General features: G+C 29.6%; 1 protein-coding gene across 1 annotated transcript; it reads left to right on the top strand.

The window, feature by feature from the left end:
• The first annotated feature begins 51,823 nt into the window (after nucleotides 1-51,823).
• LOC121118363 (hexosaminidase D) lies at nucleotides 51,824-55,259 on the top strand. The gene is made up of 4 exons (XM_040712935.2): nucleotides 51,824-52,544; nucleotides 52,766-53,139; nucleotides 53,203-53,764; nucleotides 54,115-55,259. The coding sequence occupies exons 1-4, from the start codon at nucleotides 52,011-52,013 to the stop codon at nucleotides 54,229-54,231; spliced, it is 1,587 nt and encodes a 528-aa protein (XP_040568869.1). The 5' UTR covers nucleotides 51,824-52,010; the 3' UTR covers nucleotides 54,232-55,259.
• The last annotated feature ends 16,830 nt before the right edge of the window (nucleotides 55,260-72,089 follow it).

Here is a 72,089-nt window from a genome sequence, read left to right as displayed (position 1 = left end):
TTTAATTTTGGAAAAAAAAAAATTAAATTTTTGGTGAATAGCCAATAAACTTTTAATTTTTTTTCTGAAAATTTATATTTTTTATGGATTGCTATAGATTTTTCAATTTTGAATGTTTAAAAATTTTTTTGGAATAATTTTAGATTTTTGAATTTTTCTTTCAAAAAATTTATATTTTAGGATTTTTTTGATAAAAATTCCAACTCCTCCCTCCTAAAAAAACAAAACATAGATATATAATCTTGGGGAATCCTATGGATGAATTCTAGATATTGTCAGGTTTGTTTTCAAAATTTTGATCATTCAAACTACAATAACGTCATATCAATTAATATGTGTGCATAAATTATAATTTTAAAACTAATAAATTAGTATAAGGGAGAAAATGGGTCTACAGATTGATACTAAAAAAATAGATCTATATATTGAAACCAAAAAATCCGCCCTCGATTTGAAAACGATCAAATTTAGGTCTGCAATCTGAGATCGGTGTCCTGACTGAAATATTGGTCTAGAAAAAATTGCGATAAAAAATTAGTATTGGACTGAGTTTCAACACTACTACCTATGTTGTATCATCATAAAAGGTCACACTCTTGACATTATTATAGGTTCATTGAAATTATAAACTACATATGTATACAATTGATCATATCAACAACAACAAATAAAAAGTATGTTTTGTCTCTGATGGTTCTTTTGATGGTAAATACATAATATTTATTGACGTAATAGTTGGACATCCATCTTTAAAAATGATTGTTTTATCAACAAGGACAAAAAAAGTAGTTGACTTTGAAAGAGTCATTATACTTTGATACATTGAGAAACGAAGAATGTTCACCTTATTTATTATATATTTTTACACTTTTGGACAGGTACGTAAATGGGATGTTAATCTGTAAAAATATCAAGTATCATATTATACTGGATTTATTTGTACGAAAATATAAACTAAAACATACCTACAAATACATTTTCATTATTTACAATAATGAACGAAATCCCAAGTCATGAAATGACGTCATATATTTTTAACCAATGAGAAAAGTCTCCTTTCATTCGAAGTAAAATATTGTATATATTTGATAATATTCCTTAAAATTTAATTTATACTACTAAACAATACCGATTTAGTATTTCCCCGTACACAGTAGACTGGTCCAATTTGCACTTTTTTTTTGAAATGTTGAGACTTCATAGGTTTAAAATATGCATTTTGGTAAAAATAGATGAATGAAAAATTTTAAACAATATAAAAAAGTTTCAGAGGTCGCGCAAGGAACTTAAAGTTTTGAAAATTGACTTTTTTTCGAAAATTTTGTCTTCTTCTTTTATTATCTTTCAACCATTAGCAGATATGATTAAATCTTTTTTATAATTTGTTTTACATAATGAAATAACCTTTATAAAATATTAATACTATTTTGTTCTTAAATTAGTTTTTTTTGGATTTTAAACGGAATAGAATGAAGAACTTTTTTTAACCTATTACTCACAGCGCCCATTAATTAATTATACGGCAATACTGTTGAATCTTTACTGTTAAAAACGAACAATATTATCAGAGGGACTTTGAATCCTTATTAAAATTTGTATAGGATGGTTAATAAATAACTATGTCATTGGCTGTAAGAGTACTTTTACATATTATCCTGTTAATCACAGAACTATTTCATTTTTTATGTGTCGTATTACGACTTAAAATATTAATGGCAGTTCAATTTAAACAAAGAATACTAAAGTAATGGGAGAATTGACAAAAAAGTCAAACCAAAGATTTCTGGTTACTTGGACACGAAAGAGGCCCAAATAAATGGTGCAAAGTTACCTTCAAGAAGGCAGGTTTTGCTTGTTTTTTTGTATCACCATATAACATTGAAAAAAATCATTCATTATAGTGCTTCAAAAGTGATATTGGATGTTATATTTTCTTTTGAGAAAAAGCTGGAATTCCTGTTCGTCATAAACCTTATCCTATTATACAACTCAAAAAGCTTCATTGTGGGTGGCAGAAGCTTAAAAAGGATAAAAATCGTACATCTAAACTCATCAATCGTATATAATTACCTTTGAGAGTAAACTAGAGGATTTGTTTGACTTGCACATAAAAATACACTCATTCTAATCAAGAATCCACAAGATAAATAATTTCTTTTGGCGCAGAGAAAAGAAGGACGTCGCGGATATATAGGCGCAGAAGATAAAGCCCATTCTAAAAAAGTAGTGAAAACAGAAAAGAGGCGAGAAATAGAATCCAAAAGGCTAAAAAAAACGAAAATTATCCACTCAAAAAAAATGTATTGCTTACCATGGTATTGACGAAGAATGTACATTGGTAGATAGTGATAAGGATTATGAAGTCCATCACAGATCAAATAAAAAAGTAAAAAAAATTGTAAGTCCTGAATTGACTGGATTAATAGACAGAGCAAAGCTATCTGATCCTTTTTTACTTGCATCCCCAGTTAAAAGTATTGACAAAAGTATTCAGGAATTCAAAATCAGCAGGTCATCGATACGGAGGGCAAGGATACATGAGAGAGATAAAATATACAGTAACTTGAAAGACAATTTTTGTCCTAAATCTCCTCTAACTTTGCATTGAGATATTGAAGGACCTAACAAAGAGAAAAATGGTCGATCGTGTACCTGTAATTTTATCTGGATTCGGTACTAGTCAACTTCTGGGTGTTCCTAAGTTGGCCTCTGGAACTGGGGAGGCCCAGGCAAAAGCTATTTATCAGTTGCTAGAGGATTGGAATGTCAAACATTTGGTGAGAGCTCTATGTTTTGATACAACAGCAAGCAACACTGGGAAAATCAATGGTGTATGTGCATTACTTGAATCAAAATTGAAAAGAAATCTTATATACTTACCCTGTCGACATTATGTATTGGAATTGGTTTTAGCAAGTGTTTTCTTCATCTGGGTCTGATATTCAAGTTTTTAAAATGTTTCAGAAAGAGTGGGAAAAAATCGACAAACCAGACTTTAAGACGGTCATGACTAATGATTTGAAAGTCATTTCAGATATTAATAATAGTATAATTGACTTTGCTAAGAGACAACTCCATAGTTTTATAGTTTTCAAATAAGAAATGACTATAAAGAGTTGTTAGAACTTGCTATCATTTTTCTTGGAGGTATTCCTCCTCGAGGTATACACTTTATTGCACCAGGAACTATGCATCATGCTTGTTGGAGGAGCAAGGCATTGTACGCTCTCAAGATTTATTTGTTTCGAGATCAATTCAAGATCACTCTAAGAAAATTAGAGGGATTCGCAATATTTCTATTTTTATCGTGAAAATATATATCAGAGCTTGGTTCACAGCTCCTGATGTTATATCTGCTCTACGGCATGATTTTGAATTTCTTTTCAGCTTGAAATTTTTTGAAAATACAAATCCAGAAAGTTCAGATGCTGCAAAAAAAAAAAAAAAATTTTCGAGGCATCTGTGGTATTTAAACGATCATAATATAGCCTTTGCATTTTTTAACCCAAAAGTGGCATATCAAGAAAAAATAAATATGGCCAAAGCAATTAACAATTCGGAAAGGCCCATTAACCCATCAAATATACCAAAGCGAGCAATAATAAACATGAAAAATATTTCAAAAAACACCATAAACTTTTTTACATGTTTGGATATAACAAATAATTTCCTTCAAACTGACCCTGAAACTTGGAATTCAAGAGAAGATTATAAGGCTGCGTGTTAAATCATTAACAACTTAATAGGTGTTAATGATTTGGCTGAAAGAGGAGTTGCTCTCATAAAAGAATTCAACTCTTTAATAAATACTGATTAAGAGCAGAAACAATATTTATTATAAGTTGTCCAAGACCATCGAAAGATATTATAAAGAGAATTAAGTACATTAATTAGGAAAGATTATTAATTTTTCCTATATCAACTACCCTCATTGTATGCACATAATATTTAGATTTGTCAATTTTTTATCTAGATTGTTCACGAAAAAAATAGGAGATTATTTAAGAAAGTACATTTTTGTATATTTTAAACGAATTCGATGACTTTCTGTAACAAAAAAGCTTATTGCACAAACCTTTAATGAAGGTTCAAAAAAAGAAGATCGATAATGTGCGCTGTGAGTAATAGGTTAAAAAAAGTTATTCACTACTATTCCGTTTCAAATCCAAAAAAACTAATTTAAAAACAAAATAGTATTAATATTTCATAAAGGTTATTTCATTATGTAAAACAAATTATAAAAAGGTTTAATCATATCTGCTAATGGTTGAAAGATAATAAAAGAAGAAAACAAAATTTTCGAAGAAAACGTCAATTTTCAAAACTTTAAGTTCGTTGCACGACCTCTAAAACTTTTTTTAAATTGTTCAAAATTTTTCATTCATCTATTTTTACCCAAATGCATATTTTAAGAGTATGACGTCTCAATATTTCCAAAATAAATACAAATTGGACCAGTCTGATATACAGTGAGTATTTTAATATGGGCATTTACTCTTAGGCCCCGGTCTTTAATACAAGAAATCTACATATTCCAAATTAAATATTATATGTCCACATTATGCAGAAATTTATGTCAAAAGAGTCAAATTTTGTAGTAGGGGTCGGGTACAAAAGTTGTATCCTTTCTTTTGAGCAACGTTAATTTCAGGAAGTGTCACTTTAGCAACGTTCATTTATTTGTATGATCTTTTTTTCAGCGTCATTCATTTCAGCAATATTTTCAGAAAGTAAAAAAAAATAAAAATTAATGAATTCATAATGGTACGTTATTACTCAACAGAGACGTATAAAAAAAAATCTAATAGGACCAACTGAGGCTGCTATTGGATTTCGTCTTAACAGCGCAAGCATAATTTCACAAAACTTATTGAGTGGGATGGCATTCAAACACTTCTATATATATGTACGTGGGAGTAGAATCTTTAAGATCAGATGTGAAATATCCGATATATATCGTTGTGATATTAAACCTTTGATTCATGAGCCATTTTTGACTTTGCTCAAAACTATATGTATTTTGTTCTTTTTAGGAAAGGCTTCAAGAGAGTTAGGACAGATCTCTTTGACTCTTACTTTATCACTCTGTTAGCCTCATTGAGTGAAGATATAATCAACATTCTTAAAGGACAAAAAAACCAAACACTTATAGATTGTATTTATGTTCTATTGCTACTCGTGGAAAATGAAAATGTCACTGAAATGGACGACGCTGAAAATAAGCTCGCAAGAAGAAACATTTGTTTAAACAAATATTGCTTAGATGATACTCGCTGAAATTAATGTTGCTCGAATGAATGGACGACGTACAAAGTATGTAAGTATACTTGTTTGAATTTTGTAGACATTTCTTGAGCCACTTCTACTTGTGAAGTATGTAAATTATAGGTTTTTGTTCGTAATTTCAAAACCCCTTCCTGCGTAATTACTTAGTAAATAGGTACTTTAAGGCAAACAAAAAGTCATTAAAACATTTTTTTGAAGAAAATACTGAGCATATCGACATCCCTTCTCCTCCCAAAGAACAATTATAGTGATGGCTCTGGAGAGACCCCATATTTTGTCTTTTTCTCCAGGGGCGTTCCAAGATGGGGGAAAGATCCCACATGGAGTTTTTAGTCAGAAAAAAATCATAATTTCCTGAAAATAATATCATTTGAACCAATTTATTTGTCAAAAGGGCCCTTTATTTTTAGAAAAAAGTGAAGACGCCTGATTTTACTTTTTTTAAAGTCGCCTTATATCACAGTCGGAAAAATAGAAAAAATGGAACGACGTAGTTCAATGGGCAACGCATTGGGGATAAAATATTCTCGTGGTCTCAATGTGTATAGGTTCGATACTCAGTCGCTCATAGATGAGAAAATAATCATCTATGGATGGAAGTATCGGGGCACCATTCTTATGTAAGTTTAAATAATAGTACATAGCATTTTACCTATTAAATTTAAATTGATCAATTAGTTGATGCATCATTCAATATGATCGAGCTAGGGATTGATCACCAACTGTAAACTGGATATAAAGTCTGAGCAGGCCTTTATTACATATTTATTGTTGAAACAGGACATGCTCCTTTTTATAGAGAGCTTAAGGGATCTCAAAGATCTATGGGAATGTTTGTTTACCTTCCTTCTCAGCTCTTACCACATTTAGAAAACACACGGTCTAAGCTCAGGGCTGTTAGCTGGCCACTTATCAGCTTTGATAACAACGTTGAACTGGCTGTCGAGGTAAGTCACAGTTGACAGTTTTGGAAACATGACACTACTGGGTGTCCTTAAAGTCTTGACCGGTACCTTCGATGGCTTTTTTCGAGGTTTCAGAGACTTTTTACGTAAATGTTGCGTAAATAAAAATTAAAGACCGTTTTCAGATTAACAAATTTTGTTTCAATAACATTTCGAAATTTATAATTGTTTTTGACATGGAGGCTAAAAGACATGAAGTAGCTACTCTGCTTCGTGCAGGAATCCGCCACATGGAGATCTCTGAGGGCACCAGCATGTCTGCCAGCACCATTGGTAGGATCAAGAGGAGATTGGACAAGGGGGAAGGCCTTGAAGGCAAGCCTCGAAGTAGGAGACCTGTCTTAAAGGCCACTAAGAAGAAGATCAGGGCCCAGATCAAGGTAAACCCTCTTCTGAGCATCAGAACAATTGCCAAGAAGAACAACATGGGTAAGACTACTGCTGCCAACATTGTCAAGGACATTGGGGACAAGTCCTTGGTCCGCACCACCCGTCCCATGTTGTCCATGGCCAATATGGAGGCCAGATACATCCGATGCAAGAAGATTTTGAACAACATGAAAAGCAATGGGAAATAATTTTCATTTTTTCCGATGAGAAAACTTTTACAGTGGATCCAGTCTTCAACTGCAAAAATGATCGCTACATTAGCCTTAATGGTTACGTGGGATCTAAGAAATATGTGTCCGTGACCAAGCACCCAGCCAGTATCATGATGCTTGGAGTTGTTGGCTCAGATGGTAAAACCATGCCTCCAGTCTTCTTCCGAGAGGGCTACAGGCTCACCTCGGAGGACTACATCAAGGTCCTCAAGACCAAGGTGGTCCCATGGATCAGGAAGGAGTATCCTGGCAAGAGGGTGTGTTTCCAGCAGGATGGGGCACCCTCACACACAACCAAGAACGCCCAGAAGTGGTTGAAGGAGAATGTGGAATTCTGGCGTAAGAACTTCTGGCCCCCCTCACTCCCCCGACCTGAACCCCTTGGATTTCAGCATCTGGGCGCACATTGAGAGGCAGGCTTGAAAAAAACGCCACAGCAGTACCATAGCTCTCAAGGCCAGTATAACCAAGGCCTGGGCCAAGATGGACCCCGCCCACATCAAGAACACCTGCTCCTCCTTCCGTCCCCGTGTTGTGGCTGTTATGGAAACTAAAGGCCAAATTGTTAAAAACATATCATAGATTATAACCAAGCGAAGTTTTTTAGTAAAAAGATTTTTCTGTATCTCTACTTTTAGTCCTTGTAGATCTTAATGAAGTTGGAAGTTAGAAATCAGTCAGTACTTTCCGGACACCCGGTATTATAGTTTGAATCCACACAAATCTTGTATCTAGAGTGTACATGACTTCTATCCATGGTATCACAACGATCCAAGTTCACTGAAGAGGTCAACTTGAGACCGTTGTCTAAAATATGAGCTGGCAAGACATTCCCGTCACTGGTGATCAAGCCAAACATCATTATCTTGACGGAAACTTGGTCCTCATCACAGGAGGAATATTACCTCTGTACTCGGCCTACCAGAGGTCTTTTTTTTTTGGTTTAGTCAGTATCTAAAGTAAAGTTTGACACATCACTGAATAGCTTTATGATGCTTGGATTTGATTTAAAAATTTGCTTGAGTTTCTTGATTCTTTATTAAAGAATGATATTCTTCATCTTCGTGGAAAGAAGGTGACACTTTCCCTTAACGTAAGAATTCAAGATAAGGTCGTCCATTGATGGCTCTTGTCACCGTCCTCCTACTTACAGACCTCCTCCGGGCATTAGCAGCCTTTGAAATACCAGGATTTGCTTTGATAGGCCTCGTAAGCCAAGCCAAAAAGTGGGCAGCCCACTTTTTGGCTTTTTATAAACCATATGAGGAATGGGGAAGCCCCTTACCCGCCTTCAGTCGCTTGCAGACGCCATTGAAGGTGCTAATGACATATTTTGTTACTTTTATGATGGCCTTGCCATCATTGCCGGCCTCTAGCAATTCTGCTATGACTTTACGTGCGTCCTCTTGCTGCTTCTTGGTGAAACTGAAAAGATTATGTATAAGAATAAAAGTTGTTGTATATGGGCAGTACTTTCAGGTAAAGTTAGAGCTTAGCAAGATAAACACACTATATTAAAGAAAAACAAATTATAAATATGTCCAGATACTTCTGCCCACCCCTGTAATTGGACTTCAAAGACAACTCGGAGATCAAATAGGGTAATTGTTTATTTACTTTTACTTAATCAGTGCAACTCTATCTGACCGATTAAAGGAACATTAAAAATTAAAAATTAAATCCACTCCTAAGATAAATCCTAATACCGAACCTGTTTGCTGTAATCCAAAAACGGAGTTTGGTGGGGTGTGTTGGTATCTTCAAGATTTAATATATTAATTCAAACATCATGTGTATATTACACCTTATTATATAAATAATTCGGTCCCTTAGTATACATTTCAAACTCATCCTAAGCCTCAAGCTTTGACCACAGTAAAAGGGGCCATGTCTGTACATATATATGTTATATACATTTACACATATTTTAATCAAAAAAAAGTATTTTGAGCACGTGTCTTTGAACAAATAATCCGACAAAGAGAAAAACATGATATCAAATATCGTTACTAAAAATCAGCCATGTAAGAAAAAGTTGTCAAATAAATAATGTATTTTCGCACAATCATCGAATAGGTATAATTATGCTGATGCATACATATAATTAAATAATCTGTAATCACCTGAATCCTTGTTCAAAGTACAGTATAATTATAGTTTATTATACTCAAATAATCATTTAAAAATCCACTAAAGAATCCTTTGATATACTTTTAATATAAAATAAGGAGTAGGTTTCAAAATCATCTCCAAAAATAAAACAAGTTTTTCCTTTCTTTCAAACTAATTGTCCTTCTAGCACTCAAAGTCTTGTTCTCGTATTTCATGATGATTTATAGTTATATAAGAAGGATTGATATATAATTTAGAAACCTTAGGTATACCTGTGACATTCACCTTCAACAATTAAAGAAACACTCAAATTAGTTACTTACAAACATTACCTTAGACTCTATAATAATAGAATTATCGTATGTCAAAATCCATCATTGAAACAGGATAATATATATGTAGGTCTACAATTTGAGCACAGGCGTGTCGTTCTGGTTGTGTAAGTAGGCCACAAGATTTTTAAGAGGTTCAACTCCAATTACTAGGGTACGATGCTCGTTTGAAAAGTCAGTGCATAAATAAACTTTTTTGACTTTAAGAGAGAGATACATTTTAAATGGAAAAATAACGGTAACATTTTTATAGGACTTCAGGCCTGAGGCAATGGAAAAATCCAGCCCTTCCTTAAAAAAATATACAAACAGCCTAGTTGGAGAGCCAAAGTATATATAATGTTGACTTCAAAAGTCGTAGGTTTTTTTTAAGATAGAGGTAAATGGAATAGCTGACTGACTTTTTTGACAATTTTGACAGAATCTTAAAATATCTTTTTAGACGAGACAAAAAATTTTAGACTTCTAATTTTGTGGAAGGGATGAAATTTAAACGATTGACTTTTTTAGAAATTTATTAAAAGTTTTAGGTGTTTATTGAAATCGTTTGTGATTTTTTTTCTCTTTCAATAATATATGTTTCAAAGGAATACAAATAGGATACTGGGCTATAATTACGAGGATAATTCATTTTAAGCTAAAATGTTTATCCATGAGACTATTTTGTGAATTTCCTATTATTTTTTTTTATTATTTCATGATTGGTACATATTTTTTGTGAATATATAAATCCAAATAAAAAAAAAAACTACCTTATTTAAAAAAAGAAGAGAAATCCACAAATTTTGACTTAAAAATCAGAAAAAAGTGGAACGGGCAATAGTAAAGTTCGATCCTTTACTTTTTGCAGTAAAATATTTAAGAGGCAAATATGTATACGGCATAATTATCAGCAGCAAAAAATTTGTGTAGCCTGTGAGAAAGGGAGTGTAAAATTTGAATAGCCTTAGTGAAAAATACATAGTCAGGGACATGGGGTTAGTGATTTTGGTGAGCCCTGCATTAAATAACAATAAAATACCAGGGTTTATCATATATGGATGATTAATTAAATAATGATTATTATAATATATAACAAATATGCCTTTAAGATCTTAAAGTGCTAATATGAAACATTTCAAGTTTGATATAAAAAAATAATAATCCTTGAAAAAACAAAATCATATATATAAATCTATAGGGACAATAATGATTAAGTCAGATTGGATATAAATACCTGAAGGTCATATTTTATGCTTGCTCTAAAATGGGGGCGTGTTAAAATAAAATAGTTTTTTAAGACATAAAGTAATAAACTGAAATAGCCTTGAGACCTTTTTGTAGTAGTATAAACCTACATATGTAAATTTAGGTATATCCATGGAATTGCAAATTATGATACTACGGATATAGACAACTCCTCACGCGTCAGTCGTCACAATTAAGCATTTTTTGTATTAAATACTCAATGGATACTAGGGTAGGGTAAGGCAGATGCCTAAACATATTCTAAACAAGCTTTATCATATTTAGCTTGTTGTATTATATATGAACGTAATGAACAAATCTGTGGAATTTAGTTGAGTACAAAGCTGATACAATTTTGGAAAAGTGACAAAAACGACAAAAATCAACTTTTGAATGTTAAATAAAAGAAGCCGAAAATCTTCACGTTGTAATCTTGACAATTTATTTAGGTATATCCATGGAATTGCAAATTATAATACTAAGGATATAGACAACTCCTCACGCGTCAGTCGTCACAATTAAGTATTTTTTGTATACTAGGGTAGGGTAAGGCAGATCCCTAAACATATTCTAAACAAGCTTTATCATATTTAGCTTGTTGTATTATTTATGAACGTAATGAAATTTCATTGAGTACAAAGCTGATACAATTTTGGAAAAGTGATAAACACGACAAAAATCAACTTTTGAATGTTAAATAAAAAGCCCGAAAATCTTCACGTTGTAATCTTGACAATTTGAAGAATGATTTAGGAAAAGAGCAGCTAAGCCATAATAATGTTGGATTGATCTGCAAGATAATGTGAGAGGAACAAAATATACGCAGATTCCACCCCGTCTTTTAACAAGGGGATAGAAAGGATTTACTATTATGGATTTCTCAATTCTTTGAGGCCCACGTGGACTTATAACTAGGGATTTCTCAATTTTTTTGAGGTCCACGTGGACTTATAACTATAACACCTGAGCAAAACCTCATTGTTACTCTTCCTCATTCATGAGCACATGTACGAATGATACATTTACAATTAGATCGTAGATGTTCTCTCTCTAAAAAAACAAAAACATTGTTCAGATGGACAAATAGAAAAAATCTCACGCACATTTAAACCGATGTAAGGATTTCTCAAATTTTCAGACTGACATTTCATTTTGTCCGACTCTTTCTTTAAAAAAAAAAAGGATATATGGGACATTACTTTTTAATAAAGGCCCTTTAATTTTTATTAATAATTTGGTTCATTTTTAATATATTGACTCTTTTTAGAAAAATAATTTTTGAAAAATGTCACTAGGTTTTTTGGCTCTTTTTTCCCAAACTATGTCATATTTAGTTTAAATTACTTTTATTTAGAGCTTATCAATTTTATTTTTTTCTCAAAATATCTTATAGTAGAAGAAGGTCGATTTCATTTTTTCAAAATAACTTCATTTCTATTTTTAGGTCCAAAATCTCATCCTGGCATCCCATTTATTTAATTCTAAAATACTTCATGAGGAAGTGTACCACACTCCCGGGACATTGCCCCCCCTCCGCAACTACTGTGTCCCAAACCCCCGGGACATTGCCCCCTCTGCAGCTACTGTAATAACACTGATGAGGTAATACGATTTATTGAGTATTTCATTCAAATAATTTGCACCTATTTATGAATTAGTATGAGTATTTATTTATTATGTACTACTACTCATTTTTGGGTTTTTTATTCCTTGATAAATGCATTTAAATCATTGTTGTAGTTGTGGTATAATAAAAATGAAAAAATTCAATTGCCTATTGAAAGTATTTCAGAGTTTTTTTTTGTTTTTTTTGTTTGTGTGTACAAAGTAAGAACAATGGAAGGATAAAACAATACAGCCTTTTTTTCGGAATTGCAACGAATAAATTAGTTTATTGCATATACTTTTTATCACATTGCAAATAATATGTACAATGTACATACATTCCATAGTTTGTCAATAACTTTTGCATGATTATTGATTGTTATATACATCAATAGGTATTTTAATAGGTACTTATACAAAGTAAATATATTAATATGTATACAGGGTGGAACAACTATTGACCCCCAATTTTCAGGAGCCGCATCTACTTAAACTCACTCAGGGCTTTAGACCCCACGCCCCCAAAAGAAGAAAGAAAATAGAGGATTTTTTTCTTTGTACAATTATTGATTTTTTTTTCCAATTTAATTAATATTTGAAATTTTTTTCCAAAAATTTAATATTTAAATTTCTTTTCCAAAACATTTTATGTATGAAACTTTAAAAAAACAAAACAATTAATATTATGTGAACAACCATGGATTTGTTAACTTTTTTTCCAAAAAAAATTTAACAAATGTACTTTTTTTTTCGAATAGATATAAAAATTTGGAAATTATTTTCGAAAAAATATAATTTCAAATTTTGTTGCCAAATAGCTTTGGATTTTATAAAAAAATTCCAGTAAATTTAATTTTGTAAATTTGTTTCGTCATTGCGGATTTTTGAAAAAAAAAAAAAAAAAAAAAGCCTCTCCCCTCCCAAAAAAATAAAATAATAATAATAATCCTGTGTACCCCCATGCAAATCAAATCATCAAAACCCAATCCCGTTCATATTAAAGATCATTGCAAATGATTTGCGATCCATCATTCATAAACTGCAACCCTTTATTAAAAAAATACATGTATTATAATTGTATTTAGAGAGGAATCTCTTTGTTCCTGATATTTCCTTGCATCTAGATTCTAGGTACATGCTATGCACTAATACTTAAAGTAATAAATATTACCACAACGTGTATAACTTGAAATAATAAGTAGCTATAATTAAACCATCTTTACCTACAAACAAGTGACACTTTTGTCTTTCATTTGTTCATATTTTTGACAATCGTGAACAGTCCTTTGCATTATATTTCATATAGATATATATGTTATATATATTGTAGAATGCAGAGTTAAGTGTTAATTTTGTACACAATCAGCATAAGTAATTGTATAGTAATACTATAATGTCGTGATAAATAAAAAAAAGAGACGACTGTTGTATTATTTATATACATTTAAAGTATAAACATAGTTATTGAAATGCCATGCATTTTGTATCTCTAAAACTTTTAATTAACTAATCCTTATTTTATTTTTCAACACGTTTTCGGGACAATTTCCTTATTTTATGTAGATTTTTTTTTTCAAGGTTAAAAGTGAAGTATGTATATAGTAGTGATGTCACGGATCAAAGGTACGAACCGGTTTATGAACCACTTAACGATAGCTTTGACAACTAAAGAATGATTGAGTACGCTGTTGTAGTGTATATATGGACAAGCAGCTGTTGGAATAATATGTGTAATAAATTCAACCGCTTTATGGTTTTCTCATTATTTTTTATAAAATTTTAATGCGTTTTTAAATAAAAAATAATATACCTATGACGTCCTATCTGCAACAGCTGACTGAAAAATACGTTCAGTCGCTCTAATAACGAGAAAAGTGAGTCACTCATAAAAATATGTCTGTAGGGGTGGTTGGAGAGGTTTAAATTCCCCCCCCCCCTCAAAAAAAAAATTATTGAATCTTTGTGGAAAAATTTAAATGGGAAAAGGACAAAAAAATTTTTTTTGTTTTCCTTTCTTAAAAAAGTTAAAATTGCAGCTCGTATCAAAACTTTTACGGCAAACTACAAAAAGTATATATCTTATATAAAAAGTGAAGCTCCCCAATTCCCAAATAACCTCTTGCGGAAACCCTTTGGAAACGAACTTCTTCTAGCAAAATTAACCGATCCGTGAACCATGAATTTTGAATTTGTACCAACCAACCAACCAAAACGAATGCAGCGTCATCATTCATCTAGCGTGTACTCCTCTTCCTTTAGATTTATAGGATAACAAGCATTTAAGGTTGATATTCATTATATTATAATACACGAATTTTATATTCATATAATTTTTTTTAAATGACGCCTAAAAAAATTACTCTACACTTAAACCTTTGAGCGCCAAAGGGGGGGGGGGTCTCCCAAAAATATATATATATCTACATTCATTTCTATTGTCAAGACGCGCCTTTCGCCATGGTTAAATCCTTTTTATTTCAATTTTGGTTTTTGGCGATACCCTCGAATGTACAAATCGTCAACACAAAAACAAGATAAAATAGCTTTTCTCAAAATTGAGTGTTGATTAAATTTGTATTATTCAATGAATTGTTGTCAACTAATCAGAGTGTTACCTCACAACATGGATTGGTTGGATATATATTTTAACTCTTGTCAAGGTATTAATAATTCTACATAATGATTGAATAATTTGTTTATGGATTTTTTTTTTTTTTTTTGAAATTTCAAAAATTCTTAGCTATGGACGAAAAAGGGAATTCTTTTTTAAAATTTAAACAAGCCACAGGTGTTAACAGAAAATTAAATTTTTGGGAAAATACGTAATTAATGAAAAATCAAAGTTTATATTTTCGGGAAATTTAAAAAAGAAATCTACAATCTCAAAAAATTAATTTTTTTCGACAAAAATTTCAAATATCTACAGTTGTCAAAAAATCTAAGTTCCAAGTATAGTGGTGGCCCTTTTTTGCCTATCGCGTCGGAGTACCAATTCTTGATTATATTCACTATATTGGGAATATGCAAAATTTTATTCCTAATATTTTCTTCACAAAATTTATAAAATTCCGTAGGAGTTAAAACTGGTTACGATTTTTTTCATTCTGAACAACGCTGTGGACTTGCTTTACTCACTTACTCTTTAAATGTACCTCTTAAACCATCATATGGTCCTTTTCCAAGACTTATTGCAAAAAAATTCTATTCTGCGGAGATCCCAAAATCTTCTTTGTGGTACCAAAGGTTTAGGAAGTTCTTACAATTCTTATATTGTCCTGTATATCTGTCCGAAAAGTAATTTATATAATTAATGTATGGTATAGTTTATTTAACAAATTTGATACATTTTTTGATATATAAATGGACGCTCACAGTATCGTGAATGTTATACTCAGATATCCCTTCAAAGTTAAGATGTTTGAAGCTGGTGTTTTGCTTGAAATATTTAGCGGAAGGGTGAAGTGTTACCATAGAATTGATCCAATGAAAACTGTGCACCTCGTCCTGAACAATGAAAGAAAAATTCTCAGAAAAGTTACAAACCACTACCATTTCTCCATCTTCTAACTCTTTCTTCGCTCTTTTAAAGATGGAGGATTTGCTTATAAAAGCATAGGGTTGATATTTTTGAAGAAATGGTATATGATGAAAAATATTTTGTACGTTTCACCTTTTGTGATTTTTGTTGAATATTGTCTTTGGTTTAAGTGACTTTACTAATTGGTCATTTTGTATCTGGATGGTACTTTCAATATTGTATATCACTTTGATTGCCATTTGAAAGATGTAACACTCTGATGAAATCATTCTATAAGATGCAACTTTTAAATATCAAACAACTATTTGTTACTTAAATAACAATCCTGTAAAATAAATATTTACAGGAAGAATATTTCCGACATATTTCAAATTTTTGTCCGTAGAATAAACTTGGATATTAGGAAATAAACATGTATTGGGAATTTAGGATGTACAATTATTCATTCCATCTCATAAAAGACAAATATTATTGTACGACTTTAATATGGGATTATAGTACTTGTTAGAATTTATTTTTGTCCTTGTTTTCTTATTTATAATTAATATGCTAATCAGTTAAACATTTATCTATAACTTCGTATACAGTTATCAATGTTATTTTAATGAACAATATTTATCAGAAATTAATACTAATAAAATAGTTTTTAGTTTAAATGTCGGAAAAATATATTTCTGATAAGTCACAGAACCTCTATTTATTTTCTTTATGGATTTTTTAAAATAAATTATCATTTAAATATGTGGCCTGCAACAGAAAAGTAAACTTAAATGATTTTCTCAAAGTTAAGTCTGACTTATATTTTGATTGAACATTACTTTGTGAAAAGCAAAACACCTCAAGTGACTAAAAAAACTTAATGAACATTATGGGGACTCTACACCTTCGATTAGAACAGTTTATTAGTGGTTTCAATTTTTTTTTTGGAATGCACAAATGGGCACAAGTAACGCTGAACGTTCTCAACGGGCTGTTGAGGCTACTATTTCATAAATCATTGATAAAATTCATGATAGGATGATGGATGAAAGAACAGTAATTGCTTGCGCTGTAGTCATCTCGAGTTGGAACTCTATTTCTATTAATTTTTTGACCACAACTACTGAGGTGTTAGCTAGTGCATAAATGTGATAGAAAATGACTTTTGTGTGGGTCAATCTGCTTTTTCTTGCAGCTCAGTTTTCAAACGGTCCAATTACGATGAATAATATGCACATGTAATAGTTTTACCTTTTCCAGATAGACAATGTGGATTATTCCTTGTGAATTCAAAAGACAATCGCCATAATCTTTCCGGCCTATGCTTCAATTCTTACAAATGTCAAACAGAAAGAAGTATACCGAGCTGGCTTGAACTGCTAGTCCCAAGTCAAGTTAAATTTAATATGAACGAAAAGTATGATATTTCTCAAATAATGATTAAATTTGGTATTTTTTTATTCCGTAAATTATCTTATAAAATGATGGAAAAACCAAAAATAAATTTTGGATTGATTTTAAAGGGTGAAAGATAATCCATCTCCTTGACATCGTTTAGGAAGAGTACATAGTGGATCAGATCATTGATAGGAGAATAAGGAATGTCAAGATAGAGTATTACTTGACTTGGAAGGTTATGACTCAGAAGACAACACTTGTTGTGATTCAATTCTACGAGAAACGACTCTCTTCGCATTCATCGAGTCAGGATAAGGATGAATGAAGTCACACACCTTGATATTTCTCTCTTTCTTGACCCTTTAACATTTTTTTTAGAATAGAGCCTTAGTTCACTCTGAATCTTCCATCTCTAGGTCCTGTTCCAGCTTTTAATCCTTTTATTTTATTTGGATATTTTTCCTTGTATGTAATAATCTTTTTCTGCCTTTCTTAGATTTTGTTTGAACTATGATTACTCTATGATGGATTGGAAAACCCGACATATTTATATTAAAATAAAGGAAATGTGACAATACTAGTCGACAAAACACTGTCATGAAGACCACCCTACTCCAAAAAATACCATTATATAAATAAATATAATAATTAGTATGTATAGTATGTATTAAAATATATAATTTAGACATGACTACATTAAGTTAATATAAAATTTATATGTTTCCCTAGGGCCAAATAATTGTATTTTAGGATTGTATACGTTTGATATGCTTGCAATTTCATATTTTCTTAAAGTTTATCGGAACTTAAATTAATACTCACACAACCTTTATTGTATGTTTTTTTTTTAATCCAATTGTAACTCCGAATGAGTAAAAATAGTGTTAGATCAGTCTTAGGACTGATCGCCTTATCAGTCTTTTTTTTTTAAACAGTACGATCTTTATTACCATCCAACGGCCCTTAGGACAGATATATCGTTCTTTCAGTTCTACTGTTCTAGCTAACTTTTTATTTTCTTCACTCATAGCTAGGATTGTAGAATATAAGAACTAAGAAAGTATTGAATGATAGCTAGAACGTATGATAATACATTGTATTCACACATCTCTTGAAGGTATACGGTCTCTTTGAAAGAGGTTATGAATTACTATGTAACTTTAGCGACTCAAATGACGTAGTTTGTAGTAACTACGTAATTTCAGCTGTTGTAGTTTCAAAAGAAGACCGATAAGGACCAGTCCTACGACTGTCAAATTTTATTGGAACCGGTCTCGTAAAACTGCATTCTTTTCAGCTTTTTTTAGACCCATCCAACAATACTAAGGAAATTTTTTCAAAAAAATATCAAAGCTAACCTTAACTATTTTTCTGATTGCCCAATATTAATTATAATGAGGGGACTTATTATTTAAATATGAGCATAGATAAATAAATATTTATTTCTGATATAATATAAAAATTAATTAATGTCCTTAATTTGTTAAAATTAAAGTTCTATATGATACTTCTTTAGAGTTCATTCTGCATTGTTAATGTCGAACATTTTTGTGACCTAAACTACTTTTTTTAATGAAATTAGTGAACTATAGGATGTTAAAATAGGAACACCAGATAAAAGGACTTAAACCTAACTGTCCATCAAAAATGTGTTACTAAATTACCAAGATTTAGTATTTATCTTATCCCAAAATGTATTAAAAATATGTTATTACATCGCTATATAATCATATTTCTATAATGTAGATATTAATTAATTATTACAATGGAATGATTGATTAAGATATTTTTCACTAATTATTCTATTTTTTTATATCTAATCAATTTATGTAACTGTACAAATTTAGACATTTATTTATCTGTTCCAAGAGTATATTAAAGATATGTTATTACATCGTTATAAAGTCGTTATAAACTACAGATTCATAAGAAACCCTTAACTATTCGAAACTCAAATACAACTGTATCACCCTGGTGACGTAGAAAATCATATGAAAACTCTCCAATGGCACAAAAAAAAATCAGAAAATGGACTTATTGATTTAAGCTAATTTATTTTTTATAATATATATTGTATTTTCTTTCTATATTCTATATAGGAACAAAAACACAAGAACCGAAACCTATACGCAATATATTGCGTTCTCGGTTCGACTTTGTCAGTTTCAAAACTAGTGGTTTAGGAAGCAAAACTACTTGAACCGCTAGAACGATAAAGACATAACCTTGACTATACGGGTTGTATTTCAATTTTTCCGAATGCTTAAGATATATAGGACTTTTTGATATACCAGACTGACCGTTATTATTTACTAATCTCTATTAAGCAAATTTTGAGAGGTTAAGAGATAATTACAAAAAACTTTTTTGCACTAATTTTGGAAAAAAGTAGTTAATAGCATTTATTGGCATTGTAAAAGAAAAACAAAACCTACCAATATTTTTTTCGTATTTGAAAATACAAAAAAGTTATAAAGAATAATTTTTCTCAAAAAATAATACTCAATAACTGGTTTATTTTTGCAAATATCGTAGAAATTATTTAATGACATGTTCTGGAAATTGGAAATACTTCAGTTTACATGTTGTTTCAGTATTTTTTTTGCACTAAAAGAATCTTCTTGTAGTATTTTTTCTTAAAAAAACTGAAAATGGACGTTTATTGCAAAAGTGGAAAAAAGAGAAAAAATTGAAAAATTATTCAGAAAATAACAGATATTTCAGTTAAACATCAGTTTTTATTTGACAAGTTTATATGCAAACGAATCTCCAGACAAATTTCTATAAGCTTTATTTAATTTACTAATGCTATATTCTATTGTAAGTGAATTTTTTTCCACTTGAAATAAACGAAATTGCAACTTTCACTGATATCTTTTTTAACCCATAACTTTATTGATTTTGAATAAATTTAGAAAACGTAGTTATTCGTATGTTTGTTTTCGAAACGCCAATCACTTATTGATAAATAAATCAACTCCCTATCTACTCTCCTTGAGATGCAAAAAAAGGGTTTTTGGGTTTTAGGTAGGGCATAAGCCCCCCTTATATGACCTCCCAAAAATTTACACCCCCGTCTTATCAAATCAAGGAATGTTTTCAATCAAATTATGGATATTCGATCAAATTATGCTCTGGAGTAAACATTTAAATTTTTGAAATTAAAAAAAAAAAAAAATATAACCCTGTAAATAACCCTTTAAATAAGGACTCACACAGCACTAATTACCTTTAGGTTTTCTATATATAGAAGAAATATCCTTTGTTTTTAACTATGCCATTGCACTTAAGCGCACTTTTATCTATCAAACCATTGGCGGTAGAATGAATGGAATGGAATCAATGAAGGCTTAAGAATCATTGAAGAATAGACCATTATCCCTGTACTTGCCTCTTTGTATATGTACGGCATTATCATTTATTTTGTCTATTTACAATAAACTCAGCATCAAATAACCATTCCTTTCTCATTTTTAATCCATTTATCAAACAAAAAGTTTTTTTCAATTACCACATCATCATTAAAATTGTAAATGAAACTTTTATTTATTCTTTCTCTCATTCACACAATACGTGAAGTAGATATTTATTTATATATACATAATATGATCATTCTCTTTTAATGATTTATTCTTATAGTATCTTGAGTAATATTGTGTTTGAGTGAGACTATGTAAAAGTACTTAAATATAAATGGGTTTTAAATTGAATAAAAAACTTATTCAAGGATTATTCTTAGACACATAGAAATCCCTTCATTTATGTATGTGTTGTATATATTGTAGAATAGCACGCTTTTTTTTTCTTGGATGTCGGCATCTTTAGATCCCACATCTCGATCAAAGTAAGAACAAAGGCAAAAATACTTTATTAAGTCAATAATTATTATAATACATGTAGCATTATTTTATCAATTTGATTAACATTTTTCTAACAAATAAAAAGTATTTATGAAGATTATTTTCTAGAGTTCTTTGGTGAAGAAGAAATAGATAGTCTTGTAAGAAAATTTTGAAAATATATTTTGATATTTCCTTTCTAAAAATGTGAATAAAAATGGTGCTATACGCGGATCATCAAGATTTCCTTAAGCTATTTTATCTTATTTTGCTACATATAGTTTCTATAAAGAGTGGGGGAAAATAAAATAAAAAATAAAATTCAAAATCCATAACTATTCACAAAAAAAAAATATTAAATTTCAATTTTTTGCAAAAAATTTCAAAAATCGATAGCTTTTCCAAAATAAATTGATTTATTTTGAAAAAAGTTCAAAAATCAACAATTTTTCTCATAAAATTAAATTTTTTGAAAAAAATTTCAAAAATTCACAGTTGTTACAAATAACTAGATTAAAAAGAAAAAAATTGTTCCCAAAAATATTGAATTTTTGAAACAAATTTCCAAAATTTAATTTCTTATATACAATTTTTAGAAAAAAAAGTATACATTATATTTTTAGGAGATAAATTGCAAAAAAAAAATTAAATTTTTTGAATTTCTTTTTCAAAAATACATAGTTTTTCTAAAAAATTTCAAAAGCTACTATTGTTTACAAAAAATTAACCTTTTAATAAAAAATTGAACATTTAATTAAATTTTAAAAATATAACTTTCTAGTAAAAAGCAAAAATTCCTAATTTTTTTTTTTTTTTTTTTAGGGGCTACAGCCTCTCCAGTCCACCTCCTGTGGACAACCCTGGTAAGGCACAGGAGGTCCCATCCATGAAGGAAGTTGCCTCAGCTTGTTTTTAATTTAGGCAAAATGTAGAAGCTGTTATTGTTGGGAGGAAAAATAATTTAAATGCCTCAAATAATAGTAATTGAACTCTGCATTTACCAATTCAAAATTCTAAGAAATAATCAAATCATAGCTGTGAAATCATTCTTAGAATATTTTTAAGTTGATTTATGGCCAACCTGTCGAAAATAGCTATAAAATAAGAAATTATTCATAATTTTCTATAAAATTATTTGTTGGAAGCTTTTTTCCAACATATTAATAATTTTTTCCGTCTTTCTTAATAAATAAATAATATTTACCTCTTTTAAACTTTGATCGAGAACACTAGACCCAAAGTGGTTAAGGGGACATTGACCCCCAATTTGCTGAACTTTAAACTTCTCCCAATAAATAAATCCTTCTTGTCAAAAAAAAAAAAAAATATATATCAGAACTTTAAAGAAAAAAAAAAAATTTTTCCTTTTTATTAAATAATTGTTATAAGTTCAAATTTTATTCGCTTCTGGAAAAATTTACTCCAAATTTTGAATGTCATAAAAAAAAAATTATTGGTCAAATTTGGTATTGATAAAATAACAAAAACATTTTAGTCAAAATTGTTAAAAAATACAATTCCTTTTTCCCAAAAAATCTGCATTTTATAATTTGCCCCTGCTGCATTTGAAGGTATATTTTTGCATCAGTGAATCGATATATTTTGACGTCATAGAGTATATTAACAACGGTATGTTAACAAAATATGTAACTAGAAATTAATTGTAATAATATATTCTCTTTGACGTCACTATAAAAAACATTATAGAACAATACCCTTTTGCATGGATTATTTTCTAACCAGAAACCGCTCACAAAATTTGATAAAAGTTGAGAAACAAACTGCCTTATTAGGCTACATTGACTGCATAAATATTAAAACCAATATTCAAAATAATGATATTTGATTTGTACATATTTATTCAATTACTTATTTTTATTTCAATATTAAAGAATATAATCATTTTCCAGGAAATGAATATTTGATATTGACAAAATTTGCAATGTGTTTAATAACATTGCATTTTGCAGATAATGAATAACAATTTTTGAAAATATTGATTCATTTTTTTCATTTAACATAACAAATTCTAAGAATGAGTAAAGCTGATGAATAAAGTCCTAGACTTTTTTATGAGCAGAATGAACATATACTTGTTCAATGGGGTACGTGACATTTTAGGGAAAATATTTTTTTTTTGTATTATCTTTAAGGGAAAAATTAATTGAAGTTGATACAATATACGAGAAGTGACATCACTTCTTTCAAAAATGAATAAAATATTTTGTAAAAAAAAATCAAATATTAAATTTTAGTAAAAAGTTTCAATTATTAATTTTTTTTTTAAAAATTATAAAAATTTAATTATATTTTTAGTGAAAAAATTTCAAATATAAGATTTTTTGTATTTTAAATTTCAAATATTTAATTTTTTGAAAGAAAACTTAAAAAAAAAAAATTCAAATATTTAATTTTTTGGAATTGTTTTTTAAAATATTAAATTATTTTGAAAAAAGTTCAGAAATTTTCAAAAAATTTATTTAGAAATATTACATTTTCGGAAAAAAATTTCAAAAATCCATAGCAATTCACAAAAAGTTAATTTTTTACTACTAATTTTACGTAAATTGTTTTCATTTTGACCAAAAAAATTGTAGTAAGAAGTGAAAACATACAGACCTTCCAGCCCGCCCCTGCAGTAGCATGTTAATTTCATTTAACACTAGGAAGTAGGAGTCCCATTACTTCCAAAATTTTATAAATTACCCCATTTGGAGAAATTTACCTCTGATCCCCCACCACTCTTTTAGAGAAATAGTTATTTTATATAAAGTTATTTGATGCAAAAGTCATTTAATTAAAAATAGATCAACTTTTATATTACTTTATAACAAAATCTGTATAATTTTAGCTTTCTAAATATTAAAACTAAAAATTAAACATTTTAAAAAAATGGTTTTGTTTATTAAAAATTGAATATTTTTGATTTTCACTCCCATTAGGCATTTTCAATAATTTATTAGAATATTCAGATCATAATTTATCCTATTTCTTCTAAAATTTACACGATTTAGAGAGTTGTAAACGAAAATTAAATTTTGCATTTTCAAAAATCTTTGAATCTTCAAATTTTCAGCTTTAAAAAAAACATAACCCAAGCTCTAAATATTAAAACTACATTTTAAAAATGGTTTTGGAATATTTTAACATTAGGCATTTCAAATATTCTTTTATAGCCGGTTAAAAATCTTTGAATCTTCAAAATAGCAAGTAAATCCAAATCTTTATAGCCGGTTTCTGAAAGCTCCGAGTCTAATAGAGATCATCTAAGGCCAAATTGGAAATTAGGAGATCAAAATCTACTAAAATAAGTATATATTGTTCTTGTGCAACAAAAGTTGTATAATTTTGTGTAGTCAACTAACATAATTATCAAATAGTCAGTGTTGAATAAAATTATTTACTAAATGAGAAATAAACGATCGAACAAATTATATATAGAGTAAAAAAGCAAGTTTATGCTCAATTCAATGGATTTAGTTAAGCATTGCAAAGTCGATTCATTCTTCAATATGTGTCTCAGGAGTCCTTTGTAGTTGTAAAGTGGTTTGTTGGGTTTTATCAGACAAAAGGAACAGACAGTGGTACTCTTGTTTCTATGATAAATAATACTCTAACATACTATGGCTTAGAAATAAAAGGATTCAAAAGCTAATTGCATGATGAATCAGCTCTTTATTTTTAATAACAATCCCTTCGGTTTTTTAGGTTCTACCATACTCATATATTAAATTTATACAATATTCATTCGGGATGCTATTTTATAAACAAGGTTCTGATAACTTCATAAAGCTTACTATAAAAGCGTCATGCAATGTCTGTGCAATTAAAAGATCAGAAAAAATTTACTGGTGGGGCTAAAAATATCCAGCTAGTAATTGAAACAGGATTGAATTGCTGCATGTAAGCTTTCGGGATTTATTAGGTAACTTAGACGATATTTCTGAAACTATGCTCTGTTAGGTAGGGTTGGGTCAAATGGTTGAATTATATTATTCGGTTCATAACTATTCAGTTTCAAAAATTATGGAATTTTTCTTTAAATACTTAATTTTTGCCCATACTTTGTAGTGTTAACTCTTTACGCCCTGAATTATATATTAAATGGAATTTAAAAAAAAAATATTTAATCATGAATATTAGGGTGCGGATAATTAATATTTGTATGGAAAAAATGAAATTGAATTTTTTCCCCAAAAACTTTATTTTTTGTGAATAGTTATGGATTTTTGAACTTTTTTTCAAAAAGTTTAACATTTGAAATTTTGAAACTTTTTTTCCCAAAAAAAATTAATTTTCTGTGAATACGTATTGATTTTTAACTTTTTTTTTCAAATAACTATGATATGATGAATTAATCATATACCGGCGTAAAGGGTTTAAATGTTTCATTTGAGTATAAATAAGGTGGTGATTAGGATTTTTTTAAGGGGAGAGGGGGGGGGGATGGACTTTTGGACAAATCTTTAAATATTTTGGCATAATGTTTTGATTTTTTATAAATGCCAATTTTGACCAATAAAATCTTAGAATGTTGACGAAAGTCTACATTTGAAAAATAACTTTAGAAAATACTTATTTGAAAAAGTAGTTTATTCAATATTTTTTATAAGAAACAAAAATTGCCTGGTTCGTAATTTCCGTTCGTTCTTCTAAAACTTAATTTATTATGTACATATTTTCACTCCCACAAACAAGACTTTTAATCTACCAAACCTCTTAATTTTGATAGGTGATTTGTAGAGAATTGAAGATTATAATGTGTAGATTTAAAAAAAAATTGACAAAGGTCTTAAATATGAAGGTTGATACATAATATATCAGATCACTATTCCCTAATTTCCAAAAATCGCACTAATTTAGTGTTTTCGCATAATATCGGAGCTAATAGTATTAATTTAAGGGCTCTAGCATCAATATCTCTATAGTTGTTTTATTTCTAGGAATTTTGCAAATTTTTAAATTATGAAAATGAATTTGAAGAAATTTTTTTTTTCATTAGATATTGGTGCAATTAACTGATTTGATTAAATTGCACAAATAAAAACTGTGACCCTAAATTTCAATTAGTTTAATTCGTTAAATATTAGTTTACTTCTGTTTTGGTAATAATTATTTTCGACGACAAACGCACGTTCCTCAATACTCCAACGTATGATAAGATAACTTTAGAATTTTTGCAACTCAATGCTTTCAACTTTATTTGAACCATTTCACAGTGTTGTTATCACTTCTGATGGACCCTTCACGAGCTCGCTTTTGCTCTTCCATCAAGGTTATCATCATCATTCTCATCATAGGATAATTTTTGTTTTTTTCATCGACCGATGTTAGATTTGCTCCTAACTTTTTGACCTTCTCTATCAAACCTCGATGTTCTTCTTCTACTTCAACCTTCGTAGGGATTCTTGAATCTTTCCAATAACGTGATCTTCAATACTAACCCGACTGCGCCATATTATGTTTTGAATGGTACAATGATGATAACGATTGATTATTTACAAAACTATATATTATATTACATCATTAACTAATGTTCAATACATTAAAAATACAATGTCATGGTAAATCCTACATTAATAATGATTCTCTTGTCCAGTGTTAGAGAACGTGACGTTCTAACCTGTTTGTAAACTAAAAAGCCCCAGCAGCTTCTGTAATGAAACTACGCATATCTGCTATTACTTCTACATCCGGTAAAAAATCCTACATCTTATAAAAAAATGTTATGTTAGTCGAACTCTGTATAAAAGGTGCATGATGTTAATAATAGTCTTAATTCTGAAATACCATAAGTCTCACTCCCACTCTTTACTAACACTCTTCAAAAATATCATCCCTAGTCATAATAGTGCTACTTGTTATTTTCTATGGTAGTTCTATCACTAAATAGTTATAAAATTACTGATATAAATAGTAAATTAGAAAAAATTGGAAGTTTTAATCAAGGATAGATTTTTAATGTGAAACAATTAAACTTATTGGATATAAATTCCTCAGAACACTGCGTTAATATATTTACATAATTTAATATACGTATAATTGCCTTGAGGAAGAATATATTATTTCTTCCCATCTTAGTTAATTAATAAGTCATAATGTAGACAGGATGATTTGTTTGCAATATCCATAAATATCTAATGAAAAAGTTGTAGTTTTTTTATATGTTACAATTAGAAAGAAAAGTATGACGTCAAACTGTAATAATATACAACGATGTATGACGTACTTCGAAGCTATGGAATACCTTTAAATATAAATAATCAATATGAACTTCAATTATGAATAGATTATACTTGTGCAATCACGTCCAAATCTGATTTTAGAAGCTCAGTAGACGTGATAGATAATTTTTGAATAAAAAAATAAAAAAATATATTCGTATTTTTCAATAAACAAGACTTGGAATAACGCGAGGGATTTACTGACAATTAAACTTTATTACTATTTTTTGTAGAAGTACAAATATAATTTGCCAAAATTCGGTATGTTCAATAACTGGGACACCATGCATTGAATAATTAACAATTCTATTTAATTGATAAAATAACAATAACTCAATTTAAGTCAAAGACTATACTTAATTAAAGGTTTTAGCTTTTAGATGTCTCATAATTTGAGAGTATTTTTAAAATTAATTTTATCAAGTATAAAAATGTTTTTAGGGGATATATGTAATGTTAGAAAAAATTATGAAGTAAAAAAAAAGAAATTTTACCTCAAAATGATTTTGTATACCACAATTGATACATAAGAAAAGTGGGCCATAAAATTTTCTAATTATAAAAAATAAATAATTTAAATGATTTGTCAACACAAAAACAGGCTTGAACAAACACAAAAACAAGCTTAAACAAACATACAAAAAAGGAGAAAATCCTAATTAATTTATTTACTTGATATATACATACATATCAATTTACAATTTTTTTTAATACTTTGTTTACAAATTAATATAAGCAATGATAAATGAATCCTATGTGATTATGCTGTTTGTTTTTTGTGTGTTCTTACAAGGTTATGACGTAACGTGTCTCATGTACATTACACAATGGCTCTGTAGTAGACTGCTTCACTATGAGACATTTAATGGAGAATATCATTTCTCTGTATTTGGGCATAGATTAAGTAATCCATAATTAGGGTGACTTTAAGGGAATATTGATAATTAGTTTGGTTTTTTTACATGTTTATATTGACAGAGTAAATTTCTACCAATAAAATAAAGCCAAGAATATAACTTATCTTTGAGTGCAAAATCCAAAAAATGATCTCATTTTTTACTTGGATTATCAGGTTTTAGAAAAAATTGAGGTTATAGTAACTTGGGACTATTCTCGTTCAGAATCATCTTTTATCATTAAGACGATTACTAAGTTGAATTATGATGAATAAAACTTATGTATGTAAAAGGCATTTTTATGATGAAAAAAAATATTTTTATTGATTCTGCATCTTGTTTTGAGCTCGGCATTTTTCAATTTTTAGGCTGAACATGATGAACATCTACATTCTTCTTAAGACCCTTATAACTTATTTATCATTCATATTGATAAGTAATATCATAAATTATTTTATAGAAAATATATTCCACATTTTATTTTAAAAAAGGCCCATTTAAAAATTATGCATTCGAAGGATGTTGGTTCGATTTTGTATATTGTGAGGGATCCTAATTTTATGGAGGAGTACTAGCACATATAGAGCAGTATCTTAATAATGTTTTCCATTTCAAAGGAACGATAATGACGTCATATCTCGTAATAAATAATAATAATTAATATCACAATATAATACGGTGATTCGTACAAATTCAAATAGAGTAATTAAGTTAATTATATTTGAAATCTTTCAATTCCCTGCTCATCTTGAATTGATCTCTTTATTGTCTCGATCCTCGAATCCCCTCCCAAATAAATTATCGACTCTGCTTTCGTATAAAACTTGGTAGTTTTCCTCGTATTATCAAAATTTATTTGGATTATAATTATTGATTGTTTCAATAACATCCACACTATTAATCTCTATTAATCAATTTATCAATCATATCATGTATTTATAACGTATAGTCTATGTAGAATAACCTACAGGGTGGGGATTTTAAATCTGGAAAATTTAAGGATTTAAGGGATCCATTGTGAAGTCAATCACTTAAACCAACCATCATCAGCTTGATCTTTAGCTTCCAACCTGGCCCTGAACCCAGGACAGGCCTTGATGAGGAACTCCTTGTCCATGATGGCTATTAGTTCGAGAATGGACGGCTGCAATGAGTCAACAGTGAACACTTATTGGATTCTCTCTCCTCCAAGACGCCCAACACATAGTAGTCAAGGGGTTCAGCTCCGGCGGCTAGGACGCCACATTTACTGTCATTCAGGGCCTTCAGGAAGTCGGGAGTATTTTTTGGTTTTTTTCTGCTCTCAGAACGATCATGAGTCTTCCTTGCAGGTGTTCTGGACCCATCAGACTCCTTAAAAGCCTTGGAAACTTCGTAAACAGTTAATTTGGACAGCTTCGTAAAATTAATTGTTTCTTTAGGCGTGTTCCCGGCACGGAGGCCAACCATAATGATAGCACGCTATTCGTATTCGGAGGATATCTATAAAATTTATATTTTAACTTATACAGTTTTGACAGCTGAATCTGATGAGCACACTTTTATAACCATAGATCCCGGGTTTACCGAAATATTGAGGTGCAAACTTGTAAAATATTTACCCTGTACATTCAAAAAATTTTATCCATCACTCAAATCTATCAAAATAACTAACTTTACTTTATGGCAAAAAAAAACAAGCAATATTGTATGAATAAACTCAATTTGAAGAACCTCAATTCTTTGAATAAATGTTATGACTTTGAAAAAATGCATTATTTAAACAATATTCAATATTGATACTCATCCATCAATTTTTGTCACATTAGGATAAAATATTGTGATTTAATAAACCATTCATATCAAGTCTTAACAATCATCATTTGTTACTATGCACCTGCAGTCCAAAAGTTTTGATGTCCTTCATTCTACACACATCAATAGTTAGGGTTGTAAATTTTAGGCATTTTTAATGTGCGAGTTTTATTCTAGTGTATAAAATTTATTCCTTCTAAAACTGTTATCATTATATTCTTTTATTCTTGAGGAGAGAAGGCCTAAGTATAAAGTGTAGCCACTAGTTTGTATGTCCATGAACGACGGAGAGTAACCCTGAGAAGCTATTGGGGAGTCATAATTGTAAGTCCCTGTTGGATATGGTAACCCTGAGGCTTTGAAGAATGTTGCAAGCAGTTGTGAGATGAAGGAAATAAAAAAAGTCCCATTCCGTATCAAGTAAAGACATAGGGAGGAATTACTCCGTTATCGATCCTCAATTCTACTCGGAGTCCAACAAGGACTTACATTTATGACCTCCCAAGAAACCCTCGGCGTTATTCTCCGTCATTTATGATCACACAAATTTCTGGGTACACTTCATACTTATGTGTTCTCACCTCAAGAATGGAAAAAAAAAAAAAGCTTAGAAAATAAAATAAAATACATTGCTCAGTTTGCCAACAACAAAAAAGTTTATTCGATAAAAAATGCGTAATGGGGTAATGTGCGTCCTTTTTTTTCTCAGAATATATTTGTGGATTAAACTCGGAGTAATTCCTACCAATGTAGATCCTTTATTTCATAGCTGATTGCAGGTAATCTAATAAAGGAAACGTTCTGGTAACTGAGCTACTCTCCTCCAAGCATTTTTCAAATTGTCAGGGTGGCCATGCTAGTTTTTTGTTCATATAGAAAATACTTACGATTTCTAACTCTATCAATGAGAAATAAAACTGTGAGCTTTACATACACAACATAAAATTGAAAATTCTTATCATTGAATCTCCATAAAAATCAAAACATCTTGCATCTTTAAATGCTTTCTTTCGCTCATCCAATGACTACTCTTTACCTCCATGCTTTTTTCTCTTTTTTTTTTAACAAAGGACAATTGTTTATGTTAAAATAATTATGAAATAGAACAAGGTATTTGACAATGAAAAATGTGTTATGAATTTCTGAAGGAATTAAAATATATTTTTGGTTATTTACTATTTATTAATATCATAAAAATAATATTTAATAAAAAATGTAATTTTTACTCTTAGACACATTCATTATACGATTGACTACCTTCTCCTTTTTGAAATTACTAATAGAAAAAATAGCCTATAGTTAGACAAAAGAAGAGAGATAAAAGAAAGTTCACGTTTCACGTAATATGTATTCTTTGGTTTATCTTACATGCCCTCTATTTGCATGTATTGAAATGAAAAATCTATTGAAATTATCACAGTATAACTAACCTTTGGTATTTGAGTGTTAAAATGTCCAAATAAAGTATTAACATATCTAAAAGTTTGTACATAATTTAAAATGAAACATTCATTTAGTCAATAAAACTTCCGCTATGAGCTTTTGGTTTCTTGACAATCTATAAAAGTTTATAAATAGTAGACACAAATTTCAAAATCATAATATTAATTTGCTTGTCAAGTCCAACAACTCTCATCTACAATTCCTAAAAATGGTCTAAGTCTAATTTTTTTGTGTTGACCAATTTTATCAATTTTTTTTTCATTTTCGAAAGTTTTTGTTGACATTTGTAATTAACGATGAATTTTTTCCCCCTTTCCTTTTTTTTCCTTTAAAAAAAAAAGGTTGAAAGTAATAATAGAGATCGCTAAATCTGAATAACTTAAAAATGTTGTATGTTAATGAGAGAAATAGAGAGAGAAAAATCATTTTGAGTTCCCAGGGGTAATTCCCCATGAAGATCCATTTTAGTTTAACATTGAATTTTTGCATAAATATCTCATAAATTAGGCTTAGTAAAGAATCCCCATAACAAACTGTTTCACTCTCGAAAAATATTTTAAGCAATATGGTTATTCTAGGGCTTCTCTCTCGACATCCCGGGATTTTCGGGGATTTTATACCAACAGAAAATTTCCGGAAAATCTTGCATTTAATTATTTTATAGTATAAGTTTCATTTGACAATATATAAGGTGCGACATCCACTAAGAAACCAAACTAATTTTTTTTCTCCTAAACCAATCATCAGATTTTCATACAAACCAATGCAAAATGAAAACTGAATAAATAAATATTATTCAACATATTTGCCTTTTGAACGGCCTCGACTCGACCTAGGAAACGGAAGCAAGTCTTTATGACTGTCTCCTTAGGCATTTTTCGGAATTACTCTTTGACCCTGAACATCTGCTCGTTTTTTTTTTTTTTTTTTTTTTTTTTTTGCAGCATGATCTGTTGGTGTTTTACTCAACTGCAATTTGTATAAATAGGTTAGTTCATGGGGTTAAGGTCCGTTGTGCTTGGAGACTAATCACTGAGTACGATAAAGTTTAAAAAAATTATCTGGCAGTCTGACCTCATCTTGTGATCAGAACGTTTTTCTCTTGATTCATAATCCTCTCCAGAGTCTTCAAGTTATTTTTTGACTCTCCCGTACAAGGACTTGTCCAGTTTAAGAAGTTTGCAAATCGCAACAATGACACTTTTCCTTTTCCACGATTGTGGAATTAATACATCGTTGATCGATGCCATTTATTTAAGTGACGCAAAACAATACTGGATAGCTCCCAAAAACAAGCAACGTTCCATCAGTCCATGTCCAGCTGTTGAAAGTGCTCAAAGTTTTTTGGTTAACAATGCATGCACGCTGTACATATAATCCACCCAAAGTTAACTTATTCATCACATAATATCATATTATCTTTTTATTGTGTACCATCAGTGATAATGATAAAAAAGAAGCATATTATAATTGAGACGATAGGATAATGCAAGAAGCTTAACAGAAATACAAAGTTAGATCATAATTTAATCGGGCTTTCTAGAATTTTCAATTTAATGTACCGTACCAACTATTGGGCAAAACAGACATATTTCAACGTCATAGAGTATAACAACGGTATATTAATGGCATATAATATGGGCTATGAATTATATGATTAATGGTAAGAGTATATACTCTTGAACGTTACCATTAAAAAGCGTGGTGGAAGTCAAGCACCTGACTGAAAAGCGTTATAGTATAATCTTATATTTCTATTACGATGGTTCAAAAGTTAAATTCATGGGGCTGAATAGTTGAATTTTTTATGTTCTTTTAATTTGTCAGATGGAGTTTCACTGATTAAGTCAAGTAAACATTATAGTATTATTATAACTACTCCATCTGAACACTCTATGAAGTCCATTACAGTGTTATCTCTTGTATATAAAAATACCCTATGCACTTTGCTATCAGCTGTCAATTCTCTCGTCTCACTAAATACTATTTCATAATTTATTCTTTTGATAAATAAACAAAGTAGTTAGTATACTATAGTTATGCTCTTTTCCATAAGGACAGGAATACAATTTCCTGTCCTTCCCTTGTAGGCGTTGTATATATATATATGTATTACCAATTTTTTATTGGTATGGATAAATTTTTGGCTATATTAGGCAAAAACAAATATAAAGTTACACCTTTAATTTATGTTATTACACAATATCATAGTACAATATCGAATGAAATACTATATAAGATTTTAATATATAATTATAAAATATATGCCTATATGTTATTAATTTTAAATATTGCTAAACCAAAAAAAATATGATAATACTTGTAAGATGAGTATATAAGAGATAAACATCATTTGGAATGATTGACGTATTTGGATAACTTAAAAATGATGTGGGGCCTTTATTTTCTTTCTTTTTTGAAGAAAGGTTGCGTGGTGCAATAAAGGTAACGACGAACCAAATGTATTATGTATATTTTCTTATCTAAGAACGACTGAGACGCAAACCTACGACCATTCAGTTCAAGATAATAATTCCTCCCAGCTCGCTGACCATGGAGCTAGACTGCATGGTTAGTTACGGAGTAATATTCAACACTCCCACCGTACATTAAAAAATACCTTGTACAAATATTGATCTCGTGGTCTTCGTTTCGCTTTTTTGTTTTAAAGCTTTTTTAGTATGAGCTAGTTTCAAATTGATTATTTATACTTAGAATATATACAAAAAAATACTTAAATGAGAGAGTATTTTACAAAGAGGATCCATAATTATTTTTATTCCCCGTGTCCTTTAGGAATTTCCCGGGACATGATCAATCCTACTATTTACATTGAATATGTACACATATGTAAATAAATATTTAATATATAAAAATGTATTCCAAAATAAAGGAAATGCTAAATTTACATACTTCTTTATATCATTTTATTATTTTTATTTCTATTGACACAGTGAATTGAACGATCCTTTTGTTGTCAATATTTTGGCTCCTTTAAACGATTTTATTTTGAAAAAGAAGTTTTTTTATTATTATTGTTATTTCTTTACTATTCACAATTTAATTGAAAAAAAAAAAAATGAATAAAAGAACATAAACATATAAAAATGAAGAAAGTTCCTTGTACGTAACATAAATATGTTTGTACCTATGTACATATTCCAAGTAAATGACAGTTGAATTGACAAATACAAACATGAAATGATTTATTTTTGTAAACATTTTGATACCTATTTATGTATGTAATGGGTGCATTTAAATTATTTTTTAAAGTAGGTATTCAATATGTTGAGGGTTTTTCTCTTGATTATTACAGATGTCTTGACATATGTCGGTTAGGGTGAGGCAGTCGCCCAACAAATTGCAACATGTTGACCGATAGTGGGTACTATGAATGGAGTTATTGAATGTACAGTGTTGCGCAGCAAAACGTGTATACTTAATTAATGTTAATTTTATTATTAATAAAAGAAGGTTTTGTGAGTATCTCTGACATTTTGGTTCAGCCATCCTTTGTGCAGAAACAAACGATATTAAACATCTTGTCATCATGAGTGAACAAAAAGCCAAAAGGCAGCCCATCTCAGATCTCATAGATGCTGAAATTGAAGTATATGAACTGCTGGACTTTGCCGTGTGGACACTTTGGAGAGGGACACCAACAAAACTCCATACCCAAATGTGGACTCATTGAATTCCACCACAGTGGCTGCGCGAGACAGCTTGTCAGAGGAGTTTATCATTAGATCCTACAAGGTCCTTAGTTGACATTTTAAGGCTTTGATTGATGCCCATGGTTCCTATATTGACTGACCATATTTTGTAAAAAAATTTTTTTTTACAATTATTGAAAAAAATAAAATATGGAGATATTTTTAAAGCAACCACTCAAGTCCACGTTTTGCTGCCCAATTCTGTATACGTAGTACGTCAATATAAAAACGATCTTGAATAAATATCAATTATCAGAAAATCCCCATTTATTTTTTACTTCATACATATTTATATACATACAGCAAAATATTTTATAGACATATTTGAGGCATGTATAGACGTTGTATTTAAATTTCTAGAATGTGTTACAATACACCAAAATTTATGTGGGCGTTGAGCAGTCTTTAAGTTTGTTTAAAACTACCAATACTGACCGAATATAAAAATGAATGGAAGAAAATCTTTTTCACATCTTGATTTGTCAATATAATATAGCCAAATGTATTAATAAGTTACTGTAAATATAAAACAACACTAATTACTTTAAATTATTCGTATGAAACTGTATTTTCCTTTAATTCCGATATTTTCATTGTTCATTATTTCAAAATTATAGCTCTCTTTTTTTGCCCATTTTGACAAAAAATTGCCCAAAAAATCCTAAGTCTACTAATTAATAATAGACGATACCCTCGGAAGAATTTATTTACCTCAATTCCATATGCCTAGATTTTATTCATGGTTGTCCCTAGAGACCGATATACATCACACATATAATATTTATTTTGACTTCAATTTCCTAAATCAGATGGACTAGTAGTTGTTCTAAAATATCTAATTAAGTTTGAATACTCAATTTCCATCTTGATTCCATTCAACTAAAATCAAGTCTTTAAGGCTGTCTTTTCTACATCATTATTTTCTTTTAGGATTCAGCTATCCAATGAAAGAGAAAGTTGTTGTTATTCAATGCAAATAATTAATATATATATATTTCTACTTTATAAAGGTAATGATATCAACCAATTTTAGAGATAGTTTTTCGTATTAGTCAGAAACTGACCAAATGTATTTAATAAGTTGTTCCTCTCTCAACCTTCTCTTTTTAGAAAAGCAAGAAAGAAATATGCCTAAATTAGCTCATTCTTCGCCAATGATTTTTTTTTTTTACATTTTTCCTCTAATGTAATGATATCTTAATTTTTACAAACTCCAGCCCAATATTGAAAGGCTACATTATTTATTGTCTAAGAAAGCCCTTATAAATATTGGTTAAAAAAAAAATTAAAATTTAATTTGGAAGATCTAAGATTTAATAAAAACACATATTTTAAATCATTATAAAATTTTAACTCAAATAAAATTGCTTTTATTTGGATTATTGATTTTTGCCATACTTTTAAAAGTTGGCCCAAATCACTAAAAATACTCCAAACCTCAAATCGAAAATTCTCAAAAATCAGATTTGTTTAAAAAAAACACTCATTATACATTCGTGATCAGGGTGTCAGAAGATTATAGTTTACAATTTTGCAACACATCATATTTGCACTTTTTGTCTTAAAATTGTAGACAACGCAAGCGGAAAATGGATTCAATGACTTCAACCTTTTAGTAATAAATAAGGATATAAAATGGTATAATGATTAATGGTTGTTACAAAAAAAAGATTTATAGTGCCTTACTGAATAAAATAAGATCGCCTTTAGGATCGCCCTCCAGTTCACAGATTGAAACCGAGTCCCTCCCGACTTGATAATCTTGAAAATACGAACTTACAACTTACTTAACAAAATGAAACCTTCTTTCTGCTTTCAAGGGACCCTCTAAAGAATATCAATCGTAGAAATTACTCAAAAGAGTCGAGATTCTTCTCCTCCGACTCCAATCATATGTATGTATGTACATATTTTGCATATTTCAACAGGGCATGAGCAAACTAAAAGCATTTATTCCCCAAAAGGTGATGTAATAGTATGTAGTTTCTGGACGCACCATAAATCTTTTTTTTTTGTGCCCGAAATACAATTTTGAATTTAAACAGAATAAATATACATTGAATAATATTATATTCCGAAAGTTGTATTATTTTGCTGTAAGATGGCACCACTCTCAATCATTTTGTAGACAAACTAATAGGAGTAAATAACGATCATGCCCCATTGAAAGTTCCCCACTTGTAAGCATAACTTTTGTCATAATATTTTTTTATTTGAATGTGTTTTGCTATTCAAAAAAAGTGCAATTAGCTTGTAAATATTTTTGCGTGGTCATTCTTCATTTGTCTGGCCAAAACATCGAATTGATGGGTCGTCCACTGTACAGTTGTCTTTTGGCACCGAATGACTTATTTCATTCCCCAACACCAAACATAAACTACGCAATCAACGCTTTTCGACACTTGAAGAAGCGGTTGACGTGTTAAAAATGCATGCTTTGTGGTTACTGTAATGGGAGTGTGAAAGTGCATCGAAAATTGGTTCAAACGTATGCAAAAGTATATTCGGCTTTATGCAGAATATTTTGTAAAACAATAAATCTTACTTGGATCATTTTTATTATTATTAGGCCAGTAATAACCCCTGTATGTATTTTTATAAATTTACAAATGTTTGTAAACACAAAAAGTAGGTAAAATGAAAAGAAACGTCATATAATTTTTTAAAGGTATAAATGATGATAAAATCTGTGCATGCTCCTTCCTCGTAAGACTGTATGCATATCCTTCTCCTTCATTATAGGAGACAAGGAGTTAATGACGTCATCAAACGCTGTTATAATTGATCTTTGAAAAAAAATATAAAGCATTTGTGCCATTCTTTTTTCTAAATGCAAAAATAAATAAATAAATTGCAATTTTTTTTACTATGTGTCTGTTTATATTCGTGTCTAAAAATAAATGTATAAATCTTAATATAAATTTATATTAGGGCGTTTTTTTGTCGACTTTTTCGAATTTCGGTTACGTCGTGTGCAGAAAATTTATTATAGGGTAAAAAAAACACCTTTTGTTTAATTTCATTGTTCTATAACGCCATCTTTTGTTCTCACATCTCAAATAAAGTTTCTTATAAGAATTGAGTTATTTGTTGACCCCATAAAAATTAAAGTAAAATAATACTCTATATTTTGAATTAAAGAAATTTTGATAGACATTGTCCTAGCCTATAAGTTAAATCGGAACCTTTTTTCTAATTTAAATATATGAAACAAAAGTAGTTTATAACGTAAGAAATTTTGAACAAACGAGTATATTACATTTTGATTGTTCCTTTTTGAAATTGAAAAAAAGAAGAAAGATGCGCACAAGAACGCAAAAGCATCAAAATTTCCTTATGATGTTCTCTCCTTTTGCTTTTTGACTTTAGAAGAAAATTTAATTAATTGTATTATATTTATTTATGCAAAGTATTTTAATCTTAACTCACTAAATATAGAATTTTCATCTTCTTCAAACTTGGGATGGCAAAACTATGACTTGTGTGTCATTGGAGATACGCAGAAGATTTTTTCTAACACGCTGTTGAAAAGCTTAAATGATTTTTTTAAAAGTAGATTGTTACTGTACAATAAAGTTCGTTGGCTTAGGAATTTTTTTTTTGAACGATTTGTCGAATCCTTTAATGAGATAATAACGTTTGTCCCAAGATTGACGATAATTTTTACTGATCTATCAATGTATTTCAATATTAAGCAACAAGTGTATGGTAAAATTATTGATTATATTTGGGATTACCATTGCTTTTGAAACAAAGCTTCATGTTTTCCGTTATGATTGATCAACTAAAACTTACAAATACCTACGGAAACTTAAAAATACCAGTGAAAAATTGAGAAATCAAGTACAGGCTATCAGGATTGAGTAAGACGGCTATTAAATATCAAATATTTGAAAGACCAATAATTTTCAAGATTTGCACAATTTCGAGTGTTTGACGAAATTCCACTAATGATAAAAAATCCTCACTAGGCAAACTTTACCAAACTAAAAAAAGATCATATGTAATGGAATTTCAATCTAGTTTTATGTGGAAAGAATTATTATTTGCTTGGAGTAGCATTCCTAAAACGTTTGGTGATCTCAAAAGATTCATAACGGATGCATAGTTGAAATTTGGACACTTATAAAAGAAAAGAATAAGAAAAAACATGAGAAGAATTGATAATTTTTCCTATCAGTTGACAAACTGTGAATATTTACGCCCCCTCTAAAGAAGAACACAACCAATCGAGAAATGGCCTCACACAGAGATAAAAGAATCGAAGTTGCCGCTCCATTTCGCACGGATCTGACATATAGATTCGAAACTTGACTAAGGCAAGTAAGCAGACTATTTTCAACGTCAAGAAGGTCAATAATGTCGGCATTGATATCGAAGGGAAGCCCATAACCTCATGACTACCAAGCAACCAGCATTAATGAGCTAGGGATTTGTTGCAATCAATATACAGGCGACGCCACTCATCTGGTAGAAAAAATCTACATGCTCAACGCTACTGACTACGTCGATATGTTGGAGACTAAGTTTATCTCCTGAATAAGGCACTGGATCCGGACAGGATGTGGAACTTCAGGAAGATTGTTCACTAGAACACTCAGCAAAAGTTACACAATCTTTTGTTAGAGACCAACATTCCGTTCGATCCTAAAAAAATGTGGCATCCATACTTGCCAGATGCCAACCTCGACTATTCCTTCTCAACACATGTAGAGGCATGCTAGACAAGGGCACAAAATCCCGGAGAAAAAGGTTACCCACCATCTCTTTGTTCGGAATAGTTTTTGCATAAAGTAAAAAAAAATTATGCAATTAGCTTTTTTTTTCTCATTTATAAAAAAGCTTTATGTGCAGAAAAAATGGGCCGGCAACGTTTACCTTGCTATAATAGTAAGGGATGTAACTTGAGCAAAAAATTACATATTGTATAATATTATTTTGTGATATGCATAAAGCTTTTTTATAAATAAGAAAAAAAAGTTTATTTCATAATTTTTTTTACTTCATACAAAATGAGGGAGGGGGAATATTTTTTTATTTTAGAGTAAAATGGATTTTTATTTACCATTCGCAACTTTTGAGGGAACAAAATGCGTGATAGCTCAATTTTGGGCTCCATTGATACCACCTAATGTACAAAAGTCTCTTCTTCTCTAAATTGCATCAATAACGAAAGATAAAATCGGTTTACTGACAATGTGTATTTTAGCCTCTGTTCAAAAAAAAATCAAACACTATAAAAAAACAAAAAAAGAGTTCTTTGAAACACCAACTGAAAATTCCTGCCATCCCTGTTTTAGTAGAATAATGAAATTATGCAAAGGTTATTTTCTTATAACATGACAATTTTTCTGTTATAGTCGTAATCGAAATTCGAAAAAAATTTTAACAAACAAACCGCACTAATAGAAATATCTAATATATATATATAACCCATTTTGACACATTTATTTATAAAATGTTTGTGTACCTACAACTTTTTTGTTTAAATTACTTAAGTATATGACCGTATATTTATACTCAAATTTTAGGGTATTTAATTATATTTTATAATAGCTTTTTTTTGTAAACTAAAAAAAGTTTGGCGGATACCCAAGAACAAAATAAGTAATAGGATCATCATCTAGATAAAAATAGGGGCTTACATATTTTTTGAATTACATATCAAATCAACCCAGTTTGATCCTCATGTAAGATTTGAGGATTAAACTTTAAGAGAATATCTTTCAAATAAAAGGAAATTTATTCGTCAAATTTATTTGTGAAAGCATTTGTACAGTAGGTACCGGTATCTTGGAAGAACAAAACACTTAGTTCACTGAAGGGAATTCATGACGGGAGGAAATATACTTCACAGTTACAGATCTCTAATTATATCAGTGATTTCTTCAAGCCATGCAAAGACTGTGGAAAAATGTTCAACAATACCATGCAAAAAAATTTTATTACTGTCCGGTTCTATTGATTGTCAGGATATTTTTGAAATTGAATTTGAAAGAAAAAAAGTCAAATGTCTTAAAAGCTTCTTTGTTATTTGGCATTACCTGTACACAGTTAAATAACAGTGAAGAAGAAAAGTCCTTGAATGTTGCAATCAGTAGTGCCAATGCCTATGTGACACTGATATTGACGGACGACAAACTGGTTGAACCATCCGATATTTGAGGAATATTGATCTCTGTAGCAGAAAGATATTCGATGTTTTCCATCAAGGTTCCAAAGGTGCATTGAACAAATTGGGACTTAACTGGCAATTTAGTGAAATTTTATCCATCGTTCTCAGTAGAGCATTTCAAACCCTTAGGTTTTACTATCAGACTGTTCAAAACACATTACCAAAAATTAAGTCAGACTGTGTATTTGCTGTTTTAGTTATGTGTAATAACCCCCTTTTCATGCATAAACCTCTAATTGTTTTGTGTGAGTGGTTTGATTTTTTTATAGATTTTTCGGAAGAAATTAATTTTCTAATATAATTTTGAATTATGCTATTTATTATAACGCAAAATTCATTCGATATGTTTATTTTTATGTATTCATATTTTTTTGCGTGGATATATATAAATCAATAAAGATCTTTTTGTAGAGAAAAATAAAAGAAAAAATCATCGTTAGTGGTTCCTGTTTTATATATTTGTTGAGCTTTTAGACGAATTGAGTAGTGTACCCGACCGTTTGAGCCAAATAAAAGCTGTTTATTTTCCCATTTAAGTTGCACAAATGTGCAATTACTTTTCCTTCATTAGTGTGTGTTTGTATTCAAGCTTATTTGTATTAGGATGACATGGACCAGAGAAAGTTACAAATGTTCAAAAGAATTACACTTTATATCTTTATTGGAACTTTTTTTCTTTATGGAATATTTTACCAAAATGTTGTATTTAAAAGAATTTGCAGTCAAAATATCATACACAAAATCAAATTGAATTTCTTATCACAGTTAAACAAATCATTACATATATCAATTCCATACAAGCTGTTATTATTATTACTAAAAATGTTTTAATCGATTATAAAATGATGACACTAGAAAAAAAAGAGTAAAATACTATATTGAAGTTTTGAAAAATGTCAAAGAAAATCACAAGTTAGTATTGGATTCAAATTAGCCAATTGAATGTCTCTTTTTGATGGGCGAAGTCTGAAAGTCTCGTCAATGGTTTTTCTAATGAACATTTTTGTGCATGGTAACTCTGTTCATGGTCTTTTAACCTTATTTTGTAGCTATGAGCAAAGACGATAGGAAAATTCGCAATATCAAAAATTATAGAAATATGAAACAACATTCTATTGATTGAAATATCCCTACTGATATCCATAGGAGATTTAGTGAGTAATACATATCAATCCCACGTTTTATTTTCATTTCTACAAGGGATTTTATTTGATATGAAATTTAGAAAAAAAAGTTTTTTCTTATGTTTAAGTTGATATCTTTTAGTTGTCAAAAAGATTTGAATGAGTAATTATATTTTAGAATGATTTCAAAATTTTATTGCAAAGAAGATAATTTTTTTATGAAACAAAAATGCTTGACTAAGCAAATATTTCAGTCATTTTTTTTTTACTTAACGAAAAATGCTCATTTCAATGCATTTTAGTAAAAACAAAATTAATTTTTTTCTTTTAGACATAGAAATAGTGGACTTAATATTTGTCTCTTAAGTGCAACACAAGCAAGTATACATCAATTGAAAAAAAAAAAAAAAAAATGATAGGAAATATTTAGTCAAATTTCTACACAATCAGCGTTTAATCTTTTTTTTTTTTTTTTGTTTAGCTTCAAAAATTGGGTGCAAAGAAAAAAAGAAAGCACCTGATTCATATATTGTTTTGAGTGTTTTCAGAGTAATTGAGTCTGATAGAAACAACACATGTTTTTAATTAGTTTAACATGGACCTATTTTCATATATATATTGAATTAATTAATATAATTACTCATTAGCAAATGAACAACACTTTCTTTAATTAACAAAATATAAACTAATATATATGTTGAATATTAATGTTTAATCTGCGTATGCTTGAGCTACGTATGCATATGACCATATGACTAATAAAGTGGCATTTGAGATGGAAAGTGAAGACAAATTCACAGTCCTCTGTTATATAATGCATATCACTTACTTTTCATTTTTAAAGAAGGTTTTTTCTAATTCTATCATTGATTAGGTTCTCGAGAAGCCTCGTGTTGAATAACTTCTTTCTATCTCATAAAACACGCTGGATGTTCTCAGGAAAAGATACAAAAAAAAAAAAAAAAAAATCAGTCTTCCAATCCCTGCTTTCATTCGCTTAAAAATAATTCAAAACAAGAATATTATCCAAGTTTCTCGTATTAGTATTGGTCGTGTAGAGAAGGACGCATCATGTATCGTAAGGCATAGATTTGACAAGACTTAGTCTTGGAAATGGCATGGAACATGTAGATCCAAACGTCCTTTTGAAGAATCATTTCACTTATAGATGTCAAAATGGTTGAGATATGGGTATCCTATATTTTTACAAAAAAGTCCCGGCCAGATCCTAAAGAGAGAAATTTTTATTCTTGCTATGAAGAATTTGAAACCTCGTCTGATCTATTATATAACCCGAATTCCTTCTCCATTGACAGTAAAAACAAAATATCAAATTTTTACCAAAGATTATACATCAGAACGGACTCGAGATTCTTCATAAACGACTTATATTCGTACTAATATGACCTTACGAATAAAATCTGTGAATTTATCATACTTTTGTCACTATCAATTTTGGCTACTTTAAGTGCAAATTGCGGAACACCTAAAAGGGTTAATGTGAATATATTTTGTTGAAAGAATCAGAGGATAATTCGTCAAAGAGTACAATTGTAATTCACAACCAATTTAAAAAAAACACATTCTAGGTTGCTTTTGTGTTGATGGCCTGCACTAATATAATAAAATACTAGATTGTGCTCACTATAGTCTCATGATTTTCATTTCCATGTACAAAATGTATATTAATTTCCCCCATCATCAAAGTTAAGAATGAATCCCCCATTTATAAATGAATTATTTAGGCCATAGTCTTTTTATGCAGCCTGTGTGTTTTACTATTGTTTATTTCTTCTACAAATTTTAATATATATCAAGTATTCAATTAATAAATAAACTCAAGAAAATCAAACTCCCTCTATAAATTCCATGCATATTTATTTGTGAAAGACTATTTCTCACGGACAGCAATGAATAAAGATGATCATTAATTTGCCCACTCTTTTAGAAATTTTGAACTTTTATACAAAATGAAGTAATACATAGTCGTTATTCTTTATATTGTTGCTATGATACTTACACAGAGGGCGCTTTCAAAGTTATTCACGTGGAAGGTAGTTATATTTTTACACAGTTCAAATTTTTACGCTGTAGCTACCATAGAAGGACCAGTCGTTGGACTGGCAAATGTTATTACAACCGAACTGATTGGACTGCAGTCTTTTTAGTTTTTTTAAACCGATCCAACACCATTGATGAGTGAAGTTCTAAATAATGTAACTAAGAAAATATTATTAAAAATATAATCATTTTTTTTGTCATATGATGGATAATTTAATCATATTTTTTTAATTGCATTAAACATTAATAGAAAGGAGGAAAGAGTCAATGATTGTTCTCTGAAAAGTGACGATGTCTACGTTAGTATCTAATCGATTTGTTTAATTGTAATATCATTTGAAAACGTCTACGGAGAGGCCTTAAATAACATTTTTGATTCCAAGTAACATACTTATATATTTGAAGAGACAAATATATGTTGTCATGTAAATACCTGTTTTGTTCAATATAATCACTACAAAATAAATACATAGTTGTGAAGTCATATTGTCTTATAATAAATTTAAAAAAAAAGTTACATCTGCAAAAATATTGCGTGTAAAATATAAAAAAAAAGTATTCATACAAAACCCAATGTGCAATATTTTTATGAAGGAAATATTTTTTATCAGGAATTTTTAAATTTGTAAAAACGATAATGTTGCTTAGTTCATTATTCTATGACAAATGTAATTTTTTTCCCCACTTTTATAATATTTTTCTACAATTTCAGTGTAGTCCGCTAAAAACAGATCTCACGGGTCTGACTAAATCTGACTGCTATAAAATTAATCCATTATAATACAGAGGTTGCCTATGAAACATGATACATCTGTTCTAATACGTGAATGATCAAATACGTTCCATATTTACCAACTTTAATCCATTATTTATATATTTTAGGTACAATTTGTAATTTGTAGAAGTTGCCACCAAAACTGAGATGAATAATTTTCACTGAAGGATTTACAATACTTGGGATGAGGATCATGGAATATTCCATGGATGATCGATATATTAATTGTGTCATTTTTGCTTATTTTATTATAAATTATAGTGCTCATTTAAAAGGTCTTATGGTCACAGTTATATTATTTATAAATAAATAATAACCATATCGTTTTAATGAATCAAAATGAAATGATAGTCGTAATTATTTATGGTAATTAAAATGTCTAATGTTGTAGTTAAATTATACATTTTAAGAAGAAGAACTTGACAACTTACTTATAAAAGTTGTTGGTTGTACAGACATCACAACTTGTACACAACATATATAGAACATATTAGAAACATACTTTGTTAATGGTTCATTCTATTCAAACTTAATATTTATAATTAGTGATAAGACGATTAATCGGAATTGCGTATTTTTTATGGAGTTGGAATTGTCATCAGGAAAATAATGTTTAATTTTCTGTAAAGATTCTTATTTATAACTGTTATTTAACAGTTATTACTTTTCGAAATTATGAAAAAAATAACTCCCCCCCAACCCCCTTTAAGAAAAAAATCAAAATAAATGAAGGAAGTTTTCGTTGTTTTCTAGAAAATTTAATAATTGAAATTTTTTTCAGAAAAATTTAATTTTTTTGTGCACAGCTTTGGATTTTGGATTTTTTTATATTAGCCATTAGTTCTTTAAATTTTTTACCAACAAAAGTTAAATTTCTGGATTCCAAAAAATCCAATAACCAAGCTCCAAAAAAAAAAAAAGTAGTATATATATATATATAATCCTGTAGAGGCCCTTGATAGCAAAATAATATTTTTTAACTATTATTTGGAATATTAAAGAGTCTGCATCCGGATTCTGCATTTTTTTTGGAATTGTCCCATCATTATTTATAATTTTAAAAAATCTAAATTCCATTTTTGAAGAAAAAGTGCAGAGAAAAACATTATACTCCTGTTTGTAACAAGTCATCAAGGAAAAGATTTTTAAAATATGCTGTATTTCTGTCGTTTGGATTAATTTTTTTTGCCCCCAACACAAAAAATAAACTTGCGTAATCCGAGCCGATTCAGAATGTTGATGTATGGAATGATCAATGGGAATCTTATCATTAAAGAAGAGAAAATGAGTGCATTTACTGTGTTAAATTTTCTTCCTCCTCTTAACTTTAACAATTTACTGATAAAAGTTACAAATTGTACGTATAATCAGATTGTACAAGTTACTTATGCGTAAACGGCGTAGTTATACTCATATTCTTTCAATGTAAAAGCTGTTTTCAAAATATATTGTTTTAGGTGAAACGTTATGTCCAGCCTTGTGTGGATGGAAGCCCAAAACTGATCAATATTCTGCTTATCTTCAGAAAACGTTTCCTTGTGAACGAGGTTTATGTTAGTATATGTATTATAAATATACGTACATATGTGCTGTTATTCGACACAAAAGGCCAACATTATTTTAATCTGCTTTTAATGGTAACTTTTAGAGGGGAAATAATATATACAGAGGGTGTACCCACAACTTGCTGCAGCATAACTCAATTACAAATAACTTGATTTTATGAAATCGACGATAGACAACTCAAAACCAATTTGTGATATGTTAAAATACTATATTCAGCTACCTATATTTTTATCCAATATGTTTTCTTTCATAAACATAACAGCCTCAAAACTCTGGAGAACAGATTGGCAGCTTTTGAAAGTACCACACTGGCATGATGACAGCTCGGATCGAATCTAAATTAGGATGAGAAGTGCGGCAGACATTCTTTTCCAAGATGTTCCAAACTGAAAAGTCCAAGTGGTTGTAGTAAAAGGTGGAGGTGGGCCAAATGGAGCCAGCCCAGAAGTCAGTCATATTATTTTATAGAAGTTTTGGTTCTTTTTGACTGCATGGGCCTGTAATACACTTCTTGACTTTATATTCCAATTGTATGGAGATACACACGGTCTCTGCTGCCTTCTTGTTACTGACACCAGGACAGAAAAGATGGTACACACGTTACCTTTTTTGTGAAATTTGTTCACTTATAGACAAGGGATGAATAGGTTTCAGCTATCGTTTGAGTGTGTAATAACGCATCGTAATTTAAATTAACAGGATGAAACCGTAATTATATGGTACTGTAAGTTTTGGGGGTCCCCACTCCGTCAGGAACAATACCTATTATTCACTTAAGTAAAAATTTGTTGTAAACAGATTTTTCCTAAACGACGATCATCATTATATAATTTATTAAATAACTAATTATGGCTTAGATAAATGTCAAATAGGATAGCTCTTATTGAGTGAATAAAAAAAAAACCATTGTTTATATGTTCATTCCCTCACCACCCTCCCAATCGGATCTAATATTAAATTATAGACTTAAGCCCAAATTTGTAAAATTTGATAAATATTTAGAGGTGACCCATGGCTAATTCACTTTTGACTAAAGTCATGATTTTTTTTTAACATTTGATAAGATTTTGATTTTTAGACAGAAAATAAATGTAAAATAATCTTTAATTTATCCACTACAGAGGAGAGTAAATTGTATTTAATAATGACTTGTTTTGCAAATAAAATACGACAGTAGTACAATAAATATTCAATTTATATTATTGATATTAAAATAGGTTGAATATTGAAATTGAAAACACTCTATTGGCATTTAAAACACTTATGCTTACAAAAGAAGTTGATATCGTACACAACTTTATGTTATAAGAAGAATTAGAGAGAGATATTTTTTTTTTTCGGGCCAATTTTTCAATATAGAGCAAACATTAGATTGTGAGTGCCACTATTAATTGGCCTCAAAAATATTTTGTAGAGATAAGTTTTATAATGAATGGAACAAAAGGAAGCGTGAAGTCATACAAGTAACAAATATGTTTTTAAGGGTCATTCTAATGTTCCAAACAAATGAATATATGTATTACGAGTTGACACCTTAACAGTACGGTGTATCATTAAATTTCAATTAGGTAAAACTGTTTTTCCCCTTAATTTATTTGTTCAATATTTATTAAGTAAGAATTAAAAGTAAGAGAGGAAAAGAGGTCAGGTCCGCAAAAGCATGGACAGTTCTAAGATAAAGTAATAATAACACTAATGAATGTACACACAAATCCTACCCCTAAAGTGGTCACATATTTGAATAAAGTACATTCAATTATTTATTCTAAAATAGAACATATAGAATTTCAAAATTGTAAAAATAAAAATAAAAACTTACTTTCCATATACGATATACATTTTTTCATTTGTTTGAAGGAATAGGCAAAGAGACAGGTATTCAGTACAAAAAGCCTTAACTTCATAAATAGCTCTATTCCTTCATTAGGAAATGTAAATATATTTAAATAATTCTAGAAAGCTTTTGTACTTTCTACTTATGTTAGTTATTAATTACCATACAGAACCAAGATAAAATTACATGAATGATCTCATATCCAAATACATATTAGTTGGTGAGTTAAGATAAAAACAATCTTGAAAATAAAATCAAGAAAAGGAGTGCCCCATCAACACAAAATCAAGCTAAAATGATTTTTTTTTTAGATTCAGGGATTCAATGTGGATTACATTTGTATTCTTAGATGAAATATCCTCAATTACTATCAACCTATTATTATTTTTTATACTGAATAGTAGTCAAAATTAATTGTTGCAAGAAAAGAGTGAGAAATTGACGAATTTTATTGGAAAGACCATATTAGGGCCAATATAAGCCCCTTAAATTAAATAAAGATTTCAAACTATAGCCAAAACAAATGGATATCTTTGCTCATCATACAAATTTGAAAACTAAATTGTTTCCAATATGACTGTAGAGTGTAGGTATATATGAAGTCTAAAAATTAATTGTAATTTCTTCCTTGTCTCCATTTTTGTTCACAATTGTTTCTAAAGTGACGTGCAGCACGATTCCAAATTTTTGTACTTCATATTTACATAAAACCAAATGATTTATAGCCATATTTTAGTCAATTATACGGTTTGAATTCAAACTTGTGGGATGAATAAAAATACCCAAAAACTTAAGCAATAGTTTCTAACCCTTATTTTTTTAAAGGAAACTCTTATTGGCTCCGATATGGTCCCTTTTAAATCAATTATATCCATTATTTTATTGTGACGGTGTTTGTTGGCTACTTCAAATACAACTTGTGACACACCAAAAGGTTTAATAGGAATATTTTGTTGATAGAGATTGACAAAGGTTCGTTGAAGAATACAAATGTAATCTACATTTAATCTGAAGAAAAATCATTCTAGTTTGCTTTTTTGTTGATGAGCCACATATGTACAATAATGTAAACATAAATACGTACATATAATGTTATTCATTAATTCAGTTAAGGGGAAAAATAGGGAAAAGAAAAAAAGATAATCGTTTATATTTTCAAGAAAGCGTAAACATTCTATCATGGCATGGATTTTGGTCAGCACAAAAATGACCCCCCCCCCCTTTTTAATTTATTTACGAATGGAAAATAAACATTAAAAATGATCAAAATTCGTTTTTGAAAGTTGAAAGAAGCTCTGCAGTTTGTCATATGAAATTATATGACAAAGGTGTTCAATTTCAAATATTTCATTATTTGTCGAAGATTTGTCATCACTTTATTTGGTCTTTCCTTGGATTTTCTATTGCTCCATAAAAATGAATAGACTCCAGGCATTATACTATTAAATAATAACCTAGGAGCTATAATAAACTAACGATATACCCTATTCTTTAAAAAATGTGTTGGAATCGGACGTCAACAATTGTTTAATATAACAATCTTTGCTTAATTGCGTTATCATTTATATTGGGAGTCACGTCATCACTTATCAATCTTCACTTAAAATAATAATAAATATTTAGTAATCTAAATTAAGAATAACGTCAAACTATTCTCGTATATCAAAGATATTTAAATTTTTTACTCAACTATAATATTTGAATAAATGATACACTCAAGCATTTGAGACCAATAAGAGGAATGGGACCAATTTACGTTCCATACTACAGACTTTTACAGCTTTAACATAAATACATGGGTTCTGTCAACAAAAAAACTAAACTAACAAGTAAACAGGTTTGAATACAATGCTTATAATTTACTGAAATATGTCTATGTAATATTCGGCTGTTCCATATATCAAGTAAAAAATAAATTCGGATATTAACCTTTCCTTGATTAGTGCTCAAGATTGTTCTTACTTTGACCTAATACATATGTCATATATACCCAGTTTAAGGTCCAATTAAGCAATTTCAAAGAAATTATTCTTATGATCCCATCGGAAGCGGAGGGATATTGCAGATTCGTTACTTAAAACTAATTTTTTTTTAAAAGACAATATCAGGTCCAATATAAGTCTCTTACATCAAATCAAGGTTTTAAACTATAGCTCAAATTCTCTTTTATTTAAATTCATTCCAAAATTTGAATACAATGCCTATAACTGACTCATTGGGATTTCCTCCTTTTCTTGATCTTTGTTCAAGATTGTTTGTTTGTTGACGCACCACAAATGCTGTAGTAATGTGTAATAAAAACATTTACTATTTACTTATATAAATAATTGTAAAGAGTAACGCAGTCATGTGACGTTGTACTCTGACATACTGTCTCAAAAAACTCCTTGTTCCAAAATTTGAATGAATAAAAGAAAGTAAAAATAAAACACTCTTAAAAGCAATTACAACATATGTTCTTAACTGTATATATACTCACAAAATCAGGTAATTCTACCCTTTTAATAGGGTGTAGGGAAGAAAAATAATTATAAGAAGAAGAAATCACCTTGAGAAGATCTTTTAAGAAGTGAAAAATATAGTTTCTTTCATTTTAATACGGGAAAAATAATAGGAGAATGCTGCTTTTATACAATATAAGTGTATGCTTATACATACTTGTATGTTGGCCGTCCGCACAAAAGCAAGCTAGATTGTTTTTAATTTGTATTCTTCCACAAAAGAACTTCAACTTATATTGAATAGGATCATTCTTGGTATCCCTTCTCATGCCCCCAAATTGCAATTAATGTAGCCATAATAAAAAAAGATAAATTGACATATTTATCCTGAAAGGGTCCATATCGGGTCCAATAAAAGCTTCTTAAATGGAATGAAGGTTTTAAATTATAGCTAAATTATTGTGTATCTTAACTCATCCTAGTATTTTGAATACAAAGCCCATATTTGGATCAAATATTTGAATAGAATAGTAGCTTGTATGTACAAATATATGAAGAAAAAACTGAATAAAGATTTTCTCCTTTTCTTCATTTCTGTTGAAGATAGTTTTTATGTTGACGGGCTACATATGTATGTTAAACTGCGTAGCAAAAGTACAAAGCTTATGAATTTCTAATCTGGCATATAAATGATAAATATTGGTCAATGATTTCACCTGTATTTTGTGACGTTACACTTTGTACAACAAAAATGAGAAAGCTAGTGCTTTGTGTGATACCTATGTAGAATTTACAATACGAGGGTTACGCCAATGCAGATGTTGTCTGTCTATGCTTAGATAAATACAAACAATAATAATAATTGACGCGGTAAAAGTTGCTTTTTTATAGGATAATCATCCCCTGTGTCTTAGAGCGCGCGTATTTTTCTTTAAAAAAAATTGTAAGAAAGAAATTCTAAACTCATCATCCTCGATGCAAGTTCTCAAGTCGTTACTATTATTGAAAGTCATATAGCTGGATTGACGAAATAAAGATCTGTTACGCATCAAACCATGATTATTTCATTCTTTCTCGTGACATGATGAAAGATCGCCGGATATTGGCCCTTGTGGCCATATTCCTCCTCCTTCTCCTCACCTTTCAATTTCTTCGTTCTCCTCAAAAAGTGATCCACTTGGATATTCACAGATCGACCATCAAAAGTATAAGGGAAGAGATCTCCTCATATCATCCTCCACCTTATCGTATTTTTCATTTGGATTTGAAAGGTGCTCCTCCTAAAATATCATATCTGAGGGAAATATTTCCCCTCGTCCGAGAAGCGGGAGGAAATGCTCTTCTTGTGGAATATGAAGACATGTTTCCCTACACTGGGATGCTATCAAATGCTTCTGCACTCAATGCCTTTACTCCATCGCAAATTAAGGAAATTGTATCCATTGCAGAAGAGAATGAATTGAAAGTAATTCCTTTGATACAAACGTTTGGGCATATGGAACATGTTTTGAAACTAAGCGAGTTTGTTGCCTTAAGAGAAATCCCTTCATATCCTCAGTCACTGTGTCCTTCTAAATGGGAGTCATTTCAGCTTGTAGTGATGATGATTGATCAGGTGAGATGAATGACTTAACTTCTTTCCTAGGGGTTGAGTTTCCTACTTTATTGAACAGTTCATTTTGTTTTGATATAATTGGATTGATTGATTTTTAACTCTCTTTCTAAAAAAAATGTACCTTACTTATTCATACCAATATTTTGATGTAAGCCACATCATAATTTTTGTTCATTGAAAAAAATACAAACAAAACAAAAATCTATTTTAATCCAAAATAGTTATTGTCTCTTCATCCTAATGTGGAGTATCTACACATTGGCTGTGATGAAGTCTACCACATGGGAATATGCTCTAAGTGCTCTGACAGAATACGAAGATCTAAAACTTCCTCACTTTTCATAGATCATCTTCTCCGGATTTCCTCATACATTTTAACAAAACATCCCCATGTCAAGCCCATTGTTTGGGACGACATGCTCCGAAATCTTCCAGAAAATGAGCTCAAAGTCCTAAAAAATGCTGTTGAACCCATGGTATGGGTCTATGTTGAAGATATTTATCACTTTGTGGGAAAAAGTACTTGGCGTAAGTACTCCAACGTATTTCCCCATATTTGGGCTGCATCTGCATTCAAGGGGGCTTATGGTGAAAGGTGAGACTGTACATAATGAATTTTTTTATTCAAATAACTGCATTTTTTTATCATTACATCCAGACTCTTTTTGCCTAACATAAGTCGACATTTTAAGAACCATTTAAGCTGGAGAAGAGTCCTGCAAAGGGAAGGCTCTTACTACATGGGTCGTAAATTGCAATTTCGTGGCATTGCTCTAACAGGATGGTCTCGCTATGACCATTTTGCAGTTCTCTGTGAACTTCTTCCTCCTTCGATACCATCACTAATTCTTAATCTCGTTTTAATGAGCTTCTCCGGACCAGAAGAGGTCATCCTCAAAAAAGTACAAAGTATTATTAAATGTAATCAACTAGAGACCTCAAATTTGGAGCCAGAGTCCTTTGAGGACTGCTCATTTCCAGGCGTAGATATATTACTCGCAATGCTTTCCTTTCAAGTTATTAAGGCCAAAGTGGAATCCTTGGACACAGACTCACGCTATAAACAAGGATGGCTTACGTCATATAATGTAAAGTATAACTTTACAAGTCCTTGGAGAATCTCAGAAACAATGAGGAATCATATAAGTTTACCTAATCAAGTTAAAGACTTCAAACTCAATATGGAATCTAACCTCAAGAAAATTTATGAGGAGTCCACGGTAACTTTTATTCCATGCTTAAAATTGTTTATTTTTAAAACCTATTTGAAATAATTTAAATTGACCGAGGCAAGTATACCCTAAAAATTAAAGTTGTCATAAATTTACCTGTTTTCTCCGCTTTAATCTATTTAAACTTTTTTTCAAGTCATACATAAATAACTTATTCAATATCTAGAAGGTAAAATAAAGTTATGGCCTTAATTTAAAAGCTTTTATCTTCTTTGTTATGATACTCCTATCAAAATCTCATTTATCCACAAAAATATATATATGACGTAATTTACCTATGTCTAAAATAAGCTTTGAATATGTATATAACTTACTAATCATTATAATTCATTTGTCAGGTTCTAGAATGGACAGAACAGAATGTTTCACCCCTTCAAGATAAACTAGATAACCTCATACGGACTGTTCGCGAACTCTCATATCGTAACACTTGGCAAAGGAGGCCATTTTGTTAAGAAAAAATCAGCTATGCAGGGGGGCAGGGTCGGAATGTAAGGGGGATTTAGCCTTCTCTAGTTTTAATACAGCCTCTTTTCAATATCAAAAGTTCAAGTAACATCTTAAATGTAACCCTAAGGACATGCAATTAACCCCTTTCACCAAAGTTCCCGACTCACCAGTAACTTCCTTCCGAGTTTTTCCTTCTCGTTTTCAGTATTCCTTAAAATATTTTTTTATCTTTTCTTGAATTAGTATCTGTGTGAAAAGCAACTTTGTCCATAGATATTTATATCTAATGTACTTATATAGATGTTAAAGCTGATAGGTATACCGGAACTATATTGATACCGGTGGACTGAAATATTTAAAATGATACTATACTGCACTTATATTGGAACAGGTAGTTTAAGCTCCACTTCGATAATTATCAATTATCCGCTTATGACATAAACCATAGAGAAAGAAATATAAAAAGGCTTTAAGTTATTTTTGATGGCGATTTGGCATTGTAGGGCAGATGTCTTTTTGAATATACAGCTACGATAGAGTAATTCAGTTCCGATACAAATATATTTTGTAGGGATTTCCTTTGTTTAAAAAACAAGTTGGACATTAACACTCTGCATTTTTACATCAATTGATTTGATTAAATGCAATACAATATCCCAATTGGGAGAAAAAAGTTAACTCCCTATCTGGATGATAACTCGACATTATTTGACTGTCTTCTTTTTTTCCTTATCTTCTCCTATACCTCTATGTTTATTAATAGTTGAAATTTAGATAATTATATTTTGAACTTTTTGCTTCTATATACTTCTTTTTCTATGAAATAACTTCTCAAATTTATATCCCCATCTTAAATAAAAATTATATGGACGGCCCTGTTAGTGCATGTTAATTGCTCTTAACGATATTTTTTTAAATATTTAAGTATTGAGAAGTACGAAAATACCGATACTTAAATAGGTACCGAGACTGGTACAAATTATTTTGTATCTTGACATCACTAATATGTAGAATTGTAAATTGTAAGCATTTAAAGTATGCGATTTTTTCTCTTGACAATCTGAAGAGTGTTTTTTTTATTTTCTAAAGCTGTTATCACTATTGTTGCAAACTTGAGATGATAGCATCTAAGTAAAAAGTGTAACAACGAGTGTGTGTGCTCATGAACAGAAAGACTAGGAAGCTTCTGGGGGGGTTATTATCAATGATGCATAACACAGTTCCGGTCGGAATGAAATAATAAGAGAACCCAGAGATGATCGTGTTAATCCTGAATATTTGAAGAATGTTTTAGAAGAGAGCAGCTTAGTTGTCAGGATATTTTATTACTGCAAGGAGATGTGAAAGATATGATTCAAGTACAAATCCTCCATTCTATTCCTTGTTCAACAAGGATTTACACATATAACGCCCGAACATACCCTCGTTAATATCCTTTTTCTTTCATGAGCACACGCACTAGTTTTTACTAAATATTTAGATGTTCTGCTTTCAAGAAAAAAAACACAATCATAATAGCAGCTTTGTAAAATAAAAATGGGCTTTCAGATCGTAAACTATTAAAGCCGCTCCCGTTTTTTCAAACATATTTAATGCACTTTTGGTTGTAAAAGTCTCTGTTAGAGTCAAAGGAGTTAAGGATCAGAAAAGTAGTAATTCCTACCTATGTCTTCCCTCCTGCTTTTGGATAATTTAATGAAGCTTTTTTCCTTCAAAACATTCTTCAAAATGTCAGGGTTACCATATTTATTGTCTGTTTCTTTTTTAATATATGCCAAAAATGCTTACAATTTACTACTCTACTATATGTACTATTGATATATCTCGCTACAAGTGAACTCGGTAGTCATGCTTAGAACCATTGCAAATTATCAAAACTGTTTAATAGTTATGTATTACCTCATGTTTTTAAAGATCCTATTTTACAAAAAAATATATATATATTTATAATTTTTTTAGACTTTTTTTTTTTTTATAAATTACAATGATGTTTTAATGGAGCATAAGAACCCTTTATTCACTCATTCATTCTTTTTTCATTGACTGCCCAACAACTAAACTGTATTTACATTCTCTTCACTTTGATGAGTCCTAAAAAAAACATTTGTTCCTTGAAGAATTACGTCTGATTTACCATTTATTTTATTAAGACTATATTATTTTATGTTTTTTAAGTTGAACTTTCTAATAATTATGAATATCTTTCTTATTATAAATATATATAAACTTTGTGTTTTATTTCTTAAAGATCCTACTTTTTTTTATTACTCTCAAATATCATTATCATTTAGACGAAATCTTTTTTTTTTTTCAAGAAAGAAAGAAAAAAATGAATAAAAAATATATATTTATAAACTTTGATAAGAATTGTCATATCAAATATTTGATAAATGATACTCTCTTGACTAAACCTGATAAAAACTTTTTTTTCCATAATTGATATTTAGAGAGCTTTAGATTACGTTTTAAAAAATAAATAAATATCCTAATCTATTCCATAATATATGTATTTTAAACTATGGAGAATAGATAACTTATCTCACTCGGAACAGCGTTGAAAAAGACAAAATATTTATAAAATATAGACTTTCTCTTGATTTTCAAAAGGACCTTTCTTTCTGGCACAGTCTTTATTTTTTACTATCTTATATTCATAATTTAATAAAAGACTGAATTATATTTTTTTTCTGCTCACTTTAATATAAGAATCCCCTTATTAATTTGGAGTGACCCGATGCACTGGAATATGCTCAATAATACCAATTCCAACGATACTTATGCATATTTGTATATATAAAGGGTAATTATATACAATTGAAACAAGCATTGGCATTATCCAGATTACGAACAAATGAATTGATACGATTTTTTGGTTTTATTTAATAAGATAAATGGTAATATCATATTAATTTCAATATGACCTCCTTGGGTTTCAATCACTGCCTCAGTTATCCCATAGGGTAAAAAATATTAATTGTCCATAAACTGTTCCAGAGTTGGAAATATGGATTCTATAGTCAAATTATGATTTTAGCATTAGTAGGTATATCTTTTAAATATACACAGTTTGAATAAAAAGGTTTGCTTGCCTGGCCTAGCTTCCAATTTATCTCTGTGGTGCAATTTTTAAAGAAATAATCATATAACGTATAAATTTCTTAAATTTAAAACTGTATTAGGCAGTGTGGTAACATTTGAAATCTTTTGTATTAGTGATATTTTATCCTACTTCAACCCTTAAACGATCGTAATTATTTTATTCAATAACGAAAATAATTTATCTTCCATAAACGGTCCCAGAGTTGTTTCCAATAATTAATTTTTTAATAAATTAAACTCTGGAGTTATTTGAGTTCAAGAATTTTGAAAATTTAATTGGCAGGAAAACACTATTTGATAAGTGATAGTGTTTTTCCATCTTGCAACTAACTAAAAATGAGAAACTAACATAAATTTATTTTATTATTCAACAAACCTTTTGTATGACCAGAGACAAACTCAGCCATGATGGACTCTTATGGGATCTGTATGTGGTCAAAATTTGTTCAAATTGTAGTGCACGACCTAGTACATTATTTAACCAAAAAATATACATTTCTCTAATTTTATTCTTCCAAATGGTCTACAAATAAAAATAAATAAGGATAATAACATAGATTAACCTATGTTGAAACCTAGGGCTCCTACCTTAAATTATTATTTCTTTAAATCTCAAATCAACTTATCAGAAGTGTGAAAATTTTGTTTATTATCGATATTTTCTTGTTGTAAAACACAAAAAATTTCTTTTAAAACTTCAACAGATCCAGGTTTTAAATCCTTTAAAAAATATTCACGTTTTTAGGATATTTTATCGATTGAGAACCCTATTTTGCCGCAAAAGAAACATACAAAGACAAAGATCAAAGTTAAAAACGACTGATCAACAACATTAAATCATTTCAAGATACGTAATAGTATTCTACCACATATGAAATCTTTTGAATGCACAAATCTCACGTAAATATGAATTTAAACTTGAGAGCCATGTAAATGTATTTGTTCCATGTACTTTTCTCAATGTATTTGATGTGGATCTCTGTGAAAAGAGAACCAAACAAATTAAGATAATATTTTCCAAGATTAGTGTTTTCAAGTCCCATACATTTGGAGTAAGATTCGCGTATTTCTCCCCTCTGAAAAACAATTTTCTTATGTTGAAATGTAGTAAATTGACATAAGATATCTAATTCTCATGTAATTTCAAAAATATACGTCATAATCTTGCCTTACCTATCCTGTAATATTTTTAGGAGAACAAATTGTATTAAAAATCATAAATTATTGACCCAATAATTCTGCTATAGATTACAACCTTTATTTGATTAAAAATACTTATATTGACCCCCCCCCTTGTCCTTTTTAATAAAATGTTTCAATATATAATTTTGGTCTAGGATTTTCAGATCGAAACTCAAAAATACTTGCAATTCTTTTAAGTATTATTTGAATCAGATTATTTATTTTCTGTCTTTTGTATGAGATGTTCCCTTTAGCATCTTTAACGAAAAAACAATTGTCAAGATTGTCAATTAAATAGAAAATAATAATAATTTATACTACTTGAAGCTATGGACACATATGGTATATCTATTATATATTCATGATTTGAAGGGAATTCCAATAAAAATCTCAGCACTCAAATAGGACTCAATGAAAGACTTCAAACTCGACTTGGCCTTGCAGTATAAGACCTTTTCTCCTTATCTGAAGAGTAATATCATAATAAGATAAATCAAAAATACTCAAAGAACGGAAAAATATATTATCAGTTAACAGCGAACAACATTTTGGGACAAAATCCCCCCACCAATTATATCCAACTAAAATTTATTTTATTTGTCAAAACTATTTCATTATAAGTCTCACAATCAAGTAAAAAATCTTAACTTTTATAATCCCTTTTTTTTTAAATTTTTCCTTTGGGAAGGTTAAACCCCCTTCAATGTTTTAAATTTTATTTGTTTTTCGATTTATATAGTATTTTATCCATTTTTATTAATTGAACAGTATATGAATTTGGAAGAACTTTCAACATTTTGCAAAGGATTGAACTGATCCTATCAACATTTTCTCACTTACTATTTATTTTCGTCACTTTGAACAACCTTATTATGCAAATCTACTCTCTATTGACAATGAATGAAAAAAAAGATCATAATTGTCACGTATAGTCTAATTAGTGTAGTGTAGAAAATATACAACATAGTTGGTACAAACTAGTGTTGAGACTCAGTTAAAGAAGTGTTCTTTTTTTCGGTTTGGTCTTAAGTTATTTTTTCTAGAGCGGGTAGGACTGATATTATGGTCTATACCTTGAGCTTGTTCCGAATTTTAATCGTTTTCAAATCGTGGATCAATATTTACAGTCTAAATTTATAAAGGGACTTTTTTCGGTCTCATTATGTTAATCGAGTTTTCAGTCTCAATATAATTACTCATTTTCTTCCCAATTTGAGAGATTTATGAGTTGAATAAATATGATTTATGCAACACATTTAGCTTCATATAGCGTTATTGTAGGTCGATGTTCACAATTTTGAAGTGCACATGACATCATTAACAATTATTTTATACAATTCGGTCGAAACCCAATTTTAAATGTGACTGATTTTTCTAGAACGAACTTCTTTAAATATAGATACTATTAAGTTATATAATCGGTTCAATACCAACTTTTTTTTGGTTCAGTTATAAGTAATTTGTTCTAGACCGATTTCGACCGATTTTTGATCAAGACTTGGATCTCATACATTAGACTGAAGCTTAGTTGTTTTCAAATCGTGGGCAGAGTCTCTCACAACTCCTGATTTATTAAATGTATAACACATGTAACTTCATATCACGTTATTGTAGGTTGATGTTCACAATTTTGAAATACATCGGACGTCATCAACAATTGATCTAAAGAATTGGTATAAACATATTTCTTTGAGACTGTTCCAGAGCAAAATTATTTAAGGGCCGAATTAGTTTCGTTCACTAAAAGTCAAGACGGTCTCAGACCGGTCTTGTATTTTCAAAACGAACCCTATTTACTTTATATCTATTTCATCATGATACAATTTTTTTATATGTCTAAGTTTTTACAATTTTTTTTCTTTTTTAAATAAGTGACATCTACATATGTAGAAACTAAGTACAAAAACTACATAATTAGACGTTTAACATATCAAACAGTCAAATTTTGATGTACATATTCCAATTAAAAAAAGATGTCATATCAAACCCTTTTTGCCTTTTTATATTATGTCATTATTATTATTATTATTTTCATCGATATGATGGTAAAAAGGTACGTGTCTTATTAGGATGATGATATTACTTTGATACCTCATTATATGTAATTTGAAAAGAGTATTTTGGACATTTATATATAGAGATCTATATATACAGGGTGATCATTTTAAATCTTCAAAATTTCCAGGATAATTTATATTACTATTTACTTCACATAATTAACTCAGCAAATATTTTGCACTTACATGCCTTCAACCTGGACCTGAACATGGAACAGGCCTTCATAAGGAACTCATCGTCCATATTGGCCATTACCTCCAGAATGGAACCCCGCATGGAGACATAAATATTATGTGCACGTTTATTGGACTTTCTCTCCAAGACACACCCTACACATATTTGTCCAAGGTGTTCATATAAACGAGGCAGAATGCCACATTTCCATTGTCCAAAATATTCAGAAGGTCTTAAATGAGTTTTTTTGCTCTCAACGATCATGAGTCTTCCCTGCAAGTGTTGAATACACAAAAAAATTCTTAAAAGCCTTGTTAACATCATAAACAGTTGATATGGGCAGATTATTAAACCCAATAAACTCCTTAAGAGTGCCCCGGCACTGAGGCACACGATAATGACTGCATGGTGCACGTATTCGGGATACCTCTCAAGGTTTTTGTATTTCTCCTTATAGAGTGTTGTCATTTGAATCTGATGAACACGCTTTCATAAACATAGATTTCAGAGTTGCCAAGATATTGAGGTATAAACTTTCATAATGGCTAATTATCATTCAACCTTCAGAATAATAATAGAAGGAAAAACAATAGAGAAATGGACAACTAACAATAAATACTGTTTATATTTTTGTTTTAGTGAGGTAACGCTGGGTTAAACCAATTTTTATCATATTTAAAATATTAGTGTTACGTTATAATGACGTCACAGGAGTATGAAGTTATAATTATTTTAAATAGAAGTAACGATGTATTGTATATTAGTATATACATTATTTATCAATATTCAGGACGATTTCATTTAAAATATATTTTGACCTTCATACATCAGTGACGTCAGTATATTGTAACACGGCCACTGATTTATTTTCACCGACTATCCCTATATATAGAATATGAAAAAAAAATCCTGTATTGTCACTACTTCTCATGTTTGTGCATTGATTACCATGTATAAATGGGTTGACTGACGGATGCACATAGCTAGTACGATTTTGTCCCAGTAACAATAAAATCAGAAATTGTTAGTTTTTTTTTGTTTAATTTGCTACGTATCCTCATGTTTCTTGTTAGTGTTCGGAATATAATGTAATGGCTGAGTACTTTGACAGTTATTTCGATGTATTGACTTTTCATCACCTGTTAATCTTTCTCCTATTATTGGCTATTAATGTGCTAGTAAAGGTTGATTTATTTAACTGAAAACAATTATTTACTTGTTTAGTGAGTCATTATATACATGTATATAATCTAAATAGAATTGGATCTGTGTAAGAGCCCAAGGAGAAGGTGGGAGCTAGACATATGGTATTACTGAATTAAGACCATTGCTATTATCAGCTCCCTTTCATATGGTTTTCGGGGGAGAAAATGAATTACTGGAATAGAGAAAAGTACTTTCTTCATTTATAATAATATTAGTTCAAGGAAAATATCATAACTACGTATATCTATAAACATGTATATTTATTTTATTATTTATTAAAAAAAAAAACCAAATTACACCAAAGGGAGGCAAGAATTCTTCTTTTAGAGGGAGATTTTAACACACCTACGAAAAAATTGAAAAAAACAAAAACAAAAGAAAATACATGCTCAACCGTTTTTCCTTTTCAAATTGCTTTACTTAGTTTTTTCTTTTCACACATCCCATCAATAAACATAAATGTAGAATAATTCAAATTTCAAATTAAGATCATCAAATTTTGGAGAAAAGCTTGATAGATACAATAAAGATCTGATTGTTTTGACCTTTATTTAACTTTGCGTCAATATTACCGAAAAAGTAATAGATATTACTTTTAAATAGATATGCAGAAAGTTCTACCCGAATAACTAGATATGTTCAATGAATAAGGAATATTGGTCTTTCTTAATGTGTTAATATTGTTCTGCACTCATAGAATTAAATTTTTCGAATAAAAGATTGCGTGAAAAGAACAAAATCTGAACTATCCTACTATGATTTTGTTTCTAAGAAAATTTTGACGTGATTATTTGTGATTTAAACGATTGTTCTTTTGCTTGTGATGACGTCAATTGTGGGCTTGTAAATTGTAAGAATTTCTACTAGGTAAAAGAAGAAACAAAAAAAATCAACATGGTAATCCCGACAATTTGAAGAATGTTTAAAGAAGAGCATCTTAGCTGTCATGACGAATCATTAGATTAATTTTATCAGCTGCAAGCAGTCGTGAAAGGAAGGAAATGAACACAAATCTCCCACCATAACAAACACGTCAATAGGAAATAATTACTCCGAGTCCAATAGACACTTACACTTATAAATCCACGAAAAATTATTCAAAGTTACACTTTGTTAGACGTAATAATTTTATTTTTTCACCTATAAAAAAGATGAAAGAATGTTCGGGTTGGCAACAACAAATAACTTGCACGCTAAAAAATGCTTAAGACTTACAGCCCTACTAATATGACAATCACTATGATATTTTTTAATTACTTAAGCTTCCAAGCAAGTAAATTTTTCATTGGAATGGTTGTGTTATAGATATTTCCGATTAGATTGTAAGAGATGTGTCAATGTTAATAGTGATATTATATGTTTGGTATTATTTTCTACGGTACAAAGATGAGAGGGACGTTAAATGTCTTATTTAATGTGATTATTTAAATTTAAACTAAAGTTTACCAAATTTCTGATACTATTTACTGTTGACTGATTACACGAAAGTTATTTGATTATCGTTATACAAAACTTGAAAATTAAAGATATTAAATCGTTTCATTTTTTTAATAGATAGTTTAACCTTTATGCTTATAACTATTCAGTGTATTTAAATAGAATGCAAACTCTTTGATCATCACCTTTTTTTTTTACTTTCTAAAAATGACTGTCATTTGAGTCAATACAAAACTACTTAATTTTTATATTTATATGCAAATGTCCTCATCTACCTATATAACACATAAGTAAAATAAATGAAAATAAGTGTTATTGACATAATTTACATCATCTGTACATTAGAAACGGATGTTTGTATTGGGGGTTCCTTAAATTACACACATTTCTATTCAGGGGGTTTCATCCTTCATTATTGACACTTTGACATGGAATCATTCAAAATTGAATGGATAAAAGCCCTACTACGCCTCACAAAGAATCAATGCTGTCATTTTTTTCCATTCCCCATCTTACTTCATCAATATCGACTTGTTTGTTCATGTTTTAATGTATGTGCCTTTCAGGATTGCGCAGTATAAATATATCTGTGGTGTGTCAATATAAAAAAAATCTTGAATACGCACACACAAAAAAGAAAATAATTTGAATTTATGATTTTACATTATGTATACATTTCGACTATACTTTTCATGGACACATTTGAGTCAATAAATAGGCTTCGTATTCAAATTTCTTTAGAGTTTTAACTATAGTTTATAAGTTTTTAATTGCATTGCTCCCGATGAGGCCCCTTTTAAATCAAATCTATCAATTTGTCATTCTTTTATTGTGACAATTATTTTTAAACACTTTAAATGCAATTTCCAACATATTTAAAGAGTTAATAAGAACAATTTGTTATTAGAAATTGACGAAAAAATTAAATTCACGCTCAATTTGGATAAAAAACATTCTAGTTTGCTTTGTGTTAACGGACTACATCTATCATATATCTCAATGTTATGCACAAGTTCAAACTTGTACAAGGGAATTACACTAGTAGCAACCAAAAAAAATGAGAGGAATCAAATTAAATACAAAATTCATTATTATATTTTGGCTGAGAATAATGCTATAATTCAATATTACATGGATGATCCATATGCTATGGAAGTAGATCATTGATATGTGTTCTGTAGCATTTAATTAAGCTCTAATGCCCATTTTCTCACTTCTATATCAATAATAACCTCGTAATTCTAGTAAATCAATATGATCTAACAAGTTCAAAAACCGATGTATCAATTAAATAACGCATTATGGGACGTACAAATTGTAACTTCTTCAATTTGAAACTTGTGAACTACAAATATGCAGGTATGAATGTCTATGGAGGCATCAATTTCATAGCCTTCCATTCAAGATTTTTTTACATACAGTAGAATCCGATGGAGCTAGGTTATATGGGACTGCCAAAATCTGTCCGATAAAAAATCAAACTTATTGGGGGTTCCATAAGTGCTCATTGTTCAAGATAGACGAATATCCTTGTTAAGAGTTGATAACTTAATCAGGTTCTACTGTATATCCAATACGGTATTATAAACTATTTGTAGTATTTTTTTTCAACAATTGTGGCTAGTCGATTACTACTCTTTATTAGTTTCATGACTGTTCTAAGTGCCCTTTTTTAATATTTTTTTTGTGAGAAAACCTTGAGAGTTACAATGACGATCAAATAATGATACAGTAAATTACAAAGTGCTACTATAATATTACAATAATTGTTTATATCCATATATATTTAAGTTGCCATAAACACTCAATACATCTGTAGCTTACCTTAAAAATGTCTCTAGTACAAAATGGAGTAATTTAGTCAAAGGCTGTGCAACCCACTCTTTTATAGATATTTCAATATGGTATTATATATCCCCAGTAGTTTTAACTTCATTTACATTGTCAGGTAAAATGATTGTGGGTAATTTGATTATTAATAATGTTAATGGTATATGTATAAACTGCTTGTTAGTTTATAATTAGCAGGTGAAAAAATGCAAGGGATATTTTGTACAAGGTTTTTCCATTCACTGCCACCGATATTTTTATTGTATGTACGCTTTTTCGTAAAATTATTACGTCTAAGAAGATAGTGTGCTCAATTCTAAATAATTAATAAATTATAGAACACAAAAAAAAAAGTAAAAAAATACGTAAATATTCGCCTATTACGACTACAAAAACAAAGGAAACGAAACACTGGCCACAAAGAATGAGAATGTCTTTTAAAAAAAAACTTCACACAGATTCATAAATGATTCACAACCTAGACAAAAAATTTAGCTGATTTTGAATATTAGTATTTAACTACAACAAATGCTATTTGGCACTTAAACTTTTGCTCAGCTACTTGCAGCTGATCTATTAAAACATTATGACAGCTAAATTATTCTCCTTCCAAATATTAGAATATCGTCATGTCATATTTATTTACTACTATTGATATTAATTCTATGTACATTACGACGTTACCTTTATTGTATCGCACAATCTTTCTTAAAAAGAAAGACAAAACGGACCCAAAATCAGTTTATAATATGACAAATAACAAAAACATATCAACTGTTATACCTTTTACGTAATTCCAGAATTTCATTGTCATAATATTTATCCACAATTTTTAATATGGATTACCAATATCGTGTAGAAATTGGAGACATGCACACAGGGAAAGAAAAAAGAAAGCTTGCCATACTTTAATTATCTTTTTAATAAAAACTATATTCCTTTTTTCATGATATGTACCCAATGTCAAATATCCTATGAAAAGAGTTGCAAATATTGTAAATGAAGTTAAGGTCCATGACAGCTCAATCCTAGTCAACAGAGACCTTCATGCATTTAACGTTCGGTTGACAGATGCTACAGTCCCTCGTCTCGATGTTCGACCGGAAAGAAACGTAAAGGTTATTGATATCCAGATATGGTGGCTACATTCTCTTGTCCCAAAAAACGATGTTGTTAGCTTGCTGAAAGACAACGTTCCCGCCAGATAAATTTGTCTGGATCAGGGAAGCAGGTTGGCCTTGAAAACGTCCATGATCATGGCTGCAGTGAGCCTGTCAACCTCCGTGAACCAGATCAGAAGTGTCACAATGCATCTACATTAATAAGGTTTTTTTTTCCAAAGATCTCCTTCTTATCTAGGTTTCGTTGTTGTTTAACCACTCCTTAACTTTGTAGAATGGTCTTACGAACCATTCCCATCAACCTGCCAACTTTGTTGGAGCGTGACCTGCATGAGGAACAACTGATACCCTAAGCCTTCAATCTCGCTGCGATGTCATTTCTCTTCCCATTTAAAAAAAAATCTTAAAAACGCAGGTGCTTGAGATACATGGCTACCTATACATTTACAGACAGCTTTAATTTCCTCTCACAGAACCTGTCTAATCAATATAACACAAGTGTGTGTAAGTTTCAAGTTCCCCAGGTATACATATATATTTATATTTAATAATGTTAAACGCCTACATTGCCTTTTATTCGATGTTGAATTATAATATTCCCTAGTAATATTTTATTAAAAGCGTAGCTATACATTTTTATTTGTATATGATAACCAAAATTTCTTCTGTGGAAGTGGAAGAAATATAATATAAATACGACGGGGGATCAACAAGAAATTGTATTGCTGTCTTTTTGGAAACGGAGCATAAATAAATACTTACTACTTCGTTTATTTATCAAAAGAATAAATTATGAAATAGACATAACGTATTCAGTGAGACAAGGGGCTTAACAACAAAGTACATAGCGTATTTTTGTGTTAGCAAGGTAACGGCGTGACATGATATTGTAATATATATATTTTTTTTTTTAAATAAGAGGTCTTTTGAAAATCCTTAATATATATTTAAGTAGATAACAAGACTCGATACATTTGTTACTTCCTTTTTGATGATATTGTAAGAACAAAATATATTCTTTTGGTCACGGTGCAAAGATACAAAAAATATTACAAGTCTAAAAAACGTCATTAATTAACAAATGAAAACAATTGATTAAAAACTTCATCAGAAAGCTTTGCCCTATTAAAAAAAAAGATAAAACTTTTGTTGCTATAAAAAATGTCATTCGATAAATGGACTAAAAAAAGTCAAGTCATTTCATATTAAAATCTGAAAAAATGGAATATGAATCGGAAAATAATAATAAAAGAAAACTCTTGAAAGGCTTGAGGGTAAAAGGATCCAACTGATCGGGGTTAAAGGACGGGAGGGGGGGGGGGTCATTGGTCTGGGGGTAAGAGCCCTACAACCCTCGTATATATAATATACATATACGACTACGAGAGATCAACAAGAAGTTGTATTCTCATCCTTTTGAAAACAGAACATAAGTATATGTAGAACGACTTATTACTTCAACTATCAATCAAATAGAATAAATTATGAAATAGCCATGATGTATCAAGTGAGATGAGTGTATTGACAGCTGATAACAAAATACATAGGATATTTATGTGTTTGCAAGGTAACGCCGTGACTAATGTAAGATCTTTTTTTTTATCAAATAAAAAAAGAAATAAGATATTTTGGCAGTATTTTAATTTAATTATTGAAAGCTTAATTATTCTTATTTGAACGAGGTGAATGAAATAATGAAAGACACATATTTTATGTAGATATATAAAATCTCTTTCATTATTGTTTCTGTTCTTATTTTAATCAGTAATCTTTTTTTATTATTTGTAACACAATGGATAATTATTATTTTTATTTTTTATAAGAGAGAAAAGGAAAGTAGGAAGTATAATAATATATATGTATATACTGTATTATAGTTATCAGGATTTTGCAGCACTGATCCTTTACCGTGATAGAAAAAGAAAATAAAAACCATCATTTTTTTTTGTTAGTACATAAGTAGTGGTGGCAGTGTTTGGTAAGAGGAGATAGGAGCTATTTTTCTTTATTTTTTCCCCTTTATATAAGCATATACGTTCTTCTTCTTTTTTCCTTTTCTTTAAAAAAAAAAAAAAATTTTAGGAGTGTTAAAAATTGAATAAATTGAAAATTTATTCAATTGCTTTTCAGAAATTTAAAAGAAATATATGTATCATATACATTGCTCAAAGAGATTATGAAATGTGTGGTGTTGGTCCTTATTTATTCGTACCAGTTCATTTCAGTCTTAGGACTGGCAGGGGCGTCCGCAGGATTGTATATATATTTAATGGCAAATTTGTGGCAAATAATTAAATATGTAATAAAATTCGTATGACGTATTTTTTTTGAGAATTATATAATAGAGAATTTATTCTGGTATAAAATTTAATATAATTACTGAATATAACCACCATCAGCTGCTATGACACCCTCCAAGCACTCGCGGAAGGCCTTGCACACATTGATGATGTAATGGTCTTCCATGGCTGCCCATTGCTCATTGATGCTGGCCTTCAATGAGTCCAAATTCGGGTGGCGGGTAGCACAGGCCTTCTTCTCAATTTGCCACCACACACTGTAGTCAAGGGGATTCAAATCAGGTGATTGAGGTGGCCAAATGTTTTTGTTCCGGATTGGCACGTTGGCAGCGAGCCAATCCTGAGTCATTCAGAAGTATGATCACCTTCCTTCAGATATTTTCCCTCCTTGATAAGCTTCTGGACCTTGAACACAGTAGTCCTTGATTATCTCCTTGACAGACCTACCGGCGCGGATGAGAGTGGCAACCATATGACGGTTGGCCTCGTCATTCATCGTAAACGACTTTGTTAGATGTGAGTAAGAAAAACAAAACAAAGCCAAAAGATTTACCGAGTTACCTTGTGCTGGAATTTTTTTATTTCTGGTCGCGGAACCTTGAGATATAAGCGTTTACAAATTAGTCTGCGTATTTATGCAACTAACGGTATATATACATTAATATTATTATTTTTTTCTTCATATTTTTATATTTCTAAAATCCATATCAATGCAGGAAAAATTTCAAAAATTAATTTTTTTTAAATACAAAAATCCCCAGCTGATCAATAAAAAATTATTTGAACAACTTAATTTTTTGCAAAAAGTACAAAAGTAAAATTACAAATATTAATTTTACAGAAAAAAAACTTCAAATAACAATTTTTTTGGAAAAAAAGTTTAAAAATTTAGAGCTACTCCAAAATTTCAAAAATCTACGACTTTTAACAAAAAACTCAAAGCTGTTCATAAAACATTTATCTTTTTGGGAAAGGAAATTCAAAAATGAAATTCGAAATATTAAATTTTTTAGTTAAAAATTGTAAATATAAAAAGCTGCTGAGAAAAAATTATATTGTTTAGAAATAAAATTTCAAAAAATTAAATTTTAAATATAAAACTTTTTTTAATTTTTTTTTAATAAATCTATAGCTATCCTCGAAAAATAAAATTTTGTGAGATCCATTTAAAAAATGGAATTTCTTGGAAATATAAGTATATATTTCAAAAATTATATTTTCTGGTTTAAAAAAATCCTTATTTTGGTGGGGGAGGGGAGGGCTAAATCCGTTCTAGACAAACACCTTCCAGACACCAAGGACAGAGACTACATGTCACAATGTTACTTCACTATTATAAAAAAATTATCACTATCTTTTTTATTATAACTGTTGATTTTTTGGGTATTTTTCAAATTGAATTTTAATTATTTTTTCTAAAGCACTGATAAATTCCTAACTAATATTGAATATTAATTATTCAAAAATTGGGAAGAATCTGCTAGCTGCTAACGGATTTTGAAAATCTTTTTCTGTTACTTTTAATAGAAAAGTTTGCTATATAATATTAACTTAACAACTTGATGTATCTATTAGTATTATGGTTTCGTATGGAAAAAAACTGGACTGATCCAAGTCGAGCTTTTTGAAATAAAGTAATCTGCAGTATATTTTTTTACCATCTATTTTCATTCACTTTTGCATTATGAAAAGGTATCATGGATTATTATTTTTACATTAAATTATATTAATCAAGGACTTCCATCAAATGTAAATAGTGTATAATATCAACTGATAAATTATTAATTTTTTCTTTATGATAATATCTAAATAATAAATCAGCTCATAATGATGAACAGTTGGGAATAAGAAAAATACAGAAGGTATTAATTAAGTATCATTTATTTTTTCAAATTTTTCCTTGCCAGTTGTCAGTTGAGGTGAAATAAAATAAAACTATACGTTTTCTGAGACCGTTTTAACTTTTGTAAAACCAAACGATAAATATATTATTTTTTGTATAATCATTTTTTCGGGAAAAAATATCGATTGACGCTACAAAACACGGCTTAGACTCGAAATAATGGTCCAAATCGGTATAGAAAATATTTATTAAAAACAAACCGGGAAACAATTTGCTTTTGGACCAAGTCATGAGTCACAAAGTTACTTAATAAACGCAAACATTTACACTGTATTCTTTTGTCCACTGTCCATTTTTCTACATACTTAATCAATTCAAATAAACCCTTGTTATGCTTTAAGCTATGTTTTACATTTATAGTTTTTTTGTAAATAATTGGGCATCTACCATCAAATTTTCTGCAAATTTTTCCATGTTTTTTTCTTCGGAAAGGTTGTGTCATACAATGAATAAATATTTTATTAATTATCATAGAATAAGGTTGCGTGATGAACAAAAATGCTTTGGGGTTTTTAATTAATGAGTTATCAATACTATCTTTTGTTTTTTTAATACACTTTTTTACAAAAACATATTTAGTTGACAAAGAAAAAATGTTTGGTAATCTAAATATATACACATAAAAAGTTCAAAATGAAATAAAAGGATGATCGATTTTTATTTTTAAAATGTAGGTTTTTTTTTTTGGAGTTAAAACAAAGAAGTTGAATTAAAAGTTTTTCCCTTCTTGTAAAAAGAAAAAAAATATATAGATATATGAAAACGGGAAAAAAGTAATAACGATTTTTTTTTCAATAATATTTTTTCCACAATAAATTTTAGAAAAAAATCCAAGTACACGTTTCTCGGAGTTGAAATAAATAAATAAATAAAAACCTGCAGTCACTAGATAAAGCAAAGACGAACATAAAACGTAAATTCTTTTTATTATAGGTATTAAATGTAAAAAAAAATTACAAGGAGTGAAAGTAAAAGATTTCATTTATCTGTTTTGGCTATGACTAAAAAAAGAGTCAGTATTCAGGTTTATTGACGTTACAAAAAAAGTTACATGGTTATCAAAGAAGAAGCTTCAATATTTGACTAGATATATTTTAAAAAAAACTTAAATTCAATTTTTACGCAAAAACTATTTATTAAGCTTTAAAATATTGGTCTTTTTAGGTACAGTATAAAAAAAGTTGGCCATCACGCCATACTTTCTTTTACTATCTCGAAATAAGAGGCAGCGACTGCAGATAATTGAAATTCAATTATCACAACGTTTTAATAATAAAGAGACTTCTTTGCAAAGGGATTCATATAATAAGTTAGAGAAAAAGTAATTTCGTATTTTTCACTTTATCTTAAGGCTTTATAAGAAGTTTTACAATCATCCGAATTAAGAAAATTATGCATATTTATGTTCGATAATTTATTATCAACGAGAGTCCAACTTCATAATGCCCTTCTTGTCCCTACGGGCAAAATATTTGGACAACCAATATTAACAGGCTTATTTGAGGCCAAATTTGTACCCTCAAGGATGTTGTCCATATATAGGAACAGGTAGT

The sequence above is a fragment of the Lepeophtheirus salmonis genome, chromosome 5 (genome assembly GCF_016086655.4).
Source record: "Lepeophtheirus salmonis chromosome 5, UVic_Lsal_1.4, whole genome shotgun sequence".
NCBI lineage: Eukaryota > Metazoa > Arthropoda > Copepoda > Siphonostomatoida > Caligidae > Lepeophtheirus > Lepeophtheirus salmonis.
Note: the sequence above shows the minus strand (reverse complement) of the source record. Positions and strands in the feature narration are given on the sequence as shown.

What these genes read in the sequence shown, in the direction of transcription:
- LOC121118363 (XM_040712935.2), top strand. Translation starts at nt 52,011, where the DNA reads ATGATGAAAGATCGCCGGATATTGGCCCTTGTGGCCATATTCCTCCTC. An exon ending in AAGGGGGCTTATGGTGAAAG is followed by an intron (nt 53,140 to 53,202) that starts GTGAGACTGTAC and finishes CATTACATCCAG; the next exon opens with ACTCTTTTTGCCTAACATAA. An exon ending in AAATTTATGAGGAGTCCACG is followed by an intron (nt 53,765 to 54,114) that starts GTAACTTTTATT and finishes TTCATTTGTCAG; the next exon opens with GTTCTAGAATGGACAGAACA.